Source organism: Orbicella franksi, chromosome 4 (genome assembly GCF_964199315.1).
Source record: "Orbicella franksi chromosome 4, jaOrbFran1.1, whole genome shotgun sequence".
Lineage (NCBI taxonomy): Eukaryota > Metazoa > Cnidaria > Anthozoa > Scleractinia > Merulinidae > Orbicella > Orbicella franksi.
Genome location: NC_138148.1, coordinates 14,329,007 through 14,389,954, shown reverse-complemented (window position 1 = coordinate 14,389,954; position 60,948 = coordinate 14,329,007). Strand labels below are relative to the sequence as shown.

At 40.8% G+C, this 60,948-nt stretch overlaps 8 protein-coding genes across 9 annotated transcripts; 5 read left to right on the top strand and 3 right to left on the bottom strand.

The window, feature by feature from the left end:
* Positions 1-1,020: 1,020 nt before the first annotated feature.
* On the top strand, positions 1,021-6,896 carry LOC145483546 (uncharacterized). 2 transcript variants are annotated; one of them, XM_081462078.1, is made up of 6 exons: positions 1,021-1,097; positions 1,744-1,837; positions 3,149-3,296; positions 4,034-4,216; positions 5,388-5,486; positions 6,383-6,896. In XM_081462078.1, exons 1-5 carry the CDS (start codon positions 1,021-1,023, stop codon positions 5,453-5,455), a joined length of 570 nt encoding a protein of 189 aa, XP_081318204.1. In that variant the 3' UTR covers positions 5,456-5,486; positions 6,383-6,896. The 2 variants fall into 2 exon arrangements, with proteins under 2 accessions (XP_081318204.1, XP_081318203.1); XM_081462077.1 differs by having other exon boundaries at positions 5,388-6,896.
* Positions 6,897-8,309: 1,413 nt separating this feature from the next.
* On the top strand, positions 8,310-17,688 carry LOC145483528 (spermatogenesis-associated protein 7-like). The gene is made up of 8 exons (XM_081462055.1): positions 8,310-8,464; positions 9,017-9,106; positions 10,945-10,992; positions 11,732-11,796; positions 13,854-14,488; positions 15,963-16,040; positions 16,281-16,338; positions 17,493-17,688. Exons 1-8 carry the CDS (start codon positions 8,401-8,403, stop codon positions 17,550-17,552), a joined length of 1,098 nt encoding a protein of 365 aa, XP_081318181.1. The 5' UTR covers positions 8,310-8,400; the 3' UTR covers positions 17,553-17,688.
* Positions 17,689-17,812: 124 nt separating this feature from the next.
* LOC145483522 (multiple inositol polyphosphate phosphatase 1-like) lies at positions 17,813-19,960 on the bottom strand. Its single transcript, XM_081462047.1, has one exon. The coding sequence runs from the start codon at positions 19,943-19,945 to the stop codon at positions 18,542-18,544; it is 1,404 nt and encodes a 467-aa protein (XP_081318173.1). The 5' UTR covers positions 19,946-19,960; the 3' UTR covers positions 17,813-18,541.
* A 97-nt stretch (positions 19,961-20,057) lies between these two features.
* LOC145483523 (WD repeat-containing protein 74-like) lies at positions 20,058-44,368 on the top strand. The gene is made up of 11 exons (XM_081462048.1): positions 20,058-20,127; positions 20,414-20,520; positions 22,259-22,380; positions 23,091-23,151; positions 23,578-23,721; positions 24,658-24,866; positions 25,783-25,838; positions 26,388-26,530; positions 27,799-27,858; positions 43,293-43,443; positions 44,021-44,368. The coding sequence occupies exons 1-11, from the start codon at positions 20,085-20,087 to the stop codon at positions 44,077-44,079; spliced, it is 1,155 nt and encodes a 384-aa protein (XP_081318174.1). The 5' UTR covers positions 20,058-20,084; the 3' UTR covers positions 44,080-44,368.
* Positions 36,549-38,106, bottom strand: LOC145483531 (uncharacterized). Its single transcript, XM_081462059.1, has one exon. The coding sequence runs from the start codon at positions 37,741-37,743 to the stop codon at positions 36,736-36,738; it is 1,008 nt and encodes a 335-aa protein (XP_081318185.1). The 5' UTR covers positions 37,744-38,106; the 3' UTR covers positions 36,549-36,735.
* On the bottom strand, positions 39,395-41,147 carry LOC145484390 (uncharacterized). Its single transcript, XM_081463006.1, has 2 exons — positions 41,143-41,147; positions 39,395-41,023 (listed from the first exon to the last, which is right to left on the bottom strand). The coding sequence occupies exons 1-2, from the start codon at positions 41,145-41,147 to the stop codon at positions 39,442-39,444; spliced, it is 1,587 nt and encodes a 528-aa protein (XP_081319132.1). The 3' UTR covers positions 39,395-39,441.
* Positions 44,369-52,794: 8,426 nt separating the features above from the next.
* On the top strand, positions 52,795-54,034 carry LOC145485535 (uncharacterized). The gene has a single exon (XM_081464195.1). The coding sequence runs from the start codon at positions 52,811-52,813 to the stop codon at positions 54,032-54,034; it is 1,224 nt and encodes a 407-aa protein (XP_081320321.1). The 5' UTR covers positions 52,795-52,810.
* A 3,267-nt stretch (positions 54,035-57,301) lies between these two features.
* On the top strand, positions 57,302-58,547 carry LOC145483541 (XK-related protein 6-like). Its single transcript, XM_081462072.1, has one exon. It carries the CDS (start codon positions 57,672-57,674, stop codon positions 58,461-58,463), a length of 792 nt encoding a protein of 263 aa, XP_081318198.1. The 5' UTR covers positions 57,302-57,671; the 3' UTR covers positions 58,464-58,547.
* Positions 58,548-60,948: the final 2,401 nt, after the last annotated feature.

Below are 60,948 nucleotides of genomic sequence, written 5' to 3'. Positions count from 1 at the left end.
CGTGTCAGTTCTGAATGTGTCTTGAAGCTGATTGGTCAAAGAGACAATTGCAAAATCTTTACTCTGATTGGATAATTTTCACGACTGACCAATTACGATAAAACACGAAGCAAACGTAAACGAAAGTTAGAGGTTGTTTACCATTTAACTAAAAATTCCGCTGGGAAATTTAGGTCAGAATGTAAGTGTTAAGACCGGACAAGTTTAGCTCGACTGACCGGGAAATTTACGAGACAAACTGAACGTCTTGACAGGTAGTCCAAAATTTCAAACCGAAAAATCAGAAAAGGCCGGTTTTATTTTACATGAGAGGTCTTCCTTCTTCCAGCAAGGATTACGCAAAAAATAACATCAGTGAACACAACAATAACATTATAGTCCAAATGTTAAGCTTCTTGTTAGTTTCCAGCCATCTTTAGTTGTTGCTTTGATAGCATATCCTTTAAATTATTTGGCTTAAATATCAATGTACGCCAAAGCTTAGAGATAAGGCTCATCTACTGAAAACAACTGAGGAAGTTAAATCGGTCTGTCGGCAAACAACCAACGGAATATTATAAGCTATAAAAACGTCTCTTGAGAGCTCAACAAAAGACCATAAATGTTTTTAGCAGACAAAAATATCCGTTCGCTTACAAACTTGCAGTAAATTACGGCGCTTAAGTTCTTGAAACGAAAACTGAATTCATTATCAGCCCGGTTCAAGGTTTACTGATTCGAGAAAGGTAAATAGCGAGATTATAGCTCCATAACAGCATTATTCCTCGTCAGAATGTACAAAGACCTAAGCAAACAATTGCAGTACATGCTATTCAGGCAAAAACTATGGAGTGTTGTTTTCACATAATAGTCGTTGTTTACAGAGTGTCTGGTTGAATATCCAGCCTATTGTGTCGACAGAAAAAAGACCCTCTCCCTAGAGGACAGCTGTTTTGAGACAGAATTAATTAAATATGAATGAGAATCTAACACAGGTCTCTTAGATACTAAGTGTTTGCGACTTGAGGGTGGCTCGTTAAAATGGCCACAGCATTGCATCTTCCAGCGATTTCCCAAGCGCCGGTGGCGAAAGAATTTCCTAAAGTTTGGGAGCACAGGTACAATGTTCTGACGTATCGTCGGGAAACGGGAACGAAAAAAAAGTTGACGTTTAAGACATTTTAACTTGTTTTTGCATAATGCTAAGGCTATTCTTGCAAACAAGATAAGTCCAGTGTTTCACTAAAGAAACCTGAATGTCTTCGCTTATCAAGGCATTTAAGCGTTCATTTTTTTCGAATTTTAACAAATTAATATTGTCATTGTTTGGTAACGGCATAGGAAAGAAACAGCAATGCTCTAAATTTGTTTTTCCAGCGAGCAATTATACCGGCAATACGCTAAATAAGTGCGGCGTACATCAACCAGTATTAATTCTTTTAAGTTATTGTTTTTTCTCTTGGGTATTCACTGATGAAATAACTGATCGTGGATGCAAAATTATCGGACGTCGGCCTTAAAATTTCTGAAACGATGCTGTAGTGTTATTCATCGGCTAGATTATATTTTTTCTTTCTTTCGTGTCTTCTAACTAGACCACTGAATATGGTCCACATTTCAGGCCAAAGTGGTCCGTACGCGGTTCCCACGCGCGGTAACCGTGCCGCATCGATTCACAGACATACTGCTTTCACTTCCTTTCCGGACTATCTGTGCTCACTGACAGAAACTATCCTAAAAGCATTTTTAATTTTTGTTCTTCAGGAAGGATTTATCTCACTGGGCGAAGAGAGATGTTCCTTCTCTGAAACTAGCAGGCCAACTAGACACAGATCACTGGGCCAAGCTTAAGGGAAAGGTAAACTTTTATGACTGGTTGAGAGTGAAGTGACTGACTTTTTAGTTCCAAGATTAGCGCAATATGCATTCTTCTTAAGGGTTATTAATTTTAATTTTCAGTTTAATTTTTGAGAATTTGTTGGTTGACCAAGGTAATACTGGGTCCTCTTCAGTTTTAGGAATCCAGTAATCTCTTTCCCGTACAAAAACCCAAGTTAGAACTACTGTAGTCTAAAAAGCAGCCGTAATGTGTTCCTCAAGTTTATCATGTTAAACTGAGAAACACGAGGGAAACAAATATTTCCGGATATGCCGTACTGGCGTATGTACTAAACACATGGCCGGCTCAACGCATCAACAAAGTGTTGGATAAAAATGTTCGTTACGCTGGTTTTTTGAATGAGAGTGCAACAGCATCTAAAACTAAAATATTGCAACTGATCGGCGGAGCTATAGCAACTGTGTTATAGGACATGGAAGGCCGAGAAATAGTTTGCTATTTTACGCGTTAAAGTATTTCAACAACGAGCAAAATACGAGACGAAAATAATCTAGGCTTATCGTAAAGTCACTTTGGAATTTCTAATAGTGATTAACTATAAGTATTAACTCAATCCATAATTTTCCTGACCAAATCTGAAGAAAAAGGTTCATAGACGATCGCTTAAATGTGCTGGTGTTAACCTACTGAGAATTTTTATTTGAGGCCCCGTCCGTAATACGCCGGTAAAATTTGAAAACGCAGCTTTATTTCTAACGGGTAGGCTACCGTCCACACTAATCCGTCACGAAAACGGAGCTATTCGAAAACGCTCCTCAAACCGGAGGAATTTGAAAACGCCGGCTTTGCGTTTTAGTGTGGACGGAAAACATTTTGAAAACGGAGCTTTTTGAAAATGATTACGTTACGATAATCATGTGATTCCCCTGCTCGAGACTACTTCAAACACAAATCCAAAATGGCAGGTAATTGTTGTGTGATAAAATCCCTCCGGCGTAGTGTGGACGGAAAACATTTGATGCGTTTTCAGGGTGAAAACACCGCCGTTTTCAATTTTTTTCAATCGTAGTGTCGGTGGACGGGGCCTCAGACACGCAAATCGTGAATGAAATTTGCCGAGTTCTATTTCAGTCGACAGTCATTCTTCTTCTTAGTTCCTAGCTCTCCTCTGTCAGACAGTCATTACTGTAACGAAAATGTTGTGAGACGTGTAGACGGCTGACCCACTGCTATAGTGTGGAAGAGTAGTAATTTAAAATCTCTCGTGTTAATTGTGTAGAGTGAACGGTATCAAATTTCATCAACCCAACCTTTGCCTTCATCTTTCAGCATGTTGATTTTGTTAATCGCATGTCGTACGGTTTCCCGCCAAACGAATCCATGAATGGACGTGCCCAGAATGCACCGGACCTGCAGTCAAGTGCGTTTCAGAGATATTACTACGATCAAAGCAGGCATAGAGAGGACCTGTTGAAAAGTGAGTGACAAAGGTTTAACACAAGACAGATACTGATGAAAGATATACATGAAAATACGAGGAAAGACTAGTATCCCATTTTCTTTAACATCTTCATCTGCTTACACATGAAAATGCAAGCTTTACTTTGAAAAGTTGCCGGTTTAAATGACTTTTGTCTTTCGTACTGAATTTTGATATTTTTTATAAGGGATTCACGAAAAAGGTATTCAACATCCCTTTGAGAACTTTACATCATGATAAGAATACGGGTATGAAACTGACTACAACCTAGCGCTAATGCTAGTGATTATTACTTTAATGCCAGTCTCATACCTATATTCAGCCGTTCAGCAAAGATAGGAGTGAGGATTCTGAGAGCTTTGTCAAAAGTTGTACTCGTTCTTTGCAGTTCCCTACAAGATACTTATGTCGCCGAAACTCCCTCTGGATCGAATTTAACACTAAACTTCCTTTTGAGAAAATAGCTTTGTCAAGTGACCAGCTACAGAATTCAACACCCTGCCAATCTGTATTCTATTTACAAGACCATAAAAATTTACTAAATAAATTGCAAAGCCGTGAACGAAGATCCTGCTTGATCAAACGTTGCAGTAGTCCTTGACTTCTCATGAAAATTTGTCGGCTAAAAATGAGCAGACGCAAACACGTTATAGACTACTTGTAAAATTCTAATTGTAAAAGGTGGCTTTGTTAAATACTGACATTTTCTTGATACATGTGGACACGTTCCTCAGAAACCTACACCATGTATTACCAAGGCAAAGCAATGGACAAAGACTCCTCAACCAGAGTTCCTGCGCCCACAACCAAGCTACAGCGGCCACAAGTTCAAAGACGTCCATCCGTTTACAATCAACGCGCCAAAGAAGGTTTTAAGTTTTGGCTGGAAAGAGATCCAATGGTCAAACGAATTGCATGTAAGAATATGGCGTTGCTTAGACGAACCACCTGTTTTCTTATCTCGAAAAGGTCCCTTAGACGAAAACATTTCGGTTTTAAGTAGCAATGTCACCTCATCATTTCTGCCAAGTGAAGGCTAATCTCGAAATGTCTGAATGGTACTTTAGGAAGAATGAACTATTTTTGGCTCTTAAATATCTACGATTTGAACTCTTTCAGCAGCCTCGTTCCCAGACCCTCTCCTTTAAAAAACGTCAAGAAATTCAAACTTCTTTTGGATATACCAACACTATTTACACATAAAACCAACAGGGGGTTTGGCGCCTGTGCGAACTGAAGAAGGGAGGCAAAGGAGAGAGAGCTTGGAAAAGAGGTTGCTCTTTCAGTCTTCAATTCGCACAGGTGCTGCGCAACCCGATAATTTTTTTAAGTTTATAAATAATGTTCTTCAAGAGATTATGATCATATTCTATTGTGTTCTTATATCCAAAAGAGGTTGGAATTTCGTTGACGTTTGTATAACATAACCTTAGTGGAATGACCGTAAAGAATTCCTTTAATGAATTTCGTGCCTTTTCCGGATTGAAAATGAGTTCTTAAAGTGTTTCTTTCCTTGTTTCTCAAATCCCTTTCACAGTTTCACGGATTGTCCGACTTCATGAACTTTTCAGTTTTTTTTTTTAGTTAAACATTTGACGAGTCAAGATTCGTAAAGGGAACATCTTAGCCGACAAAGCTACCTTCTGTGGTTTAGTAAAGATGGAAGTGTACACAGACTCAAAGCTGTGGTTCTCAAACTCATGAACAATTCATCAAGTTAAAAAAAAGAAAATCTGAAGGAGTTTTGGATACCCGGTCTTAATTAGCATAGACTTTGACCATTTCACTTTTCCGTTTACTCGTTGAGTTTTGTTTCGATTGAGAAGACATACCAAACACTCGAGACATTGTTTCATCAGCTACCCAACCACCTTGTATTTCGTCAAAAATACTCCGCTGCTCGTCGTATTTTCAACTTTCTTCTCGGTGTTTGGATGTCTCGATGAACACCTTCTCTCGTGCTTGATATATTGCACTGAATCGAAAAGGTTTGTAAGTCTTTTAATGAACAGCAAGATCGGTTCATTCCGGTTGGGTGGCGCGAGTCAGTACAATATTAACATTGATTTTTGTGTTCTTATGTTTCAGTCTGCTCAAAGTATACATTTGGCTCAAAGAGTACGTTTCATGGACTGGGGAACGCTCCAAGAAATTGACTGAGTCTCAGGGAGAATTAAAGGGAATAACGTACGTTAATAAAAGCTGCTGATAATTCCTTTTAGATAATCTTTCTGTAAAAATCGCTAACGTTTGTACGAAAAGTTACAACAAATTTCCAAAACTATTGGATACGTTGTTCAACCAATTTCTTAATGAACACAAAAAGTAATATGCGAAGAAGAATCGGTTTTATCTGGGGTCTGAAAATATTTACTGACGAAATGAGGTTTTAAAAGCATATATTGAATGGGACTGCGAGAAATAATTAAACTAATCTTTGCAGTGAGTATGAAATTGAAGCTATCGATTTTTTGGCCTTAATGAAAGAAAAAAAGAAACTGAAAGGAATACAATTTTCGTTGCAGCCTTTGAGATTTCAAGTTTTTCAGGGTAAAAAAACAATACACACGCAGAAGATGATTTCACTCATTTTAGGACAATTTTCAGTATTTGTGATGTCTAAAGATGATGGGATGGCTTAATATTTGTTGTTGACTTCGGTAACAGTGTGTTTCTCGCATGATCAGTCGGACGCTAGGACACAGTCGTGTATTACTCGGTCAAACCATAGTTACAGACTGTAATAGAGGAGACTGGTTATGAAGTCCGGAAAACATCAAAGGAGCAAACAAAGATGCCAAGATTGATGTTGAAAGGTCCACGACCATGCACAATCTTTTGTTTTGCGTTCATACACTATGCATGAATTACTATGATAACCAACACGTTTCTGTCGGTTAGTTCCACGGTACGGAGTAAACAACTATTGTGTTTTGTGCACGGTCAAGAACAAAAAAGTGAACAAAAACATACAACAAAGAACTTTGTCGGGTTTCATAACCATTCCCCTCTATTAACTATGGTCAAACTCTTTTTGACGCAGTCTGTCCACAGACCCTGTATTTTGTCTTACGTTCTACCAGGTTGCAAACAAACGTATCAAACGCTGAGAATTTGAAAAAGCCCAAACTCAAGGGGGTGGCCCTGGGAAAAAAGACGTCTGGGGACAGACTGCCTTTGTGTGGCCGCGAGCGACCTGGACCATATGAGAATCAGGCTACTTTTGCAGAACTGCGAAGAGAATTGTGACAATGCGATGATTTCCATTTGAGAGTGAAACGTTATTATACTAAACAGAGTGCGCGTAAAACTAAATATGAGAGTGCAATATAGAAAAAGTATCGTTTTAAGCGGCAAAGCCGCTCTAGCAAGTGTTGTTTTCTAGTTTGTAAGAAGATCGTGTTTTAATAAATCAGGAATGAATTAATGAATAAATGAATGAATGAATGTATTGAAGAATGAATGAATGAAAGCAGTGTGACAAGCATTGTCTAATGTTTATTGAATTCAATAAAGTGGTTAATAGACTTTTCTTACCTTGCATGTATTAATATTATGAGAATTTGCAAATAAAAGTTCTCATCTCAACCTTACTTTACCTGGTGCTGTAGTGTTGCTTTGTATCATAAGTTTTGTACCACATGTTGTTTTGTATATAACTCTTGCCCTTCTAGTAACTGGAAAAATTCACTGAGAATGGAATACTGATTTTCAGTGGTAAAAACGCGATTTTCAATCCCTTAAAGTTATGATACAAAGAACTTTTGTATTGTAGCAATGCGCAGACTGAATTAAATAGAATTGTAGCCCCGTAGAAAGTAAATTCGCAGTCATGGATAATAAATAGTTGCTTGCTTTGCCCCAGTGTTTTCTTCATTAAATTGCGTTTTTGTTCATTTAAAAGACTTACAAGCCTTTTCCATTTAATGTTTCGTTTGAGTCTAGGTTGTTGAGTCAAATGAGACAGTTTGTAGTTTTCAGAATGGCATTGGCTATTATTTCTTTCACCGAGTTTGGTGGTAAAAATCATTCTAAATCAGCTATTTTCAACCACTTAAAAATAAAAAAAATGAGTGAAAAAAAAACAAAACAAAACAAAAAAAAAAAACCAGCAAAAATTCATGTGAGGATTCAAAAACCGACACCGACTTGTTCAAAACGTGAGCAGATTTTCGGCATAAAATTATTAAGGCACTTTCATGTCAGTAAAGTTTCTTACCTTTCATTTGCGTCTTGTGCTTGTATGAATACCTCAGTGAACTTGATCAATCCACAGTCAACGTTTGAACACAGGGATATAGTTGGTAGAGGGGACTGGTTATGAAACAGGGCAAACTTCAAAGGGCCAATCAATGACGTGGTTTCCCAGACCCGTCACGAGGTTCTGCAGACTATGGCATAGATTATTGTTTTGATGACGACGGCCGCCTTAAAAAGTAAGCTTAATGGGTATAATTTTTTCCCCGCAAGCTTTCCCGTTTTTTTTTTAAATTTCCGAGTTACAGGGAGGAAGGTTGTGACGAGCCTATAAAAGAGATTCTGTGTAAGAGGCAAGAATATGCAAGTAGATTGTAGGAGGAATATTTGTGAAGAAACCTCTTTCTTTTTTACTTTCCTCGCATGCGTCATTTGAAGTCATATGTATTCTTAGATTATAATCAGTTCTTAAACTGGGAAAAAAAACCTTGATTGGCGTTTCATGCGAAAACTATGTCTATCTGCTAAATTTAAATTAGTTCTTTGACGTATGGGGTTATTCTTGGAAAAGCTCAGTCTAAGATTTCTTGCCTGTTTATGCTTTATCTTTTGTAGCAGATATACATCAATTTTTGCGAATAAAATATAGTGAGCAAATAAAGCAAAGCAGAACAAAACAAAACGAAAACAACAACAAACGACATCAGCCCCCTTTCTTCTCGCCGATTTTAGTATGCAACGCGGACCTATTTTTGCTCCTGTTGCCCTGGAAATAAAACACCGCGTTCACGAGCCCGCGATCCAAACTTCTCCGGATGCAAAGAGATTGATTTCCTCGTTCCGGTAGCTTTGTGGTTAGAGGCGCAAAGATGCCACAGGAAAGTTTGCTGCATGCTTAACAGAGATGAGCTCGGGAAGTAATTCACAGACACGTTTACAACGTGGTCATTTCACCTTGAAGAGTAGCGGTGAGTGGAATCGTCGACAGAAGACAAAATGGAATCTTAAACATTTTAACATTTTAAACGCGACTTTTATTACAAAAAGCCTCAGTGAAAATTCAGTTCACATGTCTTACGTAAGGTGATGTGAAGTTGCTGCTTTTGTTTTGTCCAGAGTAACCTAGTTATGAGAATGAAAGCCACGTTATATATTGCCACTTTAAGTAGTAGCTCAAAGGTTTTTGTAGGTGGAATCCAGATTACGTGAGCGAGCTCTATTAGCTCCATAATCTTTCACGAAAAGCTGGGCTTAATACGCTGTTTCTCAAAATTGATTTGTTTATTGCTCATTTGAAAACCCCTCTATTTGTTTTCTAGTTACAACAGTGTTCCTGTTGCACAGGCACAGTGCAGTATTGTTAGCCTTTAAACAATAATTTCCAAGTGTTAGCCCACTTGCATGCGGTGGACATGTCTGCATTTGTAACTGGGTTTTGTTTAAATGCAGTATTGAATTTCTTAATAGTTGAGTATGGCTTACATTTTACTTAAAATAACATAAGCTTTTTGCTTTTGCAGTACTTGCACCTACAGCTATGTCATACATGGGACAGGATTTCATTGCAAACCACATGAAGTCTCACTATAGACGCATCACCTCTGCAAAAGGTGTTCTTTTGTTCTCTTGGTTTTCTGATAAGAAAATGAAAGAATTGGTTCATACTTAGCGTGTGTATCTCGAGTTATGGATGCATGCAGGAAGTTTGAAGAGCACAAGAAAAGGGTGAGAGTTGCTTGCGGTGAAGCAGAGAGCAACTCTAGCTTCTTGAGTGCTCTCCAAACTTCCAAAGTGCATCCATAACTGATTGATGTAGGCGCAGCTAAAAAGCATGAGCCAATTTTTTTATCACAATCATAGCAAAAACAACTTGGGTGATAAAACATGTTTAATTTGTGATTGACTACAAAGTTCTCACAATACATGGTGAAGAGATGTAGAGATTTCTACCAGGATGGCTCAGTAGGAATTAGATAGGTCACTAGCGCGTGCACTATGTTATAATCTAAGTTATACTAGAAGGTCAGACTAATCAGAACCACAAACAGTCAGGCTACACTGTTTGAAAATCCCCACCCCCTCACAATTTCCACTGATCTTCCTTGGGGTGGTTAGGTATTTTTCCTTGAAACACACAATCTCAGTAATACAACAAAAAGAGTCCCCGTTAGGATTAAGTCCATCAGGCAATACAGCTAGCTCTGAAATGGTGACATGGGAAGCTGAAATTACAATGAATGATGAGACAAAGAGGAAAGAAAAACAGACAACAATGCTGACAGTTTTTAAATTATAGAGAGACTTGTATGCAAAGGGAAACAGCCTTATTGCAGATATACCCTTTTCTCCCTTTGTTTCCATCTTGTACTTTGTTAGACTCTTCAATTTGGTGGATGATTATCCAAGGATAGAATATTTTGGTGATAGTATCAGCCTCGTGGCTTTGGACGAAATTCCCACAGCAACATGTGAACCTTCTGAAATTGTAAATTATGTGAAAAAGTTTGAAACTCATGGGAATAAAGACCCCCTTCCCAACCTGAATAAAGTACAGTTATAACTGTCCCCATGGGAGGTGCGGTGGCCTCATGGTTGGTACGCTCATCTCCAGATCGAGCGGTCCGGGTTTGAGCCCTGGCCGGGGACATTGTGTTGTGTTCTTGGGCAAGACACTTTACTGTCACAGTGCCTCTCTCCACCCAGGTGTATAAATGGGTACTGGTGAACTTAATGCTGGGGGTAACCCTGCGATGGACTAGCATCCCATCCAGGGGGGAGTAGAAATACTCCTAGTCACTTCATGCTACAGAAACCGGGATAAGCTCTGGCCTGATGGGCCACTTAGCTCACATGCAGACTTTACCTTACAACTGTCCCCATTATAATTTATTCAGCAACTAAAGGTGATTTCCAGTTTGTATTGCTCACCCCTGAGAGTTTGTTTACGCTTTTTTGTTTTGACTAATGTAAGACATCACAAAATGTAACATTTTGCAACTAGTTACATCAAGTGATTTCAACATTTCATTTCAATTCATTTCATGTCAACTTCCATTATGGATGTGAAAGCTTTATGCTTCATTCTTTCTGACATCACTTCAAGTTGATGAAACAAATTCATAGCTGTAAAAATCAAAGAAATCGTTGGAAAAAGAATTTAAAATGCCTTAAAGATAAGGTAAGTGGTTCGTAACAAATAACATTGAATCATATTCCAGCAAGTGAGACTCACAAACATTGGGGTGCTGAGACTGTGCAGTATGGACTGGAAATCATCCCCAAATTATGAAAATTATCACTAAACACAATTTTCTATAATATCTGAAAAGGTGTCTGTACTAAATAATTGCAAAGAAGTTGTTAAGTCATAAAATGTGTCTCTTCATCAGTAAGTTGTGGTCAAAAATAAATAGTATGGTTTCCCTTGTTGCTTTTCTCCATTGTACAGCTGCTGTTGATACATCTCCTCCCAAATCCATGAAAAAACATATAAAAGGTATGTTACAATGATAATTGAAACATTAAATTGTTTCATTTTCAAACTTTTTTTTGCATATATAACCCAGATCAGGGAGGTAATGTTAAGCCCTGTCTAAACAGGAAATGTTTGTCCACCAAACATGATCAAACATAGTTTGGTGCCCAAGCATTTTCCTGGTTGCAGACCTTGTTTGATCTTGTTTAACTGATCGTGTTTGATAAGATTTGAAACATTTGATCAAACATTGTAAATCATTTTGTTCGTTTGGACGGTGATCAGACATCTTTGATACCTTTTGGCCACTCAGTACAATATCAACATGTTTGGTCACCAATCAATGTTTGATTAGTTTTGGTCACTAAACATTCCCCATTTTGACAGGGCTTTAGTTTCAAGTGAAAATAAATCAAGAAGCTGGCTTGGTAGCTACACTGTATAACATACATGTAGGTAACCAGAAATTTATGATAGTGGTCTGGCTGTTACGGTTTTGGTCATTTTCAAGAGTTGCTGATCATGATATGAATCCAGTTACCTAGCAACATGATGGCAACCTTTAAATAATCAGATGAGATTGGCTATATCCATTGGGTTGTTGAAAATATGAAAAGTTATTCAAATTCAACTGGTCCCTAAGAATTTCATTAGTGGAGAAACACTTGAATTACACTTGAATTATGGAGATTGCCTATCAATGAAAATTTTAGAACAAGTTTACCAATAAATAAAAGTAACAGTTTTATCCTTCCTACAGTTCATGACCAAAAGAAACGAGCTGCTTTGGAAAGTAGAGCTGGGACTCCGTCATTGAGGACAAGGGTGAGATGTTTTATTATCGACACAAAAAATGTCCTGAATTTTTATTACAATAGTTGACAAACTTTAATGACTGGGGTGGGGGAGTGGGGAAATTCCATGCGAAAAGGCCAGGGATGCTCATAAATCACAAATCTTGGTCTCATTTAGGGTGTTCACTGGACTAAACATCACTATTCTTAGCCATCAAGGAATGTTTTAGGGTTGCACTTGGCGAATGAAGAAATATTGAAAAAAGGCTGTCTTTTCTGTTTTAAAGTGGTATCTCTTATGGCTGGGGTGGATACAGGTTTTTAGAGAAGAGGGTTTGAGATACGGAGTGTCAAAGGCGGTCCCCTGGAGGGGGTAACGGGGGCATCCTTCCCTGGAAAATTTTTAAAATTGAGGTCCTTGGAAATGGGATGTCTGGAATAGGCTCAATTTCCAGCCACTGTTTGAGAAAGGAGGAGCGGCCTTATGCACAACAGAGCGTGAAGAAGATAGGTGAAGTGAAGTTTGAGAAAGGAGCCCGCGCTCCTCCCGTGAACTCACGGCTAGACTCGTGGACTTGGCATTGTTAATTTCAACCAATAAGAAATCTGCCTGCCTGAATCAAGCAGGCTGCATAAATTAGCTTTCTCGCAGTAGCAAAGAAGTTGTGCGATATGAAGTGAGATCGCATTAGTGGGACATTAATTATTTTAACCAAATACCATCAACTGATGAAATCTTGCCTGATCTAAACCACAGTGGTACATACAACATGCAAAATAGTCAACAGACTTATGTGTTAGAATCTATATTTGAATCATGTGGTACCAGAATGTCAGATAACCAACATATGTGTGACCTTTGACATGACAGTTGCTACACCATAGTCATACAGCTCTGCTCTACTTTTTTTCTTAAGAAAACTTTTCTATGGAACACAGCATGTAATGCCCTACTGCAACAATAATGTGAAACAAAATAGGTTGGAGGGCCCAAATTAAAAAAAGAAGAAGTGGCAAAAACGCCACAAATTTTATGAGCCGTAGGCGTCATGTGGGCCTGCCTATGATTGTCATCGGATGACATTTCTGGCCGCCTGAAGGGCCGCAAGAATTAAATTATGTATTTATGTCACAGACATGCTTTGCTACTTGGGCATCCAGCCGTCTCTTCTTGGGGAGGAACATAGACCAGACTCGAGAAAGCGGCGGAAATTGAGCCTATGTCTGGAATTGGCTGAGGCCAACTCAACATTTATGAGGTTTCAACTGACCTCCTGAACCTTCTAGATCTGCCCCAGTAATGGCCAAATTGAGACTGAACCATGCATCCCTGACCTTTTGCATGGGAGTTCCCCTGGGCTTTAATGACTGAGCTTGTACTGAAGAGGACATGATTGTCTGCTCAACAATTTTATTAATATTACAACACAAGATAAGGACTGCACAGGGAAATATTTCAGTACTAAAGGAGATGGTAATGGCTATGTTCATCAAAGTAGTGACAGATTTTCTAAAATATTTTAACTAGAGAATAAATTAAAATTATTTGACTTTCTTTACCAGAACAAAAGGGAGAGAATGAAGCAAATATGCATTTTCAATATAACATCAAAACTGCAGGGCCTAAATTCTAACAAAATTTCTTTGTTTTCTTCATTCACACACAAAATTTGATTACCTTCAAGATTATCAAATGCCAGTAAATCCAGCCTACATTATGCTGGTGTTAGTCACATTTTCATGATCACATGATGTCACTACAGATATTTTCAGATTGCTGTCTCATATTAACTTCTTAATTTCTTTTGCAAGGCTTGGAAAGTCTTGGGCATGCAGAAAAGATAATAGTCTTACCTTCTCAAAAAAAAAAAAAAAAAAAAATAGTCTCACCTTCTCACCAGTCTTTGTCAAGACTTATGTCTCATAGAATTGTATGTAAAATGGACTTTTTAGTTGACTTTGATTAATGAGTAGCTGAAAACAAAGCAAACTGAGTTCTAGCCATAAATAAATTTAAAGTATTTTGGGGTTATGAAATAGATTTTGATTCTGAGACAGAGTATTACTGTCAGGCTTTTTCTCTTGTAGAGTCCATCTGTGGAATTCTTGTCTTCAACAAATAATGAAACCTCATTTTTAAATTCAACAAGAAACTGGCAGTCTTCAGGTCAGAGGCAAGCCACAGGCACACCAATTCAAAGAAGCATGTCTACACAGTCCCTTGACAGGCATTACCCTCCTGCAGTTCCTTCTTCCTCACCTAGAGATTTGCTGATACAAGATCGATCTACACCAGCATCTGCTCAAATACTAGCCCGACCACCTATTTCACCCATTACAAAAGAACCAAGGCAGAAAACCACAAGAAGAAATCATTATATATCAAGACATGGAAGTAATCAGGGAACCTTGCAAACTCTTGATAAATCTGAACCAATTGGTTCAGACAAGTTAAATGGTAACGTCAGCACATTGTTGACCAGCTATGATGAACCAAGTGATATGAAAAACCCAGCGACAGCTGCAGGAAATAGTAGAGATGACAAAAGATTGACAAGAACTGATGTTAAAAGTGGGGTGCTGCAAGACTTTGGAAATTCAAGTATGTCAATTAGACATGATGATAGCATTCCACCTCTTGATCTGACGGGTGTGCAGTATAGTCACAGAGGACCACCATCAATAAGGGCAAGTGATTCAACTGACTTCAAAGCTAGCATCTGGTATGTACGTGTTCACTACTTTAAGTCACATGTGTCTTTGTTTTATCAGTTTCAGAGAAAACAAACTGTGATTAATGTTTAACAAATATGGCTTTTATTACGAGGGTCTCAGTCTATTTGGGACTGACCCCTGGGTTGTACCAATTGCTCCTTTGAGACATCCTTCCCCTAGAAATGACTTCATGTCCTTTTTTAACAAAAACCCTTCCCCAATCCAAGTTAAATTTCCGTAAAATAGAGTAGATTGATATGGACTGGCCTACTCTACTTGGGGCACCGCAAATGGAAATCACTGGAAATCTTATTCATGAAACAATCCACCGTAGGAAAAAAGATGGCGGATGTACATTTTACCACAAGGCCTTGTGAACCTAACACAGCCTAAAAGGCACAAAGAAAACCAAATTTTTACAATATATGTCCCTGTACTAAGGACATTAAGTAGCCTAGGTTTGAAGATTGTATAACGTTTCTGTGCGTTTTTATGGACATTGTTAAGGTTTTCATGCACTAAGAACCATGGGTAAATGTACCATTCGCCATCTTTTTTCCTATGGAGGTTTGCATTTCAGCTGACTGATCGACTGCCTGCCTTACTTACTTAGGCCTTGTTACACCATATACAGTTGTAATTGTGCATCAAGCCCCAATTTACCCCAATTACTAAATTAGTTAATTAATTCATTGACAGCTGGAGCTTTTTGGCAAAAATGCATTTTTTGGACATTTTCAGCCTGGATATGAGCCAAATTAGCTCCAATCTACTAAAAAATGCATTTGCAACATGACAGCATGCCTTTCTTCCCACTAGCATTGCTTTTTAGGACATTCTTGTTTGGGTATGCGCAGAAATCAAAATATCGAGGCTTTTCAGTTTTTTAATTTTTTTTTGCCTTTCATTTTTCTCCTTTTCTAATCCTTTTGCTGCGGTTGTTGACCTTCCTCTGGGCTTGCTTCCAGTTCAAGAATTCTGAGAAAGCATCATCGAGACAGAAAATTCTTACACCACAGAGTAGCCAAAAGTAGTGGAGGGAAATTTTGCTTTGAGTTTTTCTCTCCAATTTCTGAGCATTTTTGTGCATATTTCAGGTTCACTTGACCCAATCACTTTGATCTGGGTAATATTGGAAAGATATTTCCCCCCTGCAGAATATGAGTATAAATGATGGCAATTTTGCCTAGTTCCTGTATGGCTTTCTCTTAGGCCTTCATGGTCAATTGATTTTGGTGATATATTCCAGACGAACTTGACCTGAAATAATTGACCGCGGCAAAATATTGAGCCCTAGAAACCAGGCAAATGCCAATTTTGGTCAAAGATGTTGATGCCAGAAGTGGAACAAAGGCCAACGCTCATCACAGGCGGCACAGGGTCAGTGGGTTAATTAATTATTTGATTAGCTTGTTAGTTAGTGATTTAATTGATCAGTATAATTTATTATTGCTTTCCTTTTGTGATCTGTGTTTTTGTTAGGGAAGAGGAACAGAAGTACCTTAAATTCATTTCAGACGTTACCACAGACATTCTTGCAAGAGGCATATTTAGCAATAGGTATGTTATGAATATAGACGGATTTCTGCCTGCTGTTTTTAAAATCCTGCCAAAAAAGTACTCGCAAGCCTTTTAAATTTTGAAGGTTTGCTTTGCGTTATTAAACTAAGAATATTTATACAAACAAGAAGGAAAAAGAAAGTTACAGTGTAATGATAATTTAATTTAATTTACAGTAATTGTTGTTTTAGAGTAACTTTGTTTTGTTAATTTTTTGTGTTACATTTTAACATTTTTCAGGGTTCTAAAGCAAGTGTTTGAGATGCATATCGAAAGAAGAAAGGATCATTTAGATGAAGTAAGAATGCACCATATTACACCTGTTAATTACACCATGATAGTTAAAAGAGGAGAATTGCTATGAAGCCCAGCAAACACAAGAGAACAAAAATGATGTCATGATTTATGTTGGAAGGTCCACAACCACGCACAATCTTTTGCTTTGTACAAGTTCATACACCATGCATGAATTATGTAACTAAAATGTTTCTGTTGGTTAGTTCCTTAGTCAGAAGTACATGAAAACAATTGTAATTGTGTTTTCACTTTAATTTGTACATGTTCAAGGACAAAAAAATTGAACAAAAACAGAACAAAGAACTTTGCAAATTATTCCTTATCTGTAGCTTTTACTTTGCACATACCAACAAGTAGAAGATGTCAGCATTACCCATGACCACATAAATATTCACAACAAGATAGAATTATTGTGCTATGTACATAGAGGCCAGTCATTTCTGCAAAAAAAGAAAGTCACCAATGTAGAGCATTTGTATATTTGGCATTTAGGTAAAAGTTTGTTAGTATGATAGAGGGGTTTTCACTTGAGTGTTTAAAGCAATCGGTTTTGCATTACTATGCCAAGTGATTGGCATAACAAAGTTGTGCCACTTTTTCATCCAATCAGAAGTAAAACCAAGACCAATTTATTGTGACTCGCATGCACATCTTTTTCCTTGCTTTGCATCAGCTAGATGTGTTTACCCAAAGGGGGGTGGGGGTGGGGGGACTTCCACATATATAGGAGGTGGTGGTTTTGGTACCTCCAAGGGTGTTCAACCTCAAAAGGTCCACAGCCAGAGCTTTTCCTGTACCTTTTAGTGTACTGCGCCAAAAAAAAAAAAAAAAAGACCGGAAATAATGTATTGTTTTAGAATTGGTATCTCTTGGGGGTGAAAAACTTTTTTAAACCACACCCACAAAACAGGATCTTGGTACTTCTTAGGGGTTCTTTCCAAAATTTCGGACAAGCACCACCGTCCTTTTTATATGGGAGTCTCCCCTGGGTTATTTACTTCAGTTTTGACTGGTTCACTACATTTTTTGTGTCCTTTGTGATTGGCTAAAGTGGCTAATTTGGTTTTGGACTTTCAATACTCAATTGAAAATAGCTCTATACCAATTTTTGTTCTTGATTTTTTATAACACTATCTCGTCTTTATTCCTTTTCAGAGTCGTTTGTGTGAGATGATAGAACAGTTAAAGGAAGATTTGGGAATCACTGACAGCTAGCATTGGCTTCCAGTAATTCAGATGGGAAATGACCACAGTTTTAAGCTTACAGTTTTAAAATTAAATTTATTTTTGCAATAATTAAAAATTTTTGAAAAATTCACATAAGAACACCAAGGCTTGTAACAATATGTACAGAACGCTGCCCACTGTTGAGGTGTTCACAATAAATAATTTTCTTGTTTGTACAGTAATAATAATAGCTAGGCAAATAGATGTCTTGTAAAAAGTTAAAATGGTTTATTTTGGTCTGTAAAAAATAAAACATCCCCACAATAATAATTTAGACATGACCGTGACAGATTGCAACAATCACACGCATCAATCACACTAGTTCATATCACTTGAGTTGTAGTGGCTTCTGAAACTAAATTTAAAGACAGTGCTTCCTTTTGTTAGGGTGCATGCATTCTGTGTATCGTAGTCCCACAGCAAAGCAACCTTTTTTATGCTTTTCTGTTGTGGTCTTTAACCACAGGATTTGTGCACTGAGCAATATTAAATCCTGTATTTCTTGAGACTAAACCAAATAAATGGCACTGAAATAAAAAAAAAAGCCTGAGAAAAAGGCCCCTGCACTTTTGGCTGTGCCATCTTGTGATGTGTAGAATGTGTGTGTATTAACAACAGGAATCAGTCCAAATAGCAAGGTTCACATCTGTTCCAGACAAAGAGCTCTGGGAGTCCCAAGGTCTCACAAATGCTGTGGACTCTGTAATGTGAAGGTAGTAGAATTGCTGTTAGTCTTGCATTGGATACTAGACCATCACAGGTTACCTCTGCGAACCACAGCAGCAATTTGTTAGGGTTCTTATACAATTGGCCTCCATCTGTTTATACTTCTGGTAGGACTGTGGGCATTCCCCAGGCCAGGGCTCAGACCTAGAGCATTTGACATGATCACCACTGTGTATGTAAAGGAAAAGTGTCCTTGTCTTCACATCCCATGTTCCAGCCCAGTCCTTTTAACAATTTCTCATTACTTTTACCTACAATTCTGCATGAGATTTTTCAGGGCTACCACTTTCCAAACTGCATAAAGATGATAGATTACAAGAGATGTTTGGCTCACTGTCAAAACACTGCAAAAATGTTTCTAAGGGACATTCTGTTAGTTCATCACAACAAGGCAGGCCAATCAACTCCTCATTGACAAACACTTGAACAATAAATGGCCAAGGATTGAGGCCTTCTGATTCCTTAGATGAATTGGTATCTCTTTCAGAGCATTTGTACATTACAAATGCAATGTTGGCTCCAAAAGGCACAATGTAACTAGTACGGTATTTGCGCTCAAGCTGTTTGAGGAAGTTACCAGCTCTCAGATCTTCATGGTCTTTGAATAACCCAAGCAGTGCGTATAGTGGTTGCAATGTCTCTGCATGAGCAAACATAAAAGTACCATACTTTTTCTCCTCTGATGTAAGGTCTGTTGCATTTCTCAGGGAGCTGATTATGTTTTCTAACAGAGGACAACCAATCTTATAGCTGATTGGATATCCATATCCTCTTTTCCAATAGTGCTTTAAGTCAAACAGGTATTCTAGAACTAACAAATCTTCATCATCAAAGAGTTGACACCAAGTATTTTCCCTGCCATAGATAGCGACCTCAAAGATGCAAGCCACATACATGCCAACTAAGCTCTCTTCTGAAATAACACCTGAAGGAATGCCCATTTTGCTCAATACTTTTTGAAGAACAGTTTTCATTTCTTCACCATGTTTAAACGTCTTGAATTCAAGAAACGCAGTTTTGTTTTCTGCTACTTCAGTTACGTACTTTGGGCAAAGATCAAAAAAGCGGAGCACGGGATCGTTGTTGACGTCTCTGGACTGAACCGCCACAGGTTGGAATAGGCCTGTGCCCAACCGTCCGCGTCCTTCAAACAGACCATAAGCAAAGGCCATTGCACTTTGTGTCGTCCGAGAAGTTCCCGTGCTGATAAAATCAAAGTCTTTCGGATGATAAGGAAGCGATAATAAACTGGGAAAACGTTTAAGCATTTCTTTGGCGATGTAGTACATTTCTTGTTCCCCAGAAGTGGCCAGTAGTTTGTCATGGGAGTGTGAAAAAGGATTTTTCCAAGGAAAGTGCAAATCCCCAATCCGCTTTTGCATATGGGTACTGGAATTGAAGGCTTCATTTACCACTTTGAGCATTTTGTCAATTTTTCCAACATCTTTTTTGCTGGGAAATCGTGTCCCATGTCTTAGCACCATGCTGATGTGAAGTGGTTCGCAATTTTTCGGTCCTTCGAAAGCAATCTCTCTCCTTTGATAAGGCGTCTTCGATCCAAACCTTAGACGTGAGGGATCTGATTGATGGCTATCTCGCACAAAACATCCTATAAATACGGAGCAAAGCACTAAGACAACCATTTTGAAATCCATTACCGTTGATTTTCCTACTCCATTACCGGTACAGATTTCCCACAGGCGTTCAAAACGGAGGAGAAGAACTGGCCCTAGCTACCCATGGTTCCTTGTAATCTTTGATGGTTCTCAGACCTCTAGACCGTGAATTTCCAGCATGGCGGACGTTTGGGTCGGAAGCGAAGTTGGATTTTTAAAAGGTAAGAGAATTGTGACTGCTATCGAACCGTTATGTCCACTCTGAGAAAAGAGGCAGGATGATTTCTTGCACTTTTTTTTTGGAATGAATGTGATGCTGTTTTTGGCTTATCCATTTTAACAGAAACTTTGTTTAATTTATCTCACGAGTCACAGCACCTCTACTGTTCAAGTCTTACATACAGATTAAAAATCTATTTGAAACAATAATTATGCTAGCAGAAAAATACTTAAACCATTTGAACTCGGTATTAGATATTTGTGTTGATTGTTCTGCGTGAATCTCAGGAATTGATCTGAAGAAGTCGTCATTCACAAACCATGGCGTTGCATCAAAAGTGGATAGAAGCCACGAAATCTGTGCCATGTGCTGGGCTGATGAGAGCGAAAATCAGGTATGATTTCTAGAATTTTTTTAAATAATATTTTACAGCAACTACAGAATGCAGGGCCACTTTGGACCACCTCTTTTACATGTGTCAAAACCTTTTGTGGGACAAAGCATAACACAATAGGCACAATAGTACTTCTTTAAATGAAGTCACTGATTCCTTCAGTTTAACTTTATACCTTTATGTGATAATACATTGTAGGGTAGTGATTAGTAATTTTCTTATGACTGGCTTCTTCTGGGGTTAACCCTGGGTTTGGATCCTGCACCAGCTGCAGAAATGATGGCTGTCGGAAATTTTTTCCCCAGGTGGGTAAAATCCAAACATTGTTAGATGTTTGAGGGAGCAGGTAAAGGAAATTTGTAGAATTGTAACTAAAAGGAGATTAAGGGAATTCCCTGTGGAGGAAATCATAAGCCAGTGGACATTCATACCTTGGCTTCACCCATCTCAGGGGTGGATCTAGGATTTTTCCGAGAAGGGGTGCACCACTAAGGAATGGCATAACTGACTGGTGAGGTAAAGTCTGCATATGAGCCAAGTGGCCCACTAGGCTGGAGCTTATCCTGGTTTCTGTAGCATGAAGCGACTAGGAGTATTTCTATTCCCCCCCCCTGGATGGGATGCTATTCCATTGCAGGGTTACCCGCAGCATTAAGTTCGCTGATACCCATTTATACACCTGGGTGGAGAGAGGCACTGTGATAGTAAAGTGTCTTGCCCAAGAACACGACACAATGTCCATGGCCAGGGCTCGAACCCGGACCGCTCTATCCGGAGAAGAGCTCACTAACCATGAGGCCACCGTTTACCTCCTTGGTGAGGTAAACAAATTTTAAAAGGGAATAGGGAGAAGAAGGCTTTGTCCCAGGGAGGGGTGTGCACCCCCTGCACCCTCCCCCTAGATCTGCCCCTGCATCTCTGGGAAAGATCAGTTAGAAAGAGGTGTCATCCTTTTTGCATTCCCCCTGGTAGGTCACCCTTGATCCAGTCAATAATAAACAATTATTGCACAAGTAGTTATTGATATCCAGAAATTGTAATCATGGCTGAAGGTTGAGGTTGCTAGCATTTACCAAGACCTTGATAATATTTATTCTTGATATCACGAATGCATTGCTGCAAAGAACGTAATTCTCATCCACTCAGGAAGATTGCTGTTCAGTGGAAAAGTTTGTTTGTGCAATGAACTGTTATTTTTTTAATTGGCCAAAGAGTGTATAATTACGCAGCTCTTGAATGATGCACCACTCCCTTCTACAGCAGTAGTGCTAGTTAGTATACATCAAAGTCTTAATCTATATTCTGCAAGCTGCAGATACTTCTACAAATGTCGTTATCTGTCGAGTCAATGCAGGCTCATAGCCATTCAGGAGTTACATGTACTTGTTATCTGTTCAGCTTGGCTGGGAAGCTACTGCACAAAGAGTTTTTGGTCTTGATCAGATTTAAAACTACAAACTGATAAGAAAAAAAGTGGATAATGTTGAGACAAAAATATGAAGAAATCCATGGACATAGCTAAGAAAGGATTCAAAAATAATTATCTGAAGATGAAAGTGATTGAAAAAAGTGATAAGAAGCACAAAGGTGTCAGAAACAAATAAAGTCTCCTTGTGGTTTCACTAGGATAGATGCTGAATTTTCACTACTTGATGATTTCCTGTTGAAGACATTAGGAATTCTCTATATGTCATGAGCTGGTATCTCAAACAGTAAACAATGTTCATTTCAAACTTAGATCTTGTTAGGATTAACAAATGGCATTGTAAAGACCTTTGATGTCAGCAAGAAGGAAGTCATTGCTGAATGTAGTCATTCTATTGGAGAAGGAAAGCTTAAAGGACTCTTCAAGTGGGAAAGGTTGGTTATAGACAACTTAAGAGTAAATTGAGTGGGGAACATTTTTGAAGAAACATTTCTTTTTCATGCGATCCCTTTGTTGGGGACAAAATGAATTGTTCACAGAATTTTTCTTTTGAAAAATCCAGTCAATGAATAGTAGTAATAATATTGAGTTCTTAAGAATGGCTGCAGTTATAACCTAAGAGTTGAGTATTTGCTCAAGCTATAATATAGTTCTATTTAGACATGATGATAGATGTGAATGCAGCCATAACACTACCGGAAAAAAGACTTCAAAAAATTTTTCAGGCTTTGAGCAGGGTTCGAACCCACAACATTTGCAATACCGTTGCAGTGATTTCCCAACTGAGCTATCAAAGCCACATGATTAAAGCAGCTGTGTGTGGGTTGGCCCTTTATGTTCAGTGGACGTAATCCCGTTCAAAGCCTGAAAACTTTTTCACATCTTTTTTCCAGTAGTGTTATGGCTGCATTCGCATCTATCGTGATGTCTGCATTTAATTGCTATTGTTGGACACCTATTACTATTGCTCTATTTGTTACATATGTTATCGAATATGAGAGAATCATAGTCAGTTTAGTGTTATGTACCTGTTGGTTATTTTATCACCAAGTACCCAACAAGGGGGAATAGAACAAAAATAATTTGTTAATTACAGTCCTAATATTATCTATTTTTAATTATAGACTCATTTTTGTGTTCATAGTGCAGTTGTGACAGGTGCAGAGTCAGGACAACTAAAAATTTGGAAAAATGATGAAGATTCTGTAAGTTATGAAAGTTCAATACACTTTTGAAACAACAAGTGAAAGAAGGCATGTTTATATGAGAATTATTTTATTTGAACTCTGGATAATAATTCTTGCCATTTCTAGACTAATTTGAACAGCATAAAACACTTAACCATTGTGAGATGGTATCAGGATTAAGGAAAAATTGCTTTTCTGAATAACTAATTATAAAAAAAATGTCTTATTGAAATGCATGCAAGTTTATAATAAATTATCATTTAATACTGTAAGTCAAAAATATTTCTGTTACTTTTATACTCAATGGAGTACAATAAATAAATCCTTTTTAAGTATGAAATGAATTGTTGCACAAATTGGCAGCTTCTATTTTAGAGTAATTTTTGCACCCTTAGTCAATATAATTTTAGTTTAACAAAAAAATGCTATTACTTCTTTCCTCAGACAGATGTTAAAGTTGGAAGTCATATTTCTGCCGTGCGTCAGAATCCTTCATGTCCATCTCAAGTGGGAACAGGTGGACAGAAGAATGATTTGAAACTCTGGGACCTTAGCAGACCTGACGAGCCAATCTTTAGAGCCAAAAATGTAATATGCACAGATTTATTAATATCTGTCAGTTACTACATGTGCTGTGATTTGTCAATTTGTTCAGCCCACTGAAATTTGAAGCTGTTGTTGTCACCTAAAATGTTCTAGATTTGTTGCTCATTCCTGGAAGATGAGCATATATATAACTTTTTGTTTTCTTAAAAGTATGACATGACCACTTTCTCTTCATTCATTGAAACTGCCACCTTCTTACATGTACATGTAGGTCTTCATACAAAATTGAAAATGTACTTAAGAATATGGATATGATTGACCTTATAATAATTTTGTGTTGCACTTTTCAAAGTATCTGATTACATGTAGCAACATAGTTTTTATTTCCATGCAGCCTGCTACGTAACAAATTTACACACATTACAGTTTGAGATCTGTTTGTTTTAGTCTTCTCTAAAATATATGGAACAAAACGTTTGAGTTTTACATGACATGAGTTTTGAAAAAGATTGCACTTTATGACTGGTACGTGTAAAAGGCATGCTTGAAGACAGCGACTTGATAGACCATATTAGACTTGAACTAGCTCGCAATGGGGGAATCATTATTAAAAAGAGATAAAGTCATTTGGATTTGAAAAGACTCCCTACATTAGCCTCAGTAGCAAGCTAGTTCCAGTCGAATACCAGAAATACAAATATGGCCTATTGCAGCCAACAATTGCCATTAGTTATATAGAAACTATGTGATGTTGAGTTCACTGCCTGGATTAAAAGATCTCGTCATGGTAGATAGGTGTTTGTTGTAGGACATCTTATTCAAGGGTTCACTCAATTTGAAGATATCTTCAAAATGAACTGAGCAGCTCATAGTTTTATTGTGCTGAAGGCTAAAGAAACCAAGAATGAAAGATATGCAATGATTGTGCCCATGTGAAAGTGTTTATTTTTGTAATCAGATTCCTTGTTTTCCCTCCAGGTACCTAATGATTTCCTGGACCTCCAAGTTCCAATCTGGGTGACGGATTTAGGATTTCTTCCTAGTCAGGGAGCTCAGGCTAGGATTGTAGTTGGTACTGGGTATCATCAAGTGCGACTGTATGACACCAAGGCACAGCGCCGACCAGTTTTAAGCTTTGACTTTGGGGAGTCCCCAGTCTCGGCATTAGCTGTAACAGATAATGAAAAGTAAGGAAAACACACCTGGTCAGGTGTGCCAGGGAAGTTACTTGTACATGGGTTAGCTTGTAAAGTTATCATGGTGTAATGATATTAGTGGCTGATAACATGGGCCATGCTGCCCTGGTTTAACAGGAAGGCTCAGTTTATTAAGTTTGCATTTATCCCAGTATCACATGAAACGAGCCAGCCTGAAACTGACTGAGATTGTCTTGGTGAGATAACTTTTTAGCATTGAATTACATGCAGATGAGGTGGGAGTCTGCTCTATTTTGGAAGAAAGTGGTTTGATAAGAGTCTGTGTAGCTGGGATCCCAGGAGTGCCTGGCTCAGCTGTCATATATTCATGACATTGATTTTTGTTGCAATAACTAAATGACTGTGCAACTGGCAAACTGAGCCATCTCGGTTCCTGTAGTCAGCTCCCAAGACCCATCTACTAGCTTGGTTTTCAATTGGTCATCATCATTTCTCTTTTAGCCTGTAGTCGTAGATAGAGAATAATACCCAGCAGCAAGAAGATATAGTATATTTTATTTGCAAGTTCTATTAAAAGCAATATTTTATGAACAACCGCAGTGAGTGATTAAAAGATTGTTTTCAACAGCAGAAAATAAAATTCATACAGATCTTCAAGCCACTGTAATTTTCGTTATATTAAGTAGGTAAACTGACTGTTTGCACAAACACCTGTGAAAAAGTGGGAAATTATGTCATCAATATCCTCACTAGTGAAGAGATGGAAAACATGCCACTCAGGTCCCAGATGTAGTTTTGTCTGAATTTTATGAGTGGTGTATTTCCCATTTGAACACTCCTGTCTGTATAATAAAAAGTTTATGTTGTACATCAAGTCAATTCTGTCACCTGCCAATCCATTCCACTTGTAATATACCATTAATGTTTTTTCCTTTTTATATCCTAGTCTTGTCATTGTTGGGAATACAGTGGGAACAATGGGAAGTATCGACCTGAGAAAGGGTAAGGACAAAGATAGCCAACTTGAAATATGCTATTCCACATTAGAAGAATTCTACTAGTATACTAATGCAATGCTACAATCTGATTGGCTGAGCTACTCATACACTATCAGCTATTAGAGTGCAGTGGCTGTCAGTTGTCTATGAAATGGTGACGCTCTTTTGTTTTCCTGAAGTTTTGGAGGAACATTTAGATGCAAATGGATAATTAAATTCCTTAGAAGACTAAATGAAGGCTATTAACGATTTCTTGACTTTAAAACTTGAAATTATTGAAAAAATGGGTGCACACTGGTAGACAACTGCAAATTTCCAGTGGCAATTCAGTTGATGCGATTTTGTGAAAGTGTAAAGTTTTAATAATATGTGGAAAAAATAATTGGAAACCATTATTTGCGTTAATTTCAGTTGGAATTCTACTGAAGCAATTTTAGATTATTCACTCTCGATTTCTATGAGATGATATTTGGCCTCATCAGCTATCACCTCATAGAAATGTAGAGCTCATAATTATTATAAAGATTGATATCAGGCTTAACTGTTCTTTCAGGCCAGCTTCAAGGTCATTTTAAAGGTTTTGCTGGTGGAATCCGCTGCATATCTTGTCTTCACAAACAACAGATGGTTGCTTCTTGTGGACTGGATAAATTTCTTAGGGTACACCATCTTCATAACAGAAAGCTTCTCTATAAGGTAGGCTCATCTTGAATGTAACTTCTGAAGTCTAAAGAGATTGTTCCTTGCTCATTGGTGTATAAAAGTTTGCCATATATCGTAAAAGATGTTTTTTTGGACAACATTTTTGTAGACTTTAACAATCAAAACACCAGCACTCGTGCAATTTATTGACAACTTTTGACGTTTGCTTCTCCCATGCTTGCATCCCGGAGGGGTGGGACTTCCATATAAAAAGCACGGGGGTGCTTGGCATACCTTGTAGGGGCTAAAAACACAGTTTTGGTACCTAAAGGTACCAAAGGTAAAGGCAAAGGTAAAGTCTGCATATGAGTCAAGTTGCCCATCAGGCTGGAGCTTATCCTGGTTTCAGTAGCATGAAGTGACTACATTTAGGAGTATTTCTATTCCCCCCTGGATGGGATGCTAGTCCATCACAGGGTTAAATCAAGTTTGCCGGTACCCATTTATACACCTGGCTGGAGAGAGGCATTGTGAGAGTAAAGTTTCTTGCCCAAGAACACAGCACAATATCCCACCTGGACTGGGTGCTCCAGAGTCGAGTGCACTAACTGTGAGGATGCCATTGGGTACCTCTTAGGGGTGAAAAAAAATTTCAAGCCACACCCTCAAACAGGATTTTGGTACCCCTTAGGGTTCTTTTCAGAATTTCCGATGAGCACCCACGTCCTTTTGAAATGGGAGTCTCCCCTGGGACTAGCCTGGGTTTTGATTGTTAAAGCGAGTGATCTACGTGTATTGCTTGTGAGACGAAGTGAAGTGAACCAGACTACTATGCACTTATGCTATAAATAGTTCGTCTGTGTCCCTCTTTAAAAATAGGCTCAAAACGTTTCTTTTCAAAAAACCTTTTGCAATTTAGTCTAGACTAATTTTTGTAATTTTTAGATAATTTTTTAGATTTTCGCTGATATTGTAAAGCGCCTTTAAATATTAGGATACTGGTGCTATATAAATCTTTTGTTATTATTATTATTATTTATTATTATTATTATAAGAGTAGTGTTATAGTGAGTAAGTTATGCATGTGGTTTTGATCTCAAATTAAAAAGGTCGGGCAGACTTTTTCCAAGTTCTGGCGTTGTGTCAATATGCTCTCCTTTCAACAGTTGGCTTGATATTTTCATGTTGGTGTTCTAGAAGCATCTTGTTTACAAATGTGAAAGTAATTGTACTTAGTCATAATTTTAGCACTGTTATAGTGAAAGTATCTGTGTTTAAACTTGGTGCAATTAATTTGCTCATTTTACAATTTTTAATTGCAGGTTTACTTGAAGACAGCCCTAAACTGCTTGCTGTTTTCAGCGCTAGAAATAGACAAACAGGTTTGTCGTATGTGTATTGGTCACAAATTAGCACCCCCTATATTTACAAAAATACCTCCTTGGGAAGTCAATGTTAGGTGAGCTTTGCGTTTAGATTTTTCTGGCTATTTTACATGTAAGCTGATTAAGAGTAGGAAACAAGATGACCACTAATGTCGTAATGAAATGTTACGTTTCTCCAGGGTAAAGTAAAAGGTGGTTTTCAACTAACGTTTTGAGTTTGGCGTCCTCTCTTCAGTGTAAATCAGTTTAAACAGCGGAACGCTTGAGCCGTTTTCACTGTGTTATTTTTGCCTTCTTTTTCTTGACTTAACACCGTTGTTGAATAACTTAAAGGGACACTGTCACAATGTATTTGCTTAAAACTATTGTAAATTCACGAAATGGTCCCTAAATTTATGTGATAAGAACTTAATTAGCTCTAACCAAACTTGAACCTTTGAAAAACTGACATCCTGACGCTTTTTCAAAAATCCATGTCGCAATTACACACATGTATAGTGAGGGCCCTGGCACAGCACTCACGCACACAGTGCAAGCGTAACACAACTCCTCATCTGAAGATTCGGAGTTGCGTTACGCTTGCACTGTGTGCATTCGCTTGTGTCCAGGGCCCTCACTATACATGTGTGTGTGTAACGAGAACAGTAGTTGTCGAAAAGTGCAACCAATTCTAGGAGCGCACTTTTTCGACAACCAATTTTTCGACAACCAATTTTCGACAAGGACACAGTGTTGCGTGAGTGCTGTGCCAGAACCGAGAGTGTGTAACGCAGCAGTAAAATTTGGCGAAATAGCGGGTCCATCGAAGCTGCAACGTCTGTAATCAATATGCGCGGATGTGCCCTTCACTAGTATATACAAAAATGTGCCAGAGTTTTTTTTCCTATTGGAGAAGTGCATGCACAGTGTATACGCCGACATGGCTGCCGCAAGATATTCGTCCAATGTTCTGAGAATGTTCTACGGCCCAATACCGAGGGAGGAAAAAACAAACCTTCCCGAACCGTTAAAACCTGATCTTACCACACTATTCGACAGGTTCCTAATATCCCAAAACAATTTCCAAGAATGGCTCCGTGTGTGGAGAATGGATATATCAGAAAGGAACCCAAGCAAGAAAGATCTTTTGAAGTTCGCAAGAGAAAACAAAGAAAAGATCACCGATTTGGTTGGACAAGAAGCACAAAGGTTAAGCAGCGTTAAAGTAAGTTTTGGGTTACAAGTAAAGTTCTCAATAGAAAGAAACGGCGAAACACAATTCATGGAGCACTATTTCGAAGACGGCAAACCGCATGTTTTCGAAAGGAATGATGAGGAACAGATAAAACAAAAATTTGATGAATTCATTGAAAACGCAAAAGGAGAAATAAAGCACTGGTCTGAGAAAGGATCAGGATGGGTGGTTGAAAAGATACAGATCACGTACGTGAATGTTGCACGCTATCAGCCACTTCGCGGAGGGACCTATTTGCCTCTTCCAGCCAAACTGGCAAACAAGAAAGCAATAATCAACGTGAAAAACAGGGACAACGAATGTTTGAAGTGGGCACTCAGAGCCGCTTTATTCCCTCCAAAAGATGGAAAGAACGCGCAAAGACCAAGCAAATATACGGTTAGCGACGGTATCAACTACGTAGGCATCGATTTCCCCACACCGGTAAAACAGATAGAAAAGATCGAGGCACAAAACCCGAAACTCGCAATTAACGTTTTTGGCTTGGAAAACGATTGTGTGATTGTGCACCGGATAAGCCAAAAACAAGCTAATGTGCCGCGGATAAACCTGATGTTAATCGAGTCAGGGGAAATCCAGCACTATTGTTACGTAAAAAGAGAAAGTGCTTTGCTTTTTGATCAGACCAAGAACAGAAACGCAAAGCACTTTTGCATGCTGTGCTTAACCGGTTTCTCAAGAGCAGACTTGCTCGTGAGTCACAAAAAATATTGCAACGGTGTGAACGGCAGGCCGACAAGGATTGAGATGCAGAAAGAGGGGGAAAACATCCTTTCCTTCCAAAACTTCAAAAAACAGATGAAGATGCCTTTCATTATTTACGCGGACTTTGAGGCAATTATCAGAAAGATTCAGGGCTGTGAGCGTGAGAGAATGAAAACAAGCTACACAGAGAAGACCAAAAGGCACGAGGCATGCGGTTACTCTTACCTTGTTGTGAGAAGCGATGGTGAAGTGGTCGGTTCGAACACTTTCAGGGGCGAAAATGCGGTGGGAACGTTTTTAAGTGACGTTCTGCGGGAAGAGGAGAAAATAAGAGAGAGTTTGGCCACCCCGGAACCGATTGTTATGACGTGTAAGGACTGGGAAAAGTTCAAAAAAGCAACTGATTGCCACATTTGCAACAAAACTCTGATAAAAGACGAGTTCATGGATTCTTTGCCTGTCTGGAACGTTGAAGAAGCGGGTGAAGAAGGTGAAGGTGAAAAATGGAGTTATTGGGGCCAAGGACACAAAAAATGTTTTTACGAAGCACTGAAAGAGAAGGAGAAATGGGGCGTTCAAAGGCTGAAAACGCTGGAAGACGAAAAAGACCAGTTGGAAGCGAAATCACAGAGAAACTGTAAGTACTGTGGAGACCCTTTACTTCAGAAAAACTTCAGAGACGCGGTAAGGACCATTGCCACATAACTGGCAGGTTTTGCGGAGCCGCGCACGACGAATGCAATAAGAAACTGCGAATTAACCCCAAGATGGACCAAATACCAGTTGTATTCCATAACCTGAGGGACTATGACGCGTACCACTTGATGCAAGCGATGTCGTAGCTGCAGAAAGAGGTGAAATGTGTCGCCAACACATGGAGAAATACATCACATTCTCGGTCGGAGGTCTGCGTTTCATCGACAGCTTGAACTTTTTGCAAGGAAGCCTCGATTCACTTGTAAGAGCGACACCGAAGGAGTCGTTGAAAATAACATCAACAATTTTGAAAGGCAGCGACCTGCTTTTCAAAAAAGGGATCTACCCTTACGAGTACATGGACTCATGGAGGAGATTCGGCGAGACATGGCTTCCGGACAAAGAGAAGTTTTACAGCAAGCTGAACGACGAGCACATAACAGACGAAGAGTACGCGCACGCGCTGGCTGTCTGGGAGTATTTTGAATGCAAAACGCTGGGCGATTATCATGATCTTTACATGACAACGGACGTCGCGCTGCTGGCGGATGTTTTTGAGAACTTCCGAAACCTGTGCCTTGAGCAGTACGGGTTGGATCGGGCGCATTATTACACGTCGCCAGGCCTTTCCTGGGACGCGCTACTGAAAAAGACGGGGGTCGAGCTTGAGCTCTTAACAGACTACTAAATGCATCTCTTCGTGGAAAGGGGTATGCGGGGTGGAATTTCCATGGTGAGCAAGAGATACGCCAAGGCGAACAACCTGCAAGTAACGGGCTACGACCCCAGCAAGCCAAAAAAATACATCATCTATCTCGACGCAAACAACCTTTATGGATGGGCGATGTGCAAGCCCCTCCGGATAAGAGATTTTAAATGGAAGCGTGACATGCCCACATTGGAGGATATCTTGAATAAGGAAGAGAATGATAAACATGGGTGGATTCTCGAGGTCGATCTTGAATACCCTACAGAACTGCACGAGGAGCACAACAGCTATCCCCTGGCGCCGGAGAAAAAGGCCATAAAAAAGGAGTGGATGTCGGACTACCAAAAGGGGTTGATGAAAGACCTGGATCTGAAACCCCCAGACAGCAAGAAGCTGCTGCTAACGCTTCATGACAAAAAGAACTACGTTGTGCATTACAGAAACTTGCAGTTTTATCTGAAGCAGGGAATGAAACTGAAGCGTGTGCACAGGGTGCTGGAGTTCGAACAAGAACGCTGGATGGAGCCTTACATCCGGATGAACACAGAGTTCAGAAAGAAAGCGAAGAGCGACTTCGAAAAGAACTTTTACAAGCTCATGAATAACTCGGTTTTTGGCAAAACCATGGAAAACCTGCGCAACCGCATTGACATAAAAATAGTGCGCAGCAACGAGACGGACAAAATAAGGAAATTGATCGTCAGCCCTTTGTACTCAAGGCATGTTTTATTTTCAAACAACATGGCAGGAATCGACATGCGAAAAAGCAAGCTGCTTCTCAACAAGCCGGTCTACACGGGGATGACGATCCTTGACAACAGCAAGATCCTGATGTACGATTTCTTTTACAACGAGCTTAAAAAGCAGTACGGCTCAAAGTGCGAGCTGCTATACACGGACACTGACAGCCTTCTTGTTGAGATCGAAACAGAAGACGTATACGAAGACATGAAAAACAACATGGACCTTTACGACACGAGCGACTACCCGAAGGATCATCCACTTCACTCAAACGTCAACAAAAAGGTCTTAGGCAAAATGAAAGACGAATGTGCAGGAACCCCTATCACAGAGTATGTTGGTCTGAGACTGAAAATGTACTCAATCATGATGGCGGACGAAAAAAATATCAAAAAAGCGAAGGGCATAAAAAAGAGCGTTGTCAAGAAACAAATAACGCATGAACAGTACAAGGAAACGCTTTTTGGTGCGAAGCAGCGATGGCATGGAATGAACATTCTTCGAAGCGAGGGACACGAGATCTACGGTATGCATCTTAACAAAATTTCGCTTTCGCCATTTGATTCAAAGCGATGGATAGGTGACGATGGTATCCATACAAAAGCTTACGGGTACACCTGCATGGATATATTGTCAACATTAACAGATGACGAACTTAGAGGGTTGGAAGGCGAAGTTTCAAAGTTTCTCTGGGGGTAACTGTGTGTTTGGAGGGACAACCAGCAGCTCTTCACGCAGGAAACCGCGCTTGGGCCCGTTGCGCAGATAGTAGAGAACGGGTTGATCTGGTTTGGAAAAAGATCTTTCAATGCTGTAAACTTTCAAAGACCAGATTGGATCCGTGGCTCTTTTCACGCCCCCTTCAAGCTCGCCGGGCTGGTAGAGATAACGAACTTGGACAAGAGAGGGGAGTATTTTTTAGTTTTTTCCAACAGGCCTCGAATAGGGTATCGACGGCCTTGCATAAACAGATTTTTCTTTGATGGCAACGGCGGGTTTCTTGCCGATAAGGCTTGTAACCTCGTCGTTCAAAGCCGAAACAACTTCAGGAAGTCTTTTCACCCAGGCAGTGGACCGCTGGCCCTCAGGGAGAAGCATTTCCACGGCGTACTGGTGTCCGAAGAAGCGCTCCGCCAGGGTGCGGTTGAAACGTTCGACAATGGCCTGGTCGCGGTGAATGTCAATGCGCCCGCGCCGGATATATGTTTTGTGTTTGTCCATCTCTTTTGTGACAGCGCCCATGAATTCGCGCCCAGGGTCAACCTGCAGCATTTGAGGCCATTCCAGAGGCGAGCGCTTGTAAATCTTCTGAAAGGCCTGGGCGACCTCATCAGAATTTTTCGAAGTCAGGGGTTCGGCCTCTTTGTAGTGGCTGACCACGTTGACAACGGTCAGCGCGTATTTGAAAACTTTGCGGCCGCGAGGGAGCTTGTCGTGCGGCAGAAAAAGAAGGTCCGCGTGGTGGACCTTGTTGGGTGTGGGAACATCGAATTTCGGTCGAGGAATTCGCTTCGGCGCAGGGAGAAATATCTGCCAGAGCGCTTGCCTGATCAGCCACTTTTTTGCGGTTTCTTCGGGTACCTTGGCGGCCTCGGCTAATTTTTTGATCGCGGTGATTCCTTTCCAATAGCCCCTGGGGCCGTAGTAAATCTTTGCCAGTTTGGCGTCCATATAAGTAAGGCGTTAAAAAGTTTAAAGGAACCGGAAGGCTGCGTAGCCCAGAGCGAGAGCGCCGGCACCCACGAACGCGAGTTCACCCTTTTTCTGCTGCTCGCTTGGCTGATAGAAATCTGAGAACTTGGGCTCTTTGGGTGGTGTCATCTGTTCGTCAGGATGCGCCTGGTTGTAGAGTTTGAAGGCATAGTCCGTGTTGGTGAAGTTATGCTTGGCCTGCTCCTTTTCTTGGGCGTTGGTTGCAATCCAGTCGAGAAGTTGTGTTTGGTCTCGCGTGTATTTGGCGTAAGCGGCTTGATAATCTTCGAGAGCTTTGTCGTGGCGCTTTTTTTCTTCAAGCGCGGCTTTGTCGCCCCCGCCAAGCGCCCTTGCCAGATAATTGCCTCCGATAAAAGCCGTGGCGTTCAACACAGCCCCGCCAATCATGATCGCGATACTCGCCATTGTATATGTTGTAAAATCTATTTTTAATTGTTCTCGTATGGCGGCGGCGGGGGTTCGTAGGGAGGAGGTGCAGGGCATTTCTCCAGTAATGGGAATTCCTCAGTATCAAGATCCTCAAAAGCGGAGTCTTGATCGTTAGAATCGGAGTCTTCATGGGTGATGACCTCAACCGCCCAAACAAAATCTATGGCATCGACTGCATAACAGGTTATCTTGAAAGCAAAAAACAACAGCGCAGCCGTTGTGAAGGCTTTGATGGGGAAATAAGAAAGCGCCATTGTGTTATAATGATGTTTTTTTTCTAAACGTTATCGGGGAGGATTTTCTGGTCCTCAAGGTACTTTCTGAGCGCAATGTTGCCCGCCATGACGGCGGTGAACTTCACGTAATTCATTGGGAAGCTTCTGCTGGGATCAGGAGTGAAATCCTCTTTCACAACCTTTTTCATGGTCCAGCCGATGCCCGCGGCTATTAACGTGAGAGTTGTGGCGTCTGACGGTCTTGACAAGCTTGTTGTCGGACATGGTGCGTTCGATATAACTAAAGAACAAAAGTTTAAAACAAAATTAATCTGTCTTTCCCGCTTTCTCTTCTTCTTCTTCTTTTGCTGCTGCTTCTTCTCTTCTTATTATTGTTTCTCCTATTCTTCTTCTTACTTCTTGGTCTATTTCTCTTTGTCTTTTTCTTTTTTCTGCGCCCTTATCAGCAAACATTTTGTTGGAAAGCTGTGCCACCTTTTTGATAGCTTTTGCGGTAAATTCGAGCCATAATACCGAAATTTCGCCAATTGCGGCTGTAGAGATGAGAATATGCGCAACGGATGGGTTCGGCATCGCGATATACTTTACACGCAAATGTTCAAAGCATTTTTTAAAATCTATTTGGCTGTGTCGCGCGAGCAGGTTCTGGCTCGACACTCGCGGGCTCAGGCGCGGGCTCTGGTGTTTTGAATTTGTCGAACGCGGGCTTGGCCATTGCCTTGAGCTCTTCACGTTTGTAATAAATCCCGAGAAGTGAAACGCATATGCCGCCAATACCAATCCATTGGTTGGCGCTGAGGCCGCCGCTCTTTGGGCTTTCGCCTTCTGTTGTGGGGGCTGGCTCAGGGGGCTCTGTGGCGGCTTTCGCCTTGTTTTCCCTGAGAGCCCTATAATCCTTGGCATCTTTCTTCTGTTGCTCCCGTGCCAGCCGCGTTCTTTCAGATGTCGCTTTGCCAGCAGCCACACGCTTCGGATTTTTTACGCGCTGCGTGGTTGGATTTGGGGTTGTCGCTTGCTGTGTGATATTGGCGGCAGGCACTGCCTGGGTCTCGACCTGAGGCACCGTGACGGCAGGTGTGCTTTCGGATTGTTCGGTTGACATTCTGAAGAGAACCGTATTCTAAGTAAATGAAAAAAGTTTAATTGTTAACAATGTGTCAGCAAGCCCTCAGCAGTTGTTGATGATTCCTGACCGGTTATTCTGCAGTTGCTGAGCCGGGTACTTCATCAACACCCTCAAGCGGATAGCCGTTTTCATCACGAGAAGGATGGCTCTGCTCCGGCAACTGTGGACTGAAATCAACATGTTTAGTGGTGATGAACACCGTGTTGGCCGCAGCAAGAAACCGGCCGCACTTCAAAGCAAGGTTGCCGGCCAGATTGGAGAGCTCTTTGTTCAAGATGTAGTCGTTTCTGAGCTCTTTCTGATAAGCGTCAATGTCTTTGATTTTGACGGTCATTCCGACCACTTTGGTTGCAAGAAAAATAAAGCTGTCGATCAGGCTTTCTGTTGTCTTTGAGCCCACAAACGTCTCGTAGCGTTTGGTGAATTTCTCGACCTCTTTGTCACTCAGGCGCTTCACCTGCTCGTGGGTTAGCTGCACTCCGATGGCCTATTTGGCTTTGCCTGTGGACACCAGCATGGCCAGCTGCTTGCGAAGAGCGGAAATGTCAGGTCCGGGGGCGGTTGTTGGAATGACGCCACCTGCTGGACCCGACTCGGGCTCGGTTTGAAGAAGGTTCATAACTTCTGATAACGCGGCCTCTTCTCCAGCCATTGCTATATAGAGCTTCATTTTTTTTTTATTCAAATAACTTAACCCTGTAGGGGTGGCGAAGCGAGAAAACGAGATAAGAGAGCTTTCGCTCTTTCAGCTTTGAAATCAGACTTTTGTACTCATCCGGGGAGAGCTCGCCGGCGTAATCATCGAAGATGGCTTTCGTGGTCCTGGTCGAGGGGGTGTAAAAGAGGACGATCGCCGCCACGTTCTCCCGGAAGGAAGATGTAATGCCGGTCAACTTCTGGGTCAGCACCCAAATGCTGATGCCCATATGTCGGGCAGAAAAGGCGAGATTCACCAGTTCGCCTGTACGCCCTTTCACATCTTTGGAGGCCGCGCAGTCGTCGAGGATTATGAGCGTGTTGATGCCCTCGGAAAGCCATCTCACGAACTTCAACCATATTTCCACGTTGTGCTGCTCGCAGACTATCACGTCCATTCTTGGATCGTTTTCGCCAAGCCGGTGGTAGGTCTTGTTGTGCGTGAACGTCGGGCAGATGAGAACCATGTAGTCGAACTTGAAGCGGAAAGGGCCGTAGAGCTGGTCCACCACGAACCTCGATTTGCCAGAATTAGTCGGCCCCACAATGAGAGCGTTGAAGGATATCTTGCCGGGGTCCATGTTCATATTCAATACTGCACATCTTCTAGCTGTCTGTCCATAAGGTTGAACTGGGAGTCGGCGATGACGAATACGTGGCATTTCACGTCGCCTGAGCCTTCGGTTTTCCGCTCAATTTCCAGCTGTACACCGTCCGTACTGTTCACAATCCGCGTGCCGCTGCCGTGCATTTCTTGGTTAAGCATGGAGAGCATATCAATCACAAGCCCGAACTTATCACCGGTGTAAAACTTTGTCATATCCATGTGCTCCGTTTTATTTTTTTCTTTCACAAAAAAGTTGCGGGCCTCTTTCCACATGTCCTTGCCTTCGATGCCGTTGTAAAGCATGTTGGGCGAGCCGTTGACCGTGACGCTGACTTTCGTCAGATCGGGGAAGATGAATTTTTCTGAATCTCTGTTGCTCGCAGTATATGGCTCTACAAACAGGAGGAGGAGGGCTTTCAGTGACCTTCTTTGGGCGTTGACTTTGATGGTGAGCCTCGGGTCAATGTCTTTTTTGAAGGGCACCTCTTTGTCATGCATCACGTGGTCGTAAAGTAACTGTTTGCCGCTGGAGTAAACGCTCCGTGCCTCGTCTGCCAGAGTCTTGCTGCGGATCATTTTGTACTTGAGCTGGATGTTTTTCAGCTTGTATTTCAGCTGGGTTGTGTTGGAGCCTTTGACCACGTGTATAGCTTCGGCAAGTTTTACGTCGAACTTGAGGTCGTTGTAAAGGGCCTGGGGGTAGAAAACGCCGTGGTCGGTTAAGATCTGATGGTCAAGCCTGATCCGGTACTTTTTTCCGTATACCTCGTTCAGCTTGTTTTCAGCGTCGACGCCTGAGATTTTCTTGTCTCCCGAGTCTGAGCGGATCTTGCACAGATCCTCGCTCTGAATCCCTTCGAGAATCCTGTTGTCTCGCTCTTCCTTCGAAAGGAAAAGGTCTTCGAAAGTTTTGTAGATGTCGTACCCAACGGTGTCTTGCAGGGTTCTTCCCGCAAACGACACGACCAGCCTGTCAACAAGCGCCCGCATGACGTTCTGGACGAGGAAGTTGTTGGCGTGCCCTCCAGAAAGGTCGATGTCAAAGACAAGCGCTAGCGAGCCCGGCACCAGAACCTCGTTCTCGTTCAGCTTGGGCACCTAAACGTACAGCGTATTGCCGGGGCTGGCTTCAGAGGGGTTAAAGGTGATTCGCTTGACCGCGCGCTCGGCCTTCATGGCGTGTACGGTCTTTTCGCTGTATGTTGGGCGAAGGTTCTCTGGAACAACTGACATTGTGTATAAAACACCGGCGATTATTTCTAATTTGAAAAATAATAGGCTTGAAATATATCACTATGGCGGAAGGCGGTGACGAACTTGGTTACAAAGACCCGGGCCTTGACAAGAAGCTTGACAACGATGATGATGCCGTCGGGCAAAAGATTAACACAACCGAACCTTTTGACACCCCTGTCGGTGCATCCACTCCCTACCACGGGGGTGAACAAATGGAAATGTCTACTATGCAGCGTGAGAAGTCCGGCCTGGCTGACACTTCTTATGCCGAGACGTCATTTATGGGGGAAGAAACCCCTTTGTTAGGCGTGCAAGCTGAACAGGAAAGATCATGGAACAATTAAACGAGCCTTTTTCCTGAAGCAAGCGCAATAAATCTAGAAACTGAATACAACATGAAATCCGGCCGACTGCAAGTCAAAATGAAGGGCTTTGGCAAAAAACTTTATGACCTCTTTACCAAAGAAAAGAGTACAGGCAAGCAACAGCTAAACCCAAAACTCACAAAAGAGATCTAAGACTCTCTCGGCCCGATGGCACAAGAAGTTATTGATCAAGAAAAAGAGGCCAGAAGAACCGGCCGACAAAATTTGATAGACGCTGAAAAGCAGTTAAAAGAGGCAGAAACGCTCGCCGCGGAAAGGGAAAAAGCCTCACAAGAGGTGCAGGAGCTTAAGCAACGAATAGAGAGAAACCAAACAAAGATTGATGCATTTCATGATGAGTATGGTTCCAATTTTGAAAGTGAAGCAGAACTGCGCAGGCTGAAGCAACTGGAAAAGAATTTATGAACAGATTTACAAAATGTAAAAAAAGAGGTGGCCGCGCTTGAAAAACAAGCAAAAAACAGAGAAGAACAAGCACAGGTCAACAGACTTAGAGCAAGCCTCGCGGCAAAAGAAAGCAAAAGAAACACCCTCGAAGAAAGGCTAAACCAAACAAAACCGCTGGACGACCTGAAAGAGCAGGAAAGCGAGCTGCAGCGCCAAAATGAGGAAGACTAGGCGATCATCCAAGATGAGAATGCCTCGCCCTCCGAAAAAGAAGCCGCAGAAGACAGAGTGGCGGAAAGAAACGAGGAGATAGCGCGTTTGCAAACTCAGATTGCGGAAAGAGAAAGGGGGCGGCCTCTCTTGGAAAGGGTCAAAGAGATCTTCAAAAAATATGGCGTGACATTGACCGCTATTCTTCTCGCCGCCGAGACCACAATCGGAGCTGTCATCGGGGTCCTCACCAGAGGTTTGAAAGCCACCGGCAAAGCTTTGGGAAATGGCGTCAAAGATATTGCCGCGAAACTTGGTTCTCTGCTGTCCGGGCTGATTGGCTCGATCGTGAGCTTCCTGTTTAAAGCCGCCGGCCAAGTCGTTGGGTTTCTGGCCGAGCATACCTGGCTGCTTACTCTTGCCACGGTGACCTTTTTGTTCGAAGAATATTTTAAGAAGCAGCGTTAACTTACCGCCAAGCCATGAAAAGCAAAGCCGACAATCCGACTACACCGACAATTACCACCGTTCTGTTAATTTCGTGTTGCGGTGTTTTATCTGGAGCCGTGGGCTCAATTTTTTCCACCGTTGGCTGTGCTTGTTGAGTTTCGGACGAAGGTGGTTTTTTCGATTCGGTTGTTGCGGCTTTGTGTATCGGGTTGGACGGGTGGCTGTTGGGTGGGTTAATTTTTGACGGACCGCCTGCCATTAGTTTGAGCCCAGCTTTTTTTGTGTCAGGATTTACCTCGTTGTTCACTCCCAGTTTCGTCCCGGAGACCGCCTGTTTCAGCTTGTTGTTGTAACCGATCGTGCTTGCGGTGTTTATTATCATTTGCGCGGGCATGAGCCAGGCCATGGGGGCAACAGCGAGATTGAGCCTGACCTTCGCTTGGTCCACCGCGAGCTGGTACCTTTGCACGCTCTTGGCCAAGTCGGGCTGTCTGATCGCGTCTTCCATCAGCACCAGGAACTCGCTTTGGGCTTCTTTCGCCCAGCCACCTGAGCCGAGAATACTGCTGCGGACGTTGACTTGCGCGCCTAGGACGCAGTAAACGAAAGCCTCGATTGACTGGTTGATTCTCGACAAGCCCGCCTGCGTCAAACCGTTCGCGGTGTTGGGTGCAAACCAGTCGAACTGCCGATCTCCAAAAACATCGGGCCGTATAAACTCAATAAGGTCCCCCTTAATCAGTTTTCCACCTTCGTCGCTAAACTTGTTCCAATCAGGATACTTATAATCTGTTTTTGTTGGCGATTCCCCCCAAGGCTTAACATACAACACCCCCAAACCACTATTTGCACCCGAAGTAAACCTAAAGTCGCTTGAGGGGTCTATGTCGAACTCGCCGCATATCCTTTTGTACGAAGCGACGTCATAATGATTATTCATTTGGTCGAACGTCGGGTCTCCGGGCAAAGCGCTTATGCTCTGAACACCTCCTAGCTGGTACAAAATTCGCCTGACCGTGAAATACACGTGGAATTTGTAGAAAGCTCTTATCTGCGGGGCGAGATTCATCCCGCTGTCAAAGATTTCGCGAGAAACTCCGCACCCCTGTATCGCGCAGAAAACCGCGAAGTTGAGCTGCTGCGGCCAAAATTTCATGTCAGGCCCTCCTAACCAGTGTTTTGATTCGGCTCCAGACGTGTGTTTGAGTTTGGTGTCTTGAAATATTTCTCTGAATTTCGTTGTGAAATATTGGTCAGGCGTGACGTATATTTGGATTGCATCGTCGAATATTTTCTTCAAGCTTGGCGCTTTTCCGTCGAAAGGTACCGCAGGGATGACCAATGAAACTTTTGAACCGAGGGGCGACAATTGATAAGGAAAACCCCCGCTGTCTCCCAAACCAAGCGCTTCTTTCATTTCGGCGCTCCAATATTTCCTGTCTGAGCCGAAGACGCTTTGAAACGAGTCTTCGCTTTCTTTGAAAAACACCTCCGCGGTCACGTTATTTTTCTCGTCGATGCTTCCTTGCGAAACGAACCGGCTTTTGTCCGCTTTGGGGAAGCGGTTTAAAAAGTTTGTCCGCACCTTTTCTCTTGGCCAGCTTGTGATCAAAAATTTTGGAGCAAAACCGATAGAACTTGATCGCGATTTAGCCGGTTTGCTTGGTATTGGGCGAAAGTTGGATCTTATAACTTTCGTAAAAAGGTTAACAGCTCCAACGACATATTTTATTCATTGTAATTTGATCGACACAGAACGGAATCTGTTCAATGGCAAAAGGTCAAATGTATTAGCCTTGTTTGATGTTAAAGGGAATCCTTATGAAAAGGTGAGCTACCAGGCTTCTCCACAACAGGTTTTGCGAGACTGCTCCACGGACGAGTTCATAAATAGCATCACCATTAGCGTGAAAGATGAAATGGCGAACTCTTTGATTTCAAGGGCCTGCCGCTTCTTTTTGAATTAGAGTTAAATTAAATTTCTATATATATGCAATGTCTTCGGCAAATCTGTTGCCACCAAGCGCGCCGCCTGACGAGCGTCTCTATCCAGTGGTGGCGGAGCCTTCTCAAAATTTCCGCTTGCAGAAGGTCAACGAGATTTCCAACACTTTGGCCGGTGAGGTCCACCACTATCGCCTCGTTGCCAAAAAATACAAACGCGCGAGAAAGTTCGTTAATTGGGGCGCTGCAGGGTCCAGGCTCCTCTCGGCAGCGTTTTCCAGTGTGAGTTTTGGCTCCGGTCTGTCTGTGGTTGGCCTGCCGGCAGCAGTTCCTCTTGGCGGCGCTGGTGGATGCTTCGCTCTCGTTCCGTCGGCGCTGATAGTCGCCAGCAAAAAGCTCGATTTGAAAATAAAGAAGCATCAAGAGATTACCACGCTAGCTGTTGCTAAGCGGGATACCGTCAACAGACTTCTATCAAACGCTTTGAACAACAACGAGGTGTCATCGCACGAGTTTGACACCATCCTTTCAGAGTTTCAACAGTATAACTTTCTTAAAGATCAGGTCCGAGCAAGGATGCTTCGCCAACCATCAACGAGAAAGCTTCCTGATGTTGATGTCCAGAAACTGGAGAAAGACATCCGCGGCAGAGTTGAAGCCGATCTGATAAAAAAAATAACAGCACCCCCCGCTTCGAACTAAGTTTTAGAAACAGACGGTTTTGTTTACATGTTATAAAAACATGATTGTCTGCTTCCACTTGGTCGCGTTTCTTGTGAATGAATATTTCACTCCTGAGTGGCAAAAAGAGGCTCGTGATATTACACGCGAGGTCTTGCTGCTATGCTTAAGGCGGATGATGAGGTTTTTTACTAACGCTCCCTGCCAAAAAGGAACCACTCGTGCCAATCGTAACCGTTCCAGGAGCATATTTCTAAAAAATTCTTGTAATCAGGGTCAGCTTCAATCAGATGTTCTGGATCCTTCGGCGGCCTAACCATGACATTATGAACAGTTCCCTCATTTTCGAAACAGGGGAAACAACAACCCTCGAAATAACAGTTAGCATAATATAAACAAATTACCATTCGCACAATTTGCTGCTTGAATTCGCAGACTGGCAGTTTTGAAATATGCTCGTGGACCTTGTCCCAGCCCATTTCCTTTTTTTTCTTTTATTTTGATTGCAATGCACTCCTTGAGAATCATCTCACGAAGCTCTGGGGGGAGGTTTTGAATGGCCTTGGAAAGTTGACAGTTGCTTGATTGTTCGGCAGCCATGTCGGCGTATACACTGTGCATGCACTTCTCCAATAGGAAAAAAACTCTGGCACATTTTTGTATATACTAGTGAAGGGCACATCCGCGCATATTGATTACGGACGTTGCAGCTTCGATGGACCCGCTATTTCGCCAAATTTTACTGCTGCGTTACACACTCTCGGTTCTGGCACAGCACTCACGCAACACTGTGTCCTTGTCGAAAATTGGTTGTCGAAAAATTGGTTGTCGAAAAAGTGCGCTCCTAGAATTGGTTGCACTTTTCGACAACTACTGTTCTCGTTACACACACACACATGTATAGTGAGGGCCCTGGACACAAGCGAACGCACACAGTGCAAGCGTAACGCAACTCCGAATCTTCAGATGAGGAGTTGCGTTACGCTTGCACTGTGTGCGTGAGTGCTGTGCCAGGGCCCTCACTATACATGTGTGTCAATTCGTTTCCATCTTCGCCATCGTTATCCATCCTCACTTCCTAATGGGTTCTAATCATTTGTCGAGTACTGCTCTACAAAATAAAACCATTATCGTTCAGCTTCCAATGATCGATATATGTTTTTGAGATTTTCAAAATCATGCTAAAAATGGCGACAGTGTCCTTTTAAAGGAAGCTAATCATATGTGTGCTCTGTTGTGTTACAGAACACGCCACAAACAGATAGCAGAGACACCGGTGTGTCATCAGATAGATCACTTAAAAGGGTTGCGGAAGAGGAAAACAGTGAAGATGATGACATATGGGATAAAATGGACGTTGTTACGTCAAGCAGTAAAAGAAAACGCCTTCGAAAACGTAAGAGCTAGCTGAAGTTAAGTAATATTTTACGGTTCACTGCTCCTCAAACCAGCACTGCAAGTATTCCATTCCCTAATGAAAGGGCCAACCACTCTGGTTGTAAGAATTAACCAGTGTCTCGATAAACCAAGTTGCTCAAGATATTCACTTCATTTTAGCTGCATGAACTGCCATTAGTGGAGTGGGAGGGGAGGGGGGGAGGGGGGAGGGGGGAGGGAGAAAGGGGGGATTTGCCTTTTTTGTAAATCTTCCGAAGATTTACAAAAAAAGGCAAATCCAAAGACGGCTGAAACTCCTAGTAAGTTTCGGATTTTTATTATCCAGTCAGAGAATAGCACGAACACTCCCGAGTTATTGGCGAGATTAGTTGCCTAGCAACTTTGAGATGCAAAGTGCAGGCTCAGTCCTTTGTTGGAGACTGGAATTCGCAATCAGTTGGTACTTCATGTTCTTCATTCCTGAGCGTTCCTTGCTGAGTAATTGTACTTACGTATTTAATATTGCTCTCTCTGGTACGCCCTAAATGTTTCGTGGAATGTTCTGCCACTTAGTCATTTTTCCCTTTCCCTTTAAGAAATAAAAAGCACCAGGAAAAAGAAAGACAAAACAGAAGTAGCCTCACCTGGTTCATGAAACCCTGCAAAATTTCACCCTGTAAATGGTTCACGCGTGACATGAGAAAAAAAGGACCGAGAGAACAAGGGTGCCCGGGAACAGAGGAGTGCAGTGGATTGAGAAATATTAATATTTGAGGGGCGGTGCCCGGATGTATGACGCGTGTTACAACCCGGATGTACGACAACGCTCGCGTCATACTTCACTCAGGACCCAGATGGATAAAAACGTATACTACATGTAACGGTCATCGCCTAAGGTCATTCACGACTCGAATATATGACGTCAATCACGTCCTTCGGCAGTCAGTACGTTTGGAGAGACAATCAAAACAAAATAAAATGAAAGATTGAAAACGAACGACACAATTTTCCTGTCCAGGCAGTGAATGAAGTTGGACCGTCAGAAGTGGTAGATTTCTTTGTCGTCAGCTCTTCGCTACGGTAACAGTCATATCCGCTCACTTAGGTCTGATTTGACAGGTACTCGTCAAATTACGTCATCGCGTCAAGAAAGTCACGCAATAAGTCACACAAAACACAGATCTTTTTTCAAACAACAGTCAACAAGAAAATTTAATGTTTTTTTCAGAATGTACATAGTGGGACGTTTGCTACGTTCCAAGTGACCGGCAACCGGCTTACGGTAACATCAAAAACGGAAAACTGTGCAAACGCAACAAGAGAAATTTGAGAAACTATGTACAAACACAAGGAGAAAATGAACTGCTTTCGACCATGACAGAAAATGCACTATTTACCGAATAAAAATTTGAGAAAACTATTTGACAAGGTTATCCTGTTTAGTAGCTGTTCCTTGTTGGAACCTTGAGTGAGGGTTTGCATTTCAATGGTTTCTACATCAAACAAGTGTCTACAAAATGCACCGTTGCAGACGCGCCAAACTGGGGTCAGGTGCCCACAATTTTACGACTTTCTTGAAAAATTCAACACCTTCTTTCCATGTCTCGTCAGTGTGATTTAGGTGGAGAGGCTGGCCATACGGTCGATCTTGTTTAAATACATAACATGTTTTGGACGTGATGAACATGAAAAACAAATCCAACAACACTTAACATCATGCGAGGTCCAGGATTTTATCTTCTACTACCTTTTGACATGACGTCTTTAGATAAATTGTACATTTTGTTGGCCTTCTCGATTTTGTCCAAGAATTTTTTTCATGATTGGCGTGTATTTGCCCAGCTGTCTGGGAATCCTGTAACTCCCTGCGTCAAACTAAATGAAAAGCTGAGTCTTAATTAAGTCGGAACGGATTGGTTACTGCTCGACAGGGTTACTACTTAGATTTGTGTTTTTCTTAGGTAGCAGGAGAGAAATAAAAACAGAATCACGCTAACTTCGTCTTGGATTAAAAATGTGGATCTCAGCAAAATGTAGTAAGGTCTAGTAACATCAGTTCGACGTAATCATCAACTCAAAATGAATTTCCTGGACAATCTACTGTTATAAAAACACAGTAATGGTTGGGCTATAATATCTCTACAGTAACAAATGATATTCACAAATGGTAGACAATGATAGGTTATCCTCACAGTAAGATGTAATGTATGCACGCTACAACCACATGTGTAACCCCACCGTAACAATTGGTATTCACAAATGGTAGAGACAATGGTGGTTATCCAAACAATTAATAATGCGACCGCCTAAACGGTTTTCTAGCATTCTGGGGAGAAAATTAAAGGGTTTCATTTTTAAAATGTAAGCAAATGTTTGCATCAGAACGAAAGAGGTTGATATAAAAATCAACAGTTATGGGGGGGGAGTTCCACTTTATATAAACAAATCTACAATATGCATGTTGTGGGAGTTGAATTCATATGAAGACACGATTGATTATCGCATGAGTGATATCCAAAGCTGAAACAGCTGTGAAATTAAATTTAAAAAATTCAGACTTGATCGGGATTCGAACCCATACCGGTGCAGTGCTCTACCTACTGAGCTATCAAGCCAACTGGGAGCAGCGTTTCTCGAAGGTCCCGAAAACTTTTCGCACCCGGCAAGCCGTAGCAAACTCTCAAACCTTATGATAACAGAGCTGTTTTATTCACATATTCTTAAGATGAACAGAGGCTCCTTTATAGAAGAAGTTTTATGCGTATACGCCTCTCTGTTGTTAGATACAGATTAACTAACTAGTGAGACAATCTCAGATAGTGCAGTGTCACGGTGCTATTGATAGCTCTGGTATCTTAGCAGTGTGTATGTTTTTAAGTTGTATTTTCATCCAAGGTCCAATTACAATTACTGTTTATCACGACAGCTTTTAAATTTTACTCTGGTGTTTTACGATGATTTTCGTTTATTTCAAATTCAATAATACGTTGAACAAACGTGACAACTAAGCTCTTTTGCGCCAACTTTGTAACTTGATACTTCTGTTTTCCTCGCAAAGGTATGTAACATGAAACCCTTGTTTTCTCCAAAACACACGGAAGATGTGCTTGTTTCTTGGGGATAAATGAAAGAAAGTTAAATATCTGACGAAGAAATGGAAGAGAAACGATTTTGTTTTTCTCCAAACGCAAATTTTCTTATTACCGAACAAGAACTAATTTAATTATCAGATAGTCACGGAATACCACTTTCTTTTTCTGTTGCCACCTTTGTTTTTAACAATAAAGCAATTCAAAATTAATACATAACAATATTGATTGATACAACTGAGGAGCGTTTCAACGAGAAGTATTGAAGGTAAATACCGCTACTTGGTCGTGATATTATCTTGCATCGGTGAACGGGTCTGGGGTCGGCTATTTTGCGAGTTGCTCGTTTGCGAGTTGCGAGTTACAAGTTACGAGTTGCGAGTTGCGAGTTATATTTTAACACAAACAAAATGAAGCGAGGCTTCAACTGAGAAGAGTTTAAAAAAAGTGAAACTTTTGAAGACACACTAATCGTAACGTACCGTCTGCAACAAGTCACTACAAAGGTTCGTTTAACAGATCGAATATGGTTTAGCGTTGTCTGTACTCTTATCGACTTACTTAATAAAAAAGTTAACGTCATATTGAACAGTTTACTGATATGACTCGCAAACTGACTAACTCGCAAACTCGCGAACTGATTAACTCGCAAACTCGCAACTCGCAACTCGCAACTCGCAACTCGCAACTCGCAACTCGCAACTCGCAAACTCGCAAACTCGCAAACTCGCAACTCGCATATTAGTCTATCTCAACGAAGTTCCTCAAAGACTGATTAAATTAATTTGCGCTTTCATTAGGTGCCACGGAGTCTGCAGCAATATTTGAGCACCTTCCTGGTTTCTTTTGTCGCAAATTTGCAATTTGCAGAATATTTAAGCCACTAACTCGGGAACTTTTTGGTCTCTCTTACAGACGTAATTAAGGCAAGAAATAAACAAGCCGCTAAGGAGAAGCTATACATTTCCCTTCTTTATTTAAACTTCGACAAACATACTATTGTAGTTTGAAAACAGCAGATGATATTTGTTGAACCGACCTGTGGGTAATTCTAAAAGATACGTTTCACTTTTGCACTAAAATGGGACAAGTGGCGCTGCCTGACATTACATGACATATAAAAAAAAACCTCGTGGAAACATAGTACATAACATTAACGATGCTAGAACGCATGCCTCTTACATGTTGGGTTCTACTCTAAGGAAGACCACTCAGCATTTGTGTGTGATCCCGTATGCAATGTATCCTCCACCTAACATATAGAAGACACGAACGCTAACTAATCTGCGCATGCGTTTAGAGCAAATAGCTGGTTTACACATGACGTCACTAAAATTCGAACCACAAAACTATTGATCTTCCTGAGGTTTTACTTAAATGATGTATAGGAGCAGCTGAAAACTAATATTCATACATATTTTCGCTCCGAATGGGTTCTTGGTTATGTGATACACTACGCTTGAATTTCTAAGCTTTTGCGTGACGCGGCATTTACATGACGGCCTAGAGAGCTGTCATGATGGTTAAAAAAGTGACTTATTTCGGGGAACTTTGCTATCTGAACAGTTTATATCTTAGAAAAAGTATTATTTTAATGTTTTTGAGTTCCTCCAGGGATAAATTCACGCTTTTGTAGCAAAACTCAGTGACAGATAAAATCTTAAAAATTGTTGTCACTGACTTAAAAATCTTAAGAATAGACGTTTCGGCTAAAATACTATAACCTTCTTCAGTGATGAAATGAATGTTAACGGCGTCTGAATGTAAATAAGATGTTTATAAGAATGTGAGGAACTCGCTAGGGATTAATTTAGCATTTTGTAAATGTCTGGAATATGCGCGTGGTCATTAATTGAGTTCGGTTCGCGAATGGAATGCCACGCTTCCAAGAACAATCTACGCGACCACAAGGGACAGCGGTCTATGACCTTGACATTATTAAAATCAAATACGTGGTTGTTTTTCATACAGTGTTGCGCCAAAAGAGAGTTCTTGTCACATGTGAGGACGGCTCTTTTATGTTCTTTTGTTCTGGATCTCAGTGCTCTGCATGTTTGACCGATGTAAAGTTTTTCACAGTTTTTACAATTGATTTTATACACCACACCAGTTGACAGGTCATGATCGAATTTGTCCTTCGGTTTCTTCAGGATCGAACCAACCGTTTTGACGGGTTTATGAGCAACATTTACGTCGAATTGTCCCAAAGTTCTTGCAATTTTTTCAGAGATTCCTTGAAAATATGGCAAAGTAACAAAGCCTCTGTGGCTTTGAGGCTGATTATTTTGGGGCTGATTTAAAGCTTTAGGTGGTTTGGTTCTTTGGCAGCTTTTTAAGAATTGGTCCGTGTAACCATTGGTTTTGAGTGCGTCCACCACGTGTTGTACTTCGGACTTTTTGTCTTCGTCAGTCGACGGAATATTCTTTGCTCTGTCAAGAAGGGTTCTGGCCACTGAGCGTTTGTGTTGCAAAGGGTGGTGAGAGTTGAAATGGAGATACTTGTTGGTATGGGTTGCTTTTCTGTAAACACTGGTTTTAATTGATCCATCAGTATTTCTAGTTGTCTTCGTGTCGAGGAATGCGATGGATCTATCACTCTCTTCTTCGACTGTGAATTTGATGTGCTGGTTGATCGAGTTAAGATGGGAGTGAAATTCAGTGAGATGCTCACGCGCGAGGCAAACGTGGCTATCGTCAACATATCTGTACCACCACTTAGGGGGGTGAGGTGCAGTACTTAACGTTCTCTCTTCGACGTGTTCCATCACCAAGTTTGCCAAGATGGCACTTACAGGTGAACCCATGGGACAGCCGAATATTTGTTTGTAGAAAACGCCACCAAAGACAAATTAGTTGTTGTCAAGCACGAATTCAAGCAACTTCATGATGTTGTCCACGGACATATTGGTTCTTTCGGGGATGGTGGAATCGGACTCAAGTCTGGTCTTAGTCACCTCGAGTGCCAGTGCCGTGGGGATAGATGTGAAAAGCGATACAACATCAAAAGACAGCATGATCTCATGCGGTTCGATTGTGCAATTAGAGATTTTTCTCACGAAGTCGTTGCTGTTCGGAACAGTGAATTGGTTGCGTTGTAACGGAGACAAAATAGAAGCTAGGTATTTGGAAGCCTGATAGGTGGGGCAGTTGATGGAACTGGTGATGGGTCTGAGTGGGACCTCGGGTTTATGTATCTTTGGTAATCCATAGCAAGTAGCTGGTGTGGCATCAGTGCTTCGGAGTTTGTAGTACAATTTGTCGTCGAGTTGTTGCGCACCGGGATCATGGATTGATTTTTGATCTTTGATTTGTTTGAGCAGAGCGTTCAGAGATTTCTCTGTGTTCGACGTGGGATTTTTGCGCTGGTCTGAAATCTTTGTGTAAGTGTTTTCATCTTGTAGCAGGCCATATATCTTTTGTTGATAGTCGCTGCTATCCATCACTACTACTGCGCGGCCTTTATCTGCGGGAAGGATGGTGACTGATGGATCTTTCGACTGTCTTTGCGCGGATAATCTTATCCGCGCAAAGATAGTTTCAATCTTAAAGGGAAGCAAACCTTCACGTCAATCTAACATAAAGAAAGACCAGCTTGAAACATTGAAAGCACAATCGAAAGATCCATCAGTCACCATCCTTCCCGCAGATAAAACTCTCACCACCCTTTGCAACACAAACGCTCAGTGGCCAGAACCCTTCTTGACAGAGCAAAGAATATTCCGTCGACTGACGAAGACAAAAAGTCCGAAGTACAACACGTGGTGGACGCACTCAAAACCAATGGTTACACGGACCAATTCTTAAAAAGCTGCCAAAGAACCAAACCACCTAAAGCTTTAAATCAGCCCCAAAATAATCAGCCTCAAAGCCACAGAGGCTTTGTTACTTTGCCATATTTTCAAGGAATCTCTGAAAAAATTGCAAGAACTTTGGGACAATTCGACGTAAATGTTGCTCATAAACCCGTCAAAACGGTTGGTTCGATCCTGAAGAAAGCGAAGGACAAATTCGATCATGACCTGTCAACTGGTGTGGTGTATAAAATCAATTGTAAAAACTGTGAAAAACTTTACATCGGTCAAACATCCAGAGCACTGAGATCCAGAACAAAAGAACATAAAAGAGCCGTCCTCACATGCGACAAGAACTCTCTTTTGGCGCAACACTGTATGAAAAACAACCACGTATTTGATTTTAATAATGTCAAGGTCATAGACCGCTGTCCCTTGTGGTCGCGTAGATTGTTCTTGGAAGCGTGGCATTCCATTCGCGAACCGAACTCAATTAATGACCACGCGCATATTCCAGACATTTACAAAATGCTAAATTAATCCCTAGCGAGTTCCTCACATTCTTATAAACATCTCATTTACATTCAGACGCCGTTAACATTCATTTCATCACTGAAGAAGGTTATAGTATTTTAGCCGAAACGTCTATTCTTAAGATTTTTAAGTCAGTGACAACAATTTTTAAGATTTTATTACTATGCCTGACTACAACTACAATATTTTTAATCAGTGACAGATGTTTCTGTTGGTTTTCGGCCGCCATGTTGGTGCCCATACGGATGGGCACCAGCATGGCGTCTCCATACAAATCCCTATAAATTTGGTTAAAAAATTTCTCCGCATATCTCGCATAAGAAAAATTGCTGTGACCAGAATTGTGGCGAGAGTCTTTGTATATTTACCTTCTTTCATTTCCCAGATTCTGGACTTTATCTATTGACCGGTTTGATTTTTATTTTGATCTATTTTGAATTGCGTGACACTGAAAACCAGCAATTGGTTTTGCCTTAAAGAGAATAGTACCACCAGGAGAGGAAGGGGTTACTTGAAACAAATATATAGCTTTGCGATGTTCAGTCCTAACTGACGTAGATGGAACATGTTTTACACATGTACCTTTCCCATCTCACCCCCACCACTTCCTTGCCTCTAGACCAATTAATTAATTAATTGAAATTAATTAAACAAACGTTAAAGTTTATACCTTAGCGCCATAGGGCCATAGCGCATAGTGCCATAGCGCCTTGGTGCCTTAGCAGCAGGCAGCCCCCAAAACCATCCCAATAGTGCACTTTGCACTAAAAATGGCTTTGCGGGCCCGAACATTCTCCGGGGTTTTCGAGAAACGGGCCCCTGGTCACGTTGTTAGTTCGTGACCTCCCGGGGTGACTCTAATATAAAAAGGACAGAGGTTCTCCTCCTACCTTTTGGGGGTTAAAAATGTGGCTTTGGTACTTCTTTAGGTGTTCAGCCTCAAAAGGTTCACAGCAGGGTTCACAGAGGGGTGTGAAACATTTCAAGCCACGCCCATAAAAGAGGATCTTGATACCTTTCAGCGGTTCTTTTCAAAATTTACGACGAGCACCCCAGTCCTGTTTGTATGGGAGTCAGCCCTGGGCGTAATGTATCCGTGGATGGTGAAGATGCAAGCGAAAATATGAAAGATCATATATTTTAACTGCGAACAAAGATATGAAGACATGATTGATCATCGTAGTATGCAATGATGAATCATGTCTTCAAGCTTCTTAATATATTTCTCCGCAGTTCAAACATAGGATCTTTCATATATTGACTTGAGTTGAATTTATGTTGACGCTTTTTTTGTTTCGTTAAAAACCGGAATCCACAAGTACCATTTCCGGGCAATTGTTCTGTAAATCGCTGAACCACAACACCATAACCTACAGGATTGTGATGGATATTCATCAGTGTGAAACCACACAGCCTTTCGTACGTAGATATCTTTAAGGACAGATATCTTTAAGATATCTTTAAGCTTTTAAAGACAGTGCTATTTGCCCTTTCGTTGTCAGCTGAACTTACTGGTATCGTACAAGGAGTACGTAACATAGTAGACGGTTTGTGTTTGGGAATCGTCGTAGCTTCATCTAATGAGAAAGGCTTTATTTTCCTGTTTTACTTATTTTGTAATTTTATTTAGATTTTAGGGGGTTCGACCCAACCCCTCAAGATTCGCTCCAGCATTTAGAGCGATGCAAGAAGGAAATGGCGTGTTTATGTCTAGCCACATTATTCAGTCTTCTGTTTTATTAGAATATACTTTTCCCACTGCAACAGTGTTACAGACAGTTAGCTTGTAACTCAGTGTCGAGCGCAGAAATTTCATGTGTTAAGTCTCATTGTTATTTAAAACCAGAATGCAAAGCATCTCAGTTACGCTTTGACAAACTAACCGTGCGAAGAACCAATCACTTACGACAATATTGCTATCGATACGATTGACGTTGTATCAATGCTGATCTTTCATGCTTGCTTAGGCGATATGATTTCCTATTTGTATTCCAAATTCATCAATCGACAATGTTCGGCGATTACGCAAAGGAAAAGTACTCAAGTTCTGCTTAGTATGAAGGTGAAGTGGTACAGTGTTCTTGTGTTGCTTGTTGGAGTCATTTTAAGTTTTGTTGACCCGATCACCGACATCCTCACACTGGTGGAATTCTACCGCGCGGATCACAAGACATGGTTTGGTGTGGGACTAACGTTTGTTATCTTGCCATGCTTGTTTTTCCCGGTACTGTACTGTATGATTGTATATGACAGTTTTGAACACCACGCTTCCGTTAGGATATGTGTGCAAACGTTGCTTTGTAGTTTCCATCCGTTTTCAGCCGCTTTGAGGAGGCTAGAAGGGTTTGTTTTCTACTTGAAGCGATTGATGCGTGGCGATGAAATCGACTCGCACAGAAGGACGGAGGCTGAGGATGACATACAGAGTAACATCTCTTATTACGTGTTCTTTGAGTCAGTTCTCGAATCAGCCCCTCAGTTTGTAATTCAGCTTTACGCCATGAATGTTCAAGAGGAGCCGGTGACACTTGTTCAAATCATTTCTTTACCTGTCTCTTTCCTAAGCCTGGCTTGGGCTTTTACAACCGTTGATGTGGATTTGGATAAAATACACGGAAATGGCAATAGCCGGAAAGTAAAATACAAATTAGCTCTCTTTGTAACACAAGTATTGCTGTTGAGCGGTCGACTTTTTGCCATCTGTTACTTTACGGTCGGCTATAAGTGGTGGGTGATGGGTGTTTTGTTCCTTCATATTTTTGTGTTAGCGATAACAGACACCGTTGGGTTTTACCGAAGGGCCAAATGTGATACCGAAAACCTATTTCTTATCATTTTCATTTCTTGCCTTAACTGGCTAAGAGATGACGTTTCAGGAATAATTCAGAAATTATCAGGAGATGGAGACAGCAAGAAAGAACTGCGAAGAATGCAGCTGTTTTCTAATGTACTGTTTGGTTTAGAAAACCTGGTCATGATTCTGTTGCACTATTTCAGTCAACACTCCAGCAACTGGTACTCGCTACCAGTCACAGTCTGCGTGTGCGTGCTCAGTGTTATTGGTGCCGTCGTAAGAGTTATACTTTTCCATTTCTTATATAAAGACTTAGACGACGAAATTGTAATTGATTCACAGTTGAACAACAGCAAAAATTCGCCGACTAGTGAGTGCAGGCAGTGGATTTCAACAGTGTGACTAACATAGATTGAAAGTTTATGGAGATCTTAGCAAGACTTCTTGCGCGGTCTCCACTTCCATTAATGCAAGTGGAAAAAGGAAAAAAAGGGGTATATGTGCTCTATGAAGGATGAAGAACATTTTTTGTTTTTTGCCCTGCTTGGTCTAATTGCTTGGATTTAGTCACGAGCAGCGATAGTGTACTTTACCATGGCAGTGAATTTCAACAGTGTGACTAACATAGATTGAAAGTTTATGGATATTTCAGCTAAACCTCTTGCGGTCTCCACTTGCATTAATGAAGCTGGAAAAAGGGGAGGACAGTTTTTGCTTTTTGCCCTGCTTGTTCTGATTGTTTAGATATAGTCACGAGTAGCGATAGTGTATTTTACAATGGTAGCATCGTTGATGATTAGGAGTTGAGGGATCAAGGGCGATGGCGACTCACCTAATAAAAATCCCAGATCTCTCAACTGCCGTTCAGGTCATAAAATAGGTAAATACAGAACGCGTGAATTTATGATTGCTCTTAACGTAAGAGAAAAGGCACGAGGCGCGAGATGCTAAAAATGGTCGACAATCGTGGAGTCGAGCGAATGGGTGACTTTAGAGATCAGTTTACTGATTTCTCTTAGATTTCCACGACTCCTGAATTTTCGACCTGAACGTTCGCCTGTATCAACCTACAGGTTTCCATATGCTAGTGTATTTACCCCATCATCCAACACATATCCTTTATTTCGTAACAGCTTAGCGACAATTTATTTATTTCATAGGTTCTCACGTTATGTGATTTGCTTCTTATGCGGTTTATTTTAAATAAGTGTTCTTCCTGTTTCAACATAGGAAGTCGTGTAATATAATGTTTTGGGACTTTCCCTTTGATAAGATTCAATGCATCGCTATTGTTTACAAGTCATATAATATTAACATGTAATGGTTTCATTTTTTCCCTGTATCAATTGTCTAAGAGACACAGGAAGTCGAGTGATGCGTCTGATGTTTTTGTTTTAATTCCATACCAACGATAGTCTTACACGTAAGACCGAAATTCACAAAACGTATGATGGAATCAAAGCAGACTTGCAGAAGAGTAATCAGGAGCATTGTATTGAAAGTGTGAATAAGTTATACAAATACGCTTACTTAACACTCGGGATCTCATTGCTATTTTGTAAATTATAATTAACCAAGACTTGTCTCAAGTTTTCCTAAGTTGTTTCTTTGTCAATTGCCACTGCGATTTTTTTGTAGGAAATTTTAAATTACAAAGAAAGTCTGTGGAAAGGACAACGATGTTTGGGGATACATTTCATGGCATTTTTCTAAAAACATAGTGTATTGTAGATGAAAATTGTAATGAGTTACATGAGGTAAAAGAAAGCAGATATTGTAGTCGCCTGCGAATATTAAATGATGAAAGGACAATTCTTTGTGCATCTGGTGGTCAAATATCGTCTTATTTATATGTTAGTGAGAGGATGCATTTCTACGAAGACATGGAGAATGCGCTACATTCGATAATATCACGCAAGATAGAGGTAGTATAACGAGTCGACTGAGTGTTGAATTGAGAATGAGTTGAGTTTGAGCTACGTTTGAGTTATGTTGAGTTACGATTGAGTTAAGTTTGAGTTACCGTTTTCTTTATTTTTCTCTTCCTAAAAAGTGTTATATTTAAGATCCAAATCCCTTTTTCGAAAAGAATAAGCATCATGAGTAGTAAAGTGACCCTACAGACATATGAGAGAAATGCATTTTTCTCATTGCATGTTTTTATGGCATTGCACATTTTATTAAAAGCGGGGAAAATCTGATGGATTTATATGTAGCTACACCTACTCAGTGGAAACCACAGATCTCAACGTATTATTTATCGAGAATCAGTGCTCTAATCGTCCAGAATAGTAGCTCAGGGCTTTTACAGTAGTAAGTCGTTCCACATTGGACAAACACGTTCCAAAGGCTTGGTGTTTTGTAGTACATCTCTTTGTGTCTGAGCTAGAAATTAAAAACAACAGCAGCAGCAACTGACCGACAATTCGCTGTTCTTCCCCGGTTGTGAGATTGCAAAGGGCGAATAGTTGTTGTCATTATCACTTGAAGAGTTACCATAGCACCCCAACGAATGCTGATCTGATCATGCGATTGCGTGAAACACGAAATGGTAATTTCACAGGTGGTCACAGGTGGCCCAAGCTGTAAATGCTGAGCATACATATATATGCAGAAGTACTCAGGTCACACAACAGTCGAAATATAAGGATTTGCATGGCAAAAAAAGATTTTTTCTTAAGCCTAAAAATAGGAGGGAGTATGAATAAAGATAAACCTACCTCGCTTCAGGGGCGTGTTTCCTTGTTTTCCGTGAGGTTTCCGGGCCAATTTATTGCCATTTGGGTGGATTTTTACCTTCACTGCCTTGTCCTGCGCGGATTGGTTGTTATGTTATGTTGTTATGTTGAAGCGCTTCACACTTGTTTTAACGGAAACATAACACCATAACGAAATAGTCATAAAAACATAAGGAGAAGATCTGTTTTGTCGTTATGTTGCTATATTCATGCTGTTAGGCTTGGTTCACACGAGCGATAGAACGACATTAACGTCATAACAATATGTGACAACATCATCGCTTATGTCGGTAATATGAACCAGACCATGATGAAAATATCGGGTTTTTTTCCTTATTTCGTCGTGTTCATGCTGTTATGTTGCTATCATTTACACAATAACTGAGGGAATTTGTGACAACCCTATAAGGTTCCTCCCCTCCAATAAAAAAATAAATAAAAAATAATAAAAGAACAATAAGAAAATAAAAAAATGTCCTTCCCCAGCCCACAACAAATATAAAAAACAAACAAACAAAAAATAAATGTAATCATATTTAGCAAAGTATAGGAAAGTTAGCTTGTTGACAGGTTTTTTTTATTTTTTTTCTATTTTTTTCATTTTTTGTTAGAGGTGTGTACCTATCGCTTTGGTATGGCTCATCGGGCCCTGCTTTTAATTTAGGCAATCAATTCGTGTTTATGTGCAACAGAAGTTTACACGTATAATTAGAGAATGCTTTCAATACCGACTTAGTCTTGGAATCGGAAAACTAACTATTATTAATTGGTAAATGCAATAACACTGTTCACTGAAAGTCGAACGCAGACTAGATCGAATGGAAGACTACTTCATGTTATAGCAACGCAAAAGCTTTAAACTTGAAAAGTTGATTTTTAATATTTTCAGAACCGGAGCTTTAATAATGACCAAGTGAGATCACGCACAACACAGGAAGTGATCTGTCTATCTCCAGCTACATCATTCAGTCCTGGATTTTAAGACTAACCTTTGACCACTGTCATGAAATAGTGTTAGCTAATCGTATCTGTCAAACACGAACATTCTCGTTTGAAACCAGAATGTAAAGCAGCTTACGCTCCGACAAAAGGACAGTGCTAAGAACCAATCATTTACGATAACATTGCCATGGGTACGATTGACAGTGTAGAGACAGACGGATGTCAACGCTGACCTTTCCTGCACGCCTTGGGAAAGATTATTTTTCGACTTTTTCCAATGGCAACAATTGCTTCTCAAATTCATCCATAGACAATGTTCGGCGAATACGCAAAGGAAAGTTACCAAAGTTCTGCTTAGTATGCAGGTGAAGTGGTACAGTGTTCTTGTGTTGCTTGTCGGAGTCATCTTGAGTTTTGCTGACCCGATCACCGATATCCTCACACTGGTGGAATTCTACCGTGCGGATCACAAGACATGGTTTGGCGTGGGACTCGCGTTTGTTATCTTGCCATGCTTGTTTTTCCCAGTACTGTACTGTATAATTGGAGATGACGAATCTGCACACTACACTCGCGCTAGGAAATGTGTGCAAACGTTGCTTTGTGGTTGCCATCCGTTTTCAGCCGCTTTGAGGAGGCTAGAAGGGTTTGTTTTCTACTTGAAGGAATTGATGCGTGGCGATGGAATCGACTCGCACAGAAGGACGGTGGCTGAGGATAACATACAGAATAACATCTTTTTTTACGTGTTCTTTGAGTCAGTTCTCGAAGCAGCCCCTCAGTTTGTAATTCAGCTTTACGCCGTGAGTGTTCAAGAGGAGCCGGTGACGGTTGTTCAAATCATTTCTTTACCTGTCTCTTTCCTAAGCCTGGCTTGGGCTTTTACATCTCTTGATTTGGATGTGGAAAAAAAGGAAGGAAATGGCAATGCCTGGAAAGTAGAATACAAATTAGCTTTCTTTGTAACACAAGTATTACTGTTGAGCAGTCGACTTTTTGCCATCTGTTACTTTACGGTCGGCTATAAGTGGTGGGTGTTGGTTGTTTTGTTCCTTCATATTTTTGTGTTAGCGATAGCAGACACCGTTTGGATTTGCCAAAGGGGCAAATACAATTTCACCGTACCATTTTTGTTAATTTTCTTTTTTTGACTTGACGGGCTAAGAGATGACATTTCAGGACTGATCCAGAAATTTATAAACGACCGAGACAGCAAGAAAGAACTGCGAAGAATGCAACTGTTGTCTAATGTACTGTTTGTTTTAGAAAACCTGGTCATGATTCTGTTGTACTATTTCAGTCAACACTCCAACAACTGGTACTCGTTACCAGTCACAGTCTGTGTGTGCGTGCTCAGTGTTCTTGCTGCAGTCACAAGAGTTAAACTTTTCCGTTTCTTACGTAAAGACTTAGACCACGAAATTGTCATTGATTTACAGCTGGACAACAGCAACAATTCGCCGACTGAAGAGTGCAGGCAGTGTATTTCAACAGCCTGAGTGTGACTAACATAGATTGAAAGTTTCTGGATATTTTAGCTAGATTTCTTGCGGTCTCCACTTGCATTAATGGAGCTGGAAAAAGAGGAACAATCTGCTCTATGAATGACAGGTTTTGTTTTTTGCCCTGCTTCTTCTAATTTCTTAGATTTAGTCACAAGTAGCGATAGTCGCATTGTTGATGATTAGGAGTTGAGGGATCAAGGGCGATGGCGACTCACCTAATAAAAATCCCAGATCTCTCAACTGCTATTTAGGTCATAAAATAGGTAAATACAGAACGCGTGAATTTATGATTGATCTTAAGGCAAGAAAAAACGCACGAGGCGCGACAATCGTGGACAATGGTCGACAATCGTGGAGTCGAGCGACTTGGCGACTTTAGAGATCAGTTTACTGATTTCTCTTAGATCTCCACTTCTCCTGATCGAATTCGACCTGAACGTTCGCCTATATCAACCTGCGGGTTTCCATATACTAGTGTATTTACCCCATCATCCAACAAATATCCTTTATTTCGATTCGTTATTTATTTCATAAGCTCGCACTTTAGGTGATTTGCTTCTTATGATGTTTATCTTAATAAGTGTCCTTCCTGTTTCACTTTTCTAAGAAACACAGGACATCGAGTGATGTAATGATTCGGGACTTTTCAATGCATTGCTATTATTGTTTACAAGTTATATAATTATCATGTAACGATTTAGTTATTTTTCATGCATTTTCTAAGAAACACAGGAAGTCGAGCGATGTGTCTGATTTTTTTGTTTTGTTTCGATACCAACGATAGTCTTACGCCGACTGAAATTCGCATAACTCATGATGAAATCGAAGCAGACTTGCCGAGGAGTAATCCGGAGCAGTGTATTGAAAGTGTGAATAAGTTATACAAATAAGCTTACTTAACACTCGCGATCTCATCGCTATTTTTTAAAATCATAATTTAGGTAGACTTGTCTCAAGTTTTCCCAAGTTGTTTTTTGTCAATTGCCACTACGATTCTTTTTAAAGAACGTTTGTGGAAAGGATAACAATTTTTATATATTTCACAGTATTGTTCTTAAAATATAGTGTGGTATAGATGATAATTGTAATGAGTTACGTGAAGATTTCGAATCTTTAAATTTTAGGAGCGTATTTTGCTACGAGCGACTCACTACAAATATAATAGAAAATAGATGTTGTAGTCGCATGCGAATAATAAAGGATGAAGGCACAATTGTTTGTACATCTTGTGGCCAAAAATCGTCTTAGTTATATGTCAGTAAAAGAATAAATTTCTACGAAGACAAGTATCCAATTCGGAGACTGAGTTAGACTGAGTTAGAGGTTGAGGTGAGTATAAGTTGAGGTTTAGATACGATTGAGTTAAGTTTGAGTTGAAAGGGGGAAAATATGATGGATTTACATGTAACTACCTACTCAGTGAAGACCACAAATCACAAAACATTATTTATCGTCAATCATTACTCTAATCGTCCAGAATATTAGCCCAGGGCTTTTAAAAGTAATAAGTCGTTCCACATCCGACAAACACTTTCCTAAGGCCAGGTGTTATGTAACACATCTCTTGGTACTTGTCACAGTCTGCGTGTGCGTGCTCAGTGTTCTTGGTGTAGTCACAAGAGTTATACTTTTCCATTTCTTATATAAAGACTTAGACGAAGAAATTGTAATTGATTCACAGTTGAGCAACAGCAACAATTTGCCAACTGACGAGTGCAATTTTTAGATTTCAACAATGCAACTAATATAGACTGACAGTTGCAGGCTCTTCTTACGGTCTCCACTAATATTAACTTTAATGGAGCCGGGAAAAAGGCAGCACTTTCTCTAAGAATGATAATTTTTACCTTTCGCCCTGCGAAATTAGCAAGTGCAAATCTGCAGTTTTATAGAGATAATGTGAAACAGTTTTAAAAATCACCACTGCCACTAACATCCTACGGAATTAGGGTTAAATTTGCAAGTCTTTCACTAAGGCAACCCCAGGCTAAGTCTCCATTGACATCTCCAGGAAACAAACCTCCTTTTAAACAATTATTGCAATAAGTTCTAGAATAGATCTAATATTTGCATGGAGTCAATCACTGAGCTACATAGATTTTCGGAATAAATATTATTCTTGAAGCCCAGT

Excerpts from the sequence above, each read along its gene's own strand:
- LOC145483531 (XM_081462059.1), bottom strand. The coding sequence starts at position 37,743 with ATGCGGGCGCTTGTTGACAGGCTGGTCGTGTCGTTTGCGGGAAGAACC.
- LOC145483522 (XM_081462047.1), bottom strand. The coding sequence starts at position 19,945 with ATGGATTTCAAAATGGTTGTCTTAGTGCTTTGCTCCGTATTTATAGGA.
- LOC145485535 (XM_081464195.1), top strand. The coding sequence starts at position 52,811 with ATGATTTCCTATTTGTATTCCAAATTCATCAATCGACAATGTTCGGCG.
- LOC145483528 (XM_081462055.1), top strand. The coding sequence starts at position 8,401 with ATGAGCTCGGGAAGTAATTCACAGACACGTTTACAACGTGGTCATTTC. Across the intron at positions 8,465-9,016 it reads TTTCACCTTGAAGAGTAGCG|TACTTGCACCTACAGCTATG; the intron begins GTGAGTGGAATC and ends TTGCTTTTGCAG. Across the intron at positions 10,993-11,731 it reads CATGAAAAAACATATAAAAG|TTCATGACCAAAAGAAACGA; the intron begins GTATGTTACAAT and ends TCCTTCCTACAG.
- LOC145483523 (XM_081462048.1), top strand. The coding sequence starts at position 20,085 with ATGGCGGACGTTTGGGTCGGAAGCGAAGTTGGATTTTTAAAAG. Across the intron at positions 22,381-23,090 it reads GGACTCTTCAAGTGGGAAAG|TGCAGTTGTGACAGGTGCAG; the intron begins GTTGGTTATAGA and ends TTGTGTTCATAG. Across the intron at positions 23,152-23,577 it reads GGAAAAATGATGAAGATTCT|ACAGATGTTAAAGTTGGAAG; the intron begins GTAAGTTATGAA and ends TTCTTTCCTCAG.
- LOC145483546 (XM_081462078.1), top strand. The coding sequence starts at position 1,021 with ATGGCCACAGCATTGCATCTTCCAGCGATTTCCCAAGCGCCGGTGGCG. Across the intron at positions 1,098-1,743 it reads CCTAAAGTTTGGGAGCACAG|GAAGGATTTATCTCACTGGG; the intron begins GTACAATGTTCT and ends TTTGTTCTTCAG. Across the intron at positions 1,838-3,148 it reads GGGCCAAGCTTAAGGGAAAG|CATGTTGATTTTGTTAATCG; the intron begins GTAAACTTTTAT and ends TTCATCTTTCAG.
- LOC145483541 (XM_081462072.1), top strand. The coding sequence starts at position 57,672 with ATGCAGGTGAAGTGGTACAGTGTTCTTGTGTTGCTTGTCGGAGTCATC.